General features: G+C 40.3%; 1 protein-coding gene across 3 annotated transcripts; it reads right to left on the reverse strand.

Moving 5' to 3' along the window:
• Positions 1-26,806: 26,806 nt before the first annotated feature.
• SLC40A1 (solute carrier family 40 member 1) lies at positions 26,807-47,300 on the reverse strand. Of its 3 annotated transcripts, XM_073306138.1 has the most exons (9): positions 46,984-47,300; positions 45,207-45,274; positions 39,273-39,432; positions 38,164-38,279; positions 37,609-37,735; positions 36,814-36,846; positions 34,128-34,373; positions 31,602-32,258; positions 26,807-29,277 (listed from the first exon to the last, which is right to left on the reverse strand). In XM_073306138.1, the coding sequence occupies exons 1-9, from the start codon at positions 47,024-47,026 to the stop codon at positions 28,958-28,960; spliced, it is 1,770 nt and encodes a 589-aa protein (XP_073162239.1). In that variant the 5' UTR covers positions 47,027-47,300; the 3' UTR covers positions 26,807-28,957. The 3 variants fall into 3 exon arrangements, with proteins under 3 accessions (XP_073162239.1, XP_073162240.1, XP_073162241.1); XM_073306139.1 differs by lacking the exon at positions 36,814-36,846; XM_073306140.1 differs by lacking the exons at positions 38,164-38,279; positions 45,207-45,274; positions 46,984-47,300 and having other exon boundaries at positions 39,273-39,431.
• Positions 47,301-57,675: the final 10,375 nt, after the last annotated feature.

Consider the following 57,675-nt stretch of genomic DNA (forward strand, 5'->3'; position numbering starts at 1 on the left):
AAGACAATTTTAAAAATCAAATGGTATATTCTGTAGTACAAAGCAAGTACTTCTTACCATATCCTTCCCTGATGGTTCATTTACTGGTGTTACACTGGTCAGTCTGGGAAGGTCTGATATCACTGAATAAGCAGATTTTGCTGAACTTCCAGTTTGTCAAGCTGTGTCAACAGTACATACTGCCACACTGAGTAGGATCACTCATTTAAAATAGAAAACATGTTCTGGGTGGGCTATTCAAGGTTTTAAGTCAGCCATTTTAAAAACATCTTACTACAGTAGAATTACTGGGAGATTCTTTATTTACCTTAACTTTCATACACACATTCTCATTACAGCCAAAACACTTAAAGTAAATTAGCCATTATTTGTGAGTTACTTCTACTGAGATTGCAGTTCATACATTGGACTGAGATCCTTAAAAAACTTCTTAAATATGATGAAGGTCACCACTTCATAGCAAAGAATTTATTTCCCTTAACTATTTTCTTGGCTATAATTTGAACAATCCAGATTCATAGCTACATGAAAGAAACGGAATCAGTAAGTGGAATGCAGATTTGAATGTGCAAAAATCTAAGGAAACCAACCTACAGTAACTAGTAAACGGGATTAGATGTTAGTTTACACATAATTTGTTATCAATGCTGTATTTCTGGAACTCAGCTCCGCCAGCTGGTCACTGCTAAGGGGCCATATTTTCAAAAGATCTTAGCTCAGCTCCCATTTAGGAAACAAAATAAATGTCCTGAGTGCTAAACACTTAGTATGCAAGATAAATAATGATATGTGGAGAATGTCTGATTTTTGTTGATTGTACTTTCTAAAATTCTACGTGTATACTCATTTATATTTAATCATTTAAAAATTGGTCTATTTTAGGGACAGATAAATCCCATGAATGAAGATTCACAGCAGGATCCACAATTACTGACAGCTACTTAAATTGCTGACTTCACAGGCACCATAACATTAATGAATGCACAAAGCCTGGAAGCAGAAGGCCTAATTAAAATAATTACTTTTCATTTTTTGGTTCCTTGAACATGATTTTGGTTTCATGTTATATTTTGCCATGTAAACTATTTTGTAAAAACTGCACCTGAAAAACCTAGTGAACTTCTGTTCTTATCCTATGAGCATGTGCTCAAAACCAAAATCATATGACTGACGTGCCATTTTTTTCTCCTTAAATGTTATCTCCGAATCAACATGTCCGATCATTCAACTAGTCACAAGTTCCAGTGTTTTTCCCCTCTAAGTTGCTAATAGAGCATACACAGAAGAAAGAGCTGACAGACCAAATATACTGCAGCTTGAATCAGTTATGTAATGGGATCTGGCATGCTTAGCAATCCTCATAGTCTTCCCAGTGAACACACATTCTTACTAACCACAAAAATAGAACAGGCATTGAGTAACAAACTGCCTTTATTGTAGTAATGTGATCATTTCCAATTTTAAAAAATGTTTTTCAACTTTTCTACTATCCTTTTGTGCTATCTTTTTATGAAAAAAAATATCCTGGAAAGGAGTGAATCATCCAGTAGATAAAATGTGGGGGAGAATAATTGTTGCTACAGTCTTTGCAATGTTGACTGGAATATACTCCCCAAAAGACTTTTGCTGCTGCAGAAAGATCTCAGAGTGGGAAAACCAAATAGAGAAAAAAATTACATAAAGCAGCTCCAGCAACTGAAACACCATGTCCTGCCACCAAAACTTGATCACGTTTAGCAGTAGCATTTCTTGACTATCTCAGAGTGCGCTTTCAGTCTAGATGGCTTTTACTTTAGAGAAAGGAAAACAAGGAAAGGATAAAGAAATATAAATCTCCTGGACCAAAAAAGTAAGGAATGTGTGTCGCATTCTGTAAGATCTTCTGTCTTGAATTTCCTTAATTCCCTGTCCCACACTCATTGACAAATGTTAGCTAAAACAATATTAGACTTGTCAACTTAGAAGGACTTGACGGGAAAGATGTGACCAGATTCCTTTAAAAGTGGATCTGTGGAAATTTGAAATGTGTTTTGGATTCCATTTATAAAAGGGCATTCAGTGACTAGCGACACAGACAACTGTTTTCTGGGTATTGGAGAGCAGAGAGAGGGTTAGTATAATCTTAACATTAGTGCAGGAATCTCCAGCACTAGCATACACAGGAATAGGATTTCCTTCCCACCCCCAGGTTGGCTGATTTAGCAGAAAGACTTCCTTCCATTTAAAAATGCATTTATACAAGTGGGAAGGAAAGCACGACTCCTGCAACCCAATAAATTACATAGCCATCTTGACAGAAAAGTCATATGTGTTTTGGGAGACAGAAGGTCAAATCCAGGGATATAATATGCGAGTTTTACTTCTCATGATCCCTTGTTCTCAATTAGATTCTCTTATGCTCCTTTAGGATGGAGGCTACTTTTACTTACATCTCTTCCTGGTTCCTCAGGGTATAAATTATACCAGTTTAGAATCCTTCATATATTGGTACAGTGGGTGTACACAGCTGCATGGGACTCTGAGGTGCAAGGCAGTCTGATTTGCAGAGAGTATATTAATGCAAGGGAGTGTAACTGACATATTCACCCTGCATTTGGCTCTTCAACTTCAGGGGAATCTAAACAAATAAAAAATCTAAAGTTTAGAGGGAATCTAAGTTAGTGTGATTGAGGAGACTTGAAGAAAGTATCATTTACACCAGTTTGACTCCCTCTAGACTTCTTGGATTTCCCTGACTCAACTTTGAAATTGGCCCAGAGTCTATCAAAAAAAACTTTGCTGAAGCAACCAACCAATGATATGTAAAGCTGAAAGAACATAAACGTTTACACTTGTATGTGACATAAATATTAGAACCAATATCCATTAATCTTTAATGACTCTATGTAACAAGTAGCTATAGACAAATAAGATAGATTGTTAATCTGTTACATCCTTCCTAGGAGTCCTTTCGAATCAATGGAGACCAATGGATGGAGACCTTTTGAATCAGTAATTTACTATTCTTAAAAGTTAACATTCAGTCCTGAAGATAATTCCATTGATTTTCAATATAGCTGGGCTATTTTCCTTATTGTTACCAGAGCTACTTGGAGCATCCCCTGACTCCAATGTTCTTATTACTAGGCACATGGAAAGTGTAAGATTTTGTCTTAAATGGTATTTAGTTACTTTTGCTATTGCACCTGTTCAGGAGTTTCCTCTTCTCCCCCTCTCTAAACCCAAATGTTTAGACAATCTGAAGATCTTGTAATGAAGGGCTGGAGAGTAACTGGAGTAACCTGAAATAACTTGCAATAAGTACATCAGTATTGAAATAGGTAGCTATAAGTTTTCTTAAGACAACTATAAGAGTAATAAGTATAATTCTTCTTTGAGTGATTGCACATGTGCATTCCACTCTTGGTGTGCACGCGTCCTATGCACAGTCTCTGGAATTTTTTTCTCTGTGTTACCTATTGGGGTGGCTTGTGCACCCTCTGTTGCCGCATGCTTTTGGCATTGGTATAAGGGGCCCAGCTGACCCCGAGTCCCTTCAGTTCCTTCTCACCACCCATGATGGTTGCACATATCTATTCCACGACCTGCTCTCCTATCCTTCTGCACCAGAGTTTCCGGAAAGAAAGAACTGACACCAATGGCACACGGCAGCAGAGGGTGCTTGAGCTGCCCTGACAATACCACACCAAGAGTGGAACGGACGTGTGCAACACGCCTTGAAGAACCACAGTTATGAAAGGTTAATAACCTTTTTTTTAGTGGATAGTTCATTATAAATACATTATTTGGTGAATGTTACCATTTCTTTCTTTTAAGGAAACGGAAACAATACACATGATTTATGCACGTATCCAACACAGTGTGAATTTTTAAAGGAAAATATTCACAATCTGAAATTCCACATGATTGACAGAACCAGAATTTTTCATTGAAGGAATCAGGGCCTTTAATGCTTTGTTATCCAATCAGTACAGCAGTAGTAAAGTAAGATTGTGTAATATTTTATTAATTATTACTTAATTATTTCTTTATGTTGAGATAAAAGGAATTGCTCAATTTTTGTAACTTAAATATTTTATTCTAAATTTGACAATATACTAGGAATATTAAACACACACATAAATTCATACTGGTGTTCTTAATATTCCAATATATGTCTTTTTAAACTCAGCTATTTAAATCAAGAATTACACATGAAGTATGTTCTGTGGAAGAAATGAATTTAAACATACTTTTACAGCTGGCAATTTAGTACAAGTGCAAAAGATAGCAAGCCTGTGTTTTCACTGTTGTGTATAAGAAATAATAAAGGCATGGCTACTGATGATTAAAGTATAAATGTAAAGAAGATGAGTGTAATTTAGAAGTAAATGACAAAGGAAAATGTCACTCAGCTGTTTAAAACTGAACTAGTAAGGAATATACTATAGGGAAAAACCCGACACAGGCTGAATGTGGATAGGTCTTTTCCATGTAAAATCTCTGAATCCATGAAAGATTTAATTGATAGCTGTGTTGCATCGAAAGATTGCAAAATAATTTTGTTTTTTATTGTCAAAAGATTAAAATAATTGATGTTTGTAAAGTGTATTGAGATCCTCAAATGGAAGGCACTCTGGAAATGCAAACATGTATCACACTGACCTGCATTATTTTTAAACTATATTTCAGCCTTTTTATACTCCTTGAACCCTAGGTTGTATTTAAAAGCACATGTGACTTTATCCGATGAAGTGAGCTGTAGCTCACGAAAGCTCATGCTCAAATAAATTGGTTAGTCTCTAAGGTGCCACAAGTACTCCTTTTCTTTTTGCGAATACAGACTAACACGGCTGTTACTCTGAAACCTGTCATATGAAGTAGACAGTAGTCTTGTCTGAAGCACAAGCTGTTTTGATGCTTTAAAGATGGAACTGTCTTGTCTGTAGAGGGAGTGAAGTCACAAATTTCTGAATCCCCAGCACCCATATAGCTGCATAGAAATCTACTCCTATATCTATTAAACATTATAGCCTTTCAAACTGTAATCGTAGGTATTATTTCCTGCATTTGTGCATGTTGGTGTACAATGATAATTATTGCCTTCAGTGACAAACCACAGTGTGTAGCTATTATTCCAGAAGCAAATCCCTAAAGTCAGAAATGATCTTTTGAAATACAATAACCAGAGCTAATCCTTTAAAGAAATTTTCCCTCTAAAGTCTCCATCTTACCATGCATATGGTACAGTATTATAATGTACTAAAAAAACTGATGTACCTAACACAAGTTCTGCTTATATGAAGGCAGGATCAAGCCAAGAACAGTATTAGTCAACAAAACCATATTAATTTAAAAGGGTGAGACAGAATCATGGGAGGCCAAAAATCAGGTGATCAGTTTTCTGATCAAATGGTATGAATTGCCACTGAATAAACATTCAAGAGAATAACAGATTATACAGTTTACCTGTGGAAAACAAGTAAAAAAGCTGCTTGATGACTCAACCCTTTTCATTTGTAGAAGCCAAAGTATTTTCAAAAATGTAAGGAATTTGCACTTCCAATGTACTGAATAACCATAATAAATAGTAAAAATGATCCACCAATAAGAGGGGACAAGATCTGTGCAAAGCTCTCCAGGTGATGGTAAAAAAAGATACACTTAATCACAGCTTTGCAGATAAACAGGCTAACCCATTCCTTCCATATATATAAAATATTGCTTAAATCAGCCTTCGTAACAGATGATTGGAGGGTACCTAATGTAATACCAATTTTTAAAAAGGCTCCAGAGGCAAGCCTGGCAATTGCAGGCTGATAAGTCTAACTTCATTACCAGGAGAACTGGTTGTAACGATAGTAAAGAATAGAATTATCTGACACACAGAAGAACACAATTTGTTGAGAAAGAATCAACACAGTTTTTGTAAAGGGAAATAATGTCTCACCAATCTATTAGAATTCTTTGAGGGAGACAACAAGCATGTGGACAAGAATGATTCAATGGATTTAGTGTAGTTGGACTTTCAGAAAGCCTTTGTCAAGGTCCCTCAGCAAAGGCTCTTAAGCAAACTAAGCTGTCATGGGACAATAGGGAAGGTCCTCTCATGAACCAGTAATTGGTTAAAAGATAAGAAATAAAGGGTAAGAATAAATGGTCAGTTTTCCCAATGGAGAGAGGTAAATAGCAGGGTCCCCCAAGGATCTGTACTGGGGTCTGTTCTGTTCAACATATTCATAAATGATCTGGTGAACAGTCAGGTGGCAAAATTTGAAGATGATATAAAATTATTCAAAATAGTTAAATCCAAATCTGATTGCAATGAGTTACAAAGGGATCTCACTAAGCTGGCTGACTGGTCAACAAAATGGCAGATGAAATTCAATGTTGATAAGTGCGAACTAATGCACATTGGGGAAAAAAAATCCCAACTATACATACAATATGATGGGGTCTAAATTAGCTGTTACCACTCAAGAAAGAGACGTTTGGTGTCATTGTGGTTAGTTCTCTGAAAACATCTCCTCAATATGCAGCAGCAGTCAAAAAAGTTAGGAACCATTAGGTAAGGCATTATCATAATGCCACTATATAAACACATGGTACACCATACTTTGAATACTCTATGCAGTTCTGGTCACCCCATTTCAAAAAAGATGTATTAGAATTGGAAAACGTACAGAGAAGGACACCAAAATGATTAGGGTTATGCAATAGCTTCTATACAAAGAGAGATTATAAAAACTGGGACTGTTGATTTTAGAAAAAAGATGGCTAAGTGGGGATATGATAGAGATCTATAAAATCATGAAATATTTGGAGAAAGTGAATAGTGAAGTGTTATTTACCCCTTCATATAGCACAAGAATTAGGGGTCAGCCAATGAAAGCAAAAGGGAGCAGATTTAAAACAAACAAAAGGAAATACTTCTTCACACCGTGTACATTCAACCAGTGGAACTTATTGCCATGGGTGTTGTAAAGACCACAAGTATAACTGGGTTCAAAAAAGAATTAGCCATTCATGGATCTATCCTCCATGAAACTTATCTATTAGCCAATATGGTCAGAGATGCAACCCCATGCTCTGAGTGTCCTTTAACCTCAAACTGCCAGACACTGGGACTGGACAACATGGGATGGATCACTCGAAATTGCTCTGCTCTGTACATTCCCTCTGAAGCATCCAGTACTGGCCACTGTTAGAAGACAGAATACTGGGCTAGATGGACCATTGGTTTACTCCAGTATGACCATTCTTATGTTCTTCTATCAATACTCTAATGGTTCTATCCCATTCTACTTGCATTTTTCATTCTGTGCCCATTACCAAGGTGTCTGATCACCTTTGGATGTCTTACATTTCCCTGTCTTCAAAAAAAGGCCAGATTTCTCAGCTACTGCAACCCCTACAACCTCAAAGACCTGAGCTTTTTGGTAAAATACAAAGAAAGGATTTCCCCCTCCTTCAAGGGAAAAATGATGCAGGACAAAGAGGAGGGAGGCATCAGTTGATTTAGAACCTGGTGAAAGGGCTCAGGTAAGCCATTGACTGTCTGCACTCTCACTCCCAGATCAGCAGCTCTCACCCATGGCATCAGAGTAGGCTGGGGTTTTGTGATCTGTTGTGGGCAATGCACTAATCATCCATTTGGAACTAGAAGGGAATTTTTTCCTTTCTGCCAGATTGACCAGGGCGTGATGGGATTTTTCACTGTTTCCCCCAGCAGCTCCAGGATCCAATGGGGTAGATCACGAGGTTAGGACCAATTAAAACATTGATCAGAAGAATTACACACAGCAAAATAACACAAAACACATCCAACTTCAGTTTCAAGTTTCATTTTGTTTCATTATTGATTCTTAGATTTGTATTTGCCAAAAGTTACTTATCTCTCTCTGAGCTTTAACCTACCAAAGTTAAATCCAGGCCATAGAAAAGACAAAGGAAGTGAACAACATGTTTTCAAGGAAAAAATAAAGATCATGTGAAGAACGTGCCCACTGTTCATAAATAACTTATGGAAACCAGTCTCTGATGTTCAACTTCTCAGTTGCATTTCTGCTTTTTCAAGCATAGAAGAAACAAGGAATAACTTCAAGGAAATGAAACTACATGTTTGCAAGTATCCATGTGATTATAAAAAGAAAAGGAGTACTTGTGGCACCTTAGAGACTAACCAATTTATTTGAGCATGAGCTTTCGTGAGCTACAGCTCACTTCATCGGATAAAGTGAGCTGTAGCCAGCTCCGATGAAGTGAGCTGTAGCTCACAAAAGCTCATGCTCAAATAAATTGGTTAGTCTCTAAGGTGCCACAAGTACTCCTTTTCTTTTTGCGAATACAGACTAACATGGCTGTTACTCTGAAACCTGTCATGTGATTATAGTTATTATATCTGTTCCAAGAAACGTGAGTTTTTATTTAAAAACTGAAATTCTCAAAGAGACACTTCAGGTAATTACAAGCTAGAATGTAAATAGCTTCTACATGAGAAGTGGGTAGAGGGTTAAAAAAAACTCCACACCAACATCTTTGTGCTCTGGAGCAAGGCCTAGTTATAACTTCAACTTCCCAAATGAAAGGATTATGAACCTGATCCACTCCCCCCGGAAGTCAATGAAAAACTCACATTGACTTCAGCTGGTTTTGTATCAGACCTTGTGGCGACGAATCCAGCAAAGTACTTAAGCACAAGCATAACTTTATGTACATAAGTTCTCCCATTGACTCTGACTTCAGATTCAACAAGAAGACTATTCATGTTCTTACGCACAAGTTTTAGTGCTTCATTGGATTAGGGTCTCAGTTTGGCTAGCACTGACAGTAGTGGTAGTCAGTTTAAAGAAGGGTCTGTGAGGGCAGGCCTTGGCTGTGTCTCCCACTACATTGTCCAGCTGAGCTGGGACAGCAAGGAGGAGAGTCCATGCTGCACCTTTTAAAAGAATGCAACAAGAAATGTTTTAGCCAGCATCCCCAGTGGTATTTTGCCTTGGTCACTGAATCTTTACACCCCTTTTAAGATGGGCCCCAGTTTATATTCCACAGTCTTGTCCCAATGTATATGTTGTTGGAAAATTTCAGATTAATCTTGGTGGAATGTCTAGAACCTTCACAATTTTCTTTTGTGCTTCATATATTAATACATTTCCTTAATAAAATAATAGAGTATTTTTCTACAAGAGAAATGTTGATTACAACAAACTCATTTCACGTATGTAAGTAGAAGAGACAAGAGGAGTGGCTAATGAATACAGAAAATATTGTGTTTTATTGTGATCTATCTTTGCCTGGTTTAACATAATAATCTGCCACTTCACCCAGCTTGACATACGTATAGAAGAAATGCTATGCACTGTAGCCATGCTGCAAACCAAATTAATATGTTCACTCAGTTGATGACTATCCGTGTTCTGTTATACTAAGAGCTCACTGCTGTTCCTAATGAAGCCAGCGGAAGTTTTGCCATTGACTATCATCGGAGCAATATTCAACTCTAAAATGTTCTTTTGAGGTGGACTGGATGACTTGTTGGATTAATGAATTGATACAGAGCAATTTACCTCTAGGTCATTGTTTGAGTCTCTTCTAATTTAATGATTCCTTGGTTATATAGACTTCTGTTGTCAGCTACACTGCACATTGTGGCTGTATGCTTAGAACTCAAGACCTTTAAGGCCTTAAAACGTGTGCAAAGCAAGAATATTATTAGAACTTATATTCAGTGTGTATCAGTGACTCAAGAATGGCATGATCACACAGAGAGCTCAGCAGATCTGAAATTCCATCCCTATAGAACACTAGCTGGTCTATTATGACATGTAAGTATTAAGCAAAAGTCATAATCATCTGATGGCAGTTGTGGCCTATGTGCAGTGGTGCTCGGACAATTTGTATAGTGGGAGTGCAGAGAGCCGTTGAACCAAACTGTAAACCCAGTATATGATGAAAACCACTTCAAGCCAAGGGGTGCAGCAGCACCCCCGGGATCCCTGTTTCCAGCGCCTATGCCTATGTGAGATGGGTTGTTGATTTCAGATAGGTGGGATGGTATGGGGAAGCTTACATTACTATTAACCTTGCAGTGCCTGCTCCTAAGTGTCATTGACAGTCTATGGGACAGAGGGTCCTAAGGTCCAGATCTTCAAATGTAGGGGCCCAACTCTCAGTGAAGTTAATGGGAGTTAAGCATTTTGAGGATCTGGGCATAGCTCACTTAAATTTTCAAAAATGCCTTGCTCTATACACATTTACAAATTTCTCACCTTTTAAAGTTTAATGGAGGCAACTAAACAGTTCTTTCAGATTCTATTTAAATAATCAAGGAGTTGGGGGGGGGGAACCTAATAATCTAATGTAATAATCAAAGGGTGAAATAACTCAGTGTGTTTGAGCGTAATTAAGCATGTGAAGCTGTGAATTATTTCACTGATTCATACATGTTAAAACCTTTTACTTAGACTGATATTTATTAATAATAAGGGCTGGTGATGGTGCTTGTTAGCAATAGGTTTCAAGATGTGGCAACATGTCCCACAACTAGGATATGTGAAACATCACCCCTCAACACTTTTGTGGATAGTTACATTATATGAGTGGCTTCATAATAAACTAGTTGGGGTTGATCAATAGTCCAGGGAAACTAATTAAGCAACCTGGAGAACTGAAAAGCTGTTTATATCTGCTCTATATTTGAGAAATTATGTACATTAGCATCCACTTGTAAAAATAGTTTAAAAAGTCTAGACTTTGGTTTAGTATTGTTTGAGCTGAAAGTGGAAAATCCTCAGATATTACATAAGGTTATGTGATTGTTTTATGTAGCAACTTTGGGAAATTTGCAATAAAAACTAAGGTTTGTGGTTGAATGTGATTTTAAAAACTAATATGTAGTCATGAACCTGCACTAACAATGGACTAAATACATCCCTTGACCTGAGAACAGAACTCCCATTGGCAGCAGTAAGGATCAAGAAGCATATGGCCTTTAAAAGTAGAAAGTTAAAATTGCAGTATTTCTACAATGAATTGTATTTGTGATTATGAAAACTCTTACTCATAAAGTAACTGATTTATTTGCTGGTTTTTTTCATTAATAAGACAGTGCTAAATCTGTTTCTGAATTATCTGAAATGTTTGCAGCTAATTTTAAAAGTTTGAAATGGAAATTGACATCAAGTTAATGGAGAATAACTAAATCCCGGGTATGCTCAGAACTTTGAAGATTTGGGCCCAGAACAGATAAGGCTAGTCTCATAAGTGTTGCACGATCCAGCCTTTATACTATGTTTATGTCACTCTCCTTTTATTAACAGCCATTTTCATAGCTTGAGAAAGAAAACATTAGGTGAAGGAAAAATTGTTTCATCTTTTGAACTTATGGAAAGATCACATGCAGATTGCTCTCAGTGAATGTTTCAACTTAAACAATATTATTCAGGTTAACTGATTTCATGGCCTGATTTTGCAAGATGTTTTATGTTTTGCCAGATACGAAGAGCAGACTGCACACACTTGCTGATGAATATTTTATTTTATATTAAGGAGAATGAAGAATGAAAGTGAACTCTCCATGAGAAAGCACAGTGTGTGTCCATAATAGACTGTATGTGAACTTGGGGAGGGGGAAAAGAGGGCATAGACAGCAAACTCCTAGAAATTTCTAGTGAAGTACTCAGTAATAAAATCATAACATTTACATAGGCATCCAGAGGTGGATGCATTTCAGTAGAGAATATGTGATCCCAATCTATATAAAGGGTCAAATCCTCAGTGCTCAATGATGCTGGGCCAGATCTTCAGCTGGTATAAATCAGCCCCAAGTCAACAGAGTACTTCAGCTAAAAGGTAATAAGAGTAAGAGCAAGATATTGTTATACTCTTTTAATTGTCTCTCATTTCCTTGACAATGCTCTGGATTGTCACTGATTTCTGTTTAAAGAATTGCACAATATACTGAAGCGCTCATCTCTTATTAGAGACCTCAGTTTCATGTGTTGTTTGGTACTTTGACTAATTTCAGTATTTTTAGTATTTGAAATAGACTACTTGGCAAAATTCCATTTGTGGTGGGATAAAAACCTCATGGTACCTATCAAGAGTGTGTGGAAGAGAGAGAAACATGGAGCTGAACTTTGCTTTACACTGTAGCTCAGGAGTCTCAATATCTGTAATGCTTTCATTCAGGCCGTACTTACTGAAAATGTAAAATCTCAGGGAGCCTAGAGAAAAGCTTTACTTTTAAGATACAGGTTAATATTGCTGCAGCTGGGTTTTTTCCTGGAACATGAAACTGGTCTTAGTACAGCTTTTTTCAAAATCTCTTCTCTTTTTAAACACTTTTTTTCTGCATGCTGACTAGCAGAATCAGCCCCCTATTGCCAGAAGCAGCGGAGGGGAAATTTAGGATGTGAGATGCCTCACCCTCCAGTCCTGTTGCCTAATGGAGGGACCAACAGCCTGTGAGTTGCTGAGTCAGCTTAGGAGCACCAAAAAATTCAGAGGCCCTTTCTGGTTAGATTACTTGTGCCAAAGAATGACCCTGCTGATTTAAGTAGTTAAATTGTATGAAATTCTTTGGATGTGGCTTCTCTGCTCACCTCAATCTTACCACCTCTATCTGACACAACACGGATATCATCATCTCACTGTTGTACACAGCACAGATTCAGGAATGGTGACTCATCAATAAATTATTTATTTAGCAGGCAATGTTATTAGGACAGTATTGTGTAATCTAATACTCCTACTGTTGTTTATTAATGAATGACACACTAATTGATGAATTTACCATATGCTCAGAGGCAAGGATAAGTTTGGATAAGAAAACTGCTGAGTCATGTACTTAGGCTCTTAATGAAAACCGTGTTTGACCTGGCAAGTGCAAAAAAGCTATTCACTCTAATTACTAATAGCTGGAAACTGAATGCTATTTAAAGACTGCTGAACTGTTGCTGATTAAAAAGGATTTCCTTCTCCCTCCTTCCCTCCTCCCCTGAACTTTACTACTTTCAAGATGGAAAGTGGACAATATGGAGACCTGGCAGGGTTAGATTTATTCCCTTTTATGTGATCTTGTTGATTTTTAATGGTAAAAGTAAGAAAATACTCAGAATATTTTCAGTACTTGATTTAATGGCAAATCCTGCTTGCCTTTTCATATGTGCAGACCCAATGACTGCTGTACATGGCTCCATGTCTGTGGTAACTTTGGCCCAAACTCATCCCTGGTATAATGTCATTGTTCTCGATGCACACTGTAATATTTTTAAGTCCTGAAAAATATGGGTATTATTTGAGTGAGACGGATGGGAAAGCAGTCTCCTTAGGTCTTGACAATAGGTCTGCCTGATGCCATGCAGAAGGGGGTAAGATTTTAAAAAGTTGAGCTAACACATTCACAGCTAGAATTAAACAGTTTTCAATTTGGGAACATTCCCAACTATTCTGAGATCCAAAAGGCTGGAGAAGAGAGACCAGAACTGTTACCTGAGATTCTTGAGTTACTCTTGGCACCTAATTACCTCCTCCTGTATTCTTCTTCTACCCTCCACACCTTTGTGTTCTACTGAAGATGGAGACTGAAGTTCTGTATTTATCAGTAGAGCAGATGAAAGCTTGGCAAAGTCCATAAAAAGTAGACATGGTACAACATGTTCAGGTACAACGTGTTCCATTCTGTACACCCTCTCTGCTACATGCTCGTCTTATTTTCTAAACTGATTCTGCAGTCCCTCTGCCTGCAGAGCTCTCATTGACTTCCTCCCATTGCACAGAAGGGCTGAAATGTGCATTAAAAACCTTCTCTCTGGGGATATACACCATTGCCTTGATCCTGCACATTGCAGCACCATTACTGCTAGTGTTGTGTCCTAAAAAGAGACAGAAACACAGGGAGGAAAACCTGGGGGGGGGTGAGAATGGCTGATGCTGGGCCCCCTGCTTGACCAAGGAGGGAATATTACTTTGGACTCAACTACCTCCCTACCCCCTCAGCACTGGTCAAACACTACTGAGGGGATATGGTCATGCTGTCTTTAGGGATTAAGAAGCTTAGAGGGGAGTAGGTATGATGGAAAGGAGTTCCCTGGGGAAGCCTGTAAAGCTCCAGAGGCCTTTGAAAAGGTCAGTGAACCCTAACAGGCCTGAGAAAACCTGTAAAGCCAGAGAGACCTAGTAGAGGGGACAACAAGCCATCTAGATGACAAGAGATGGTGATGTCTTTCTGGATCCAGAACCACGGTCCTGAAGTGAGGACCTCACCAACTGTTTGTTGTAATTGCACATTTCCTGAAATCTTATTAAAGGGGACATGCTATTTGGTCAGTTTGTATTGACTTCTCCTTGGCTGGATCTGTTAAAGTGATATTATTGTGCTTTTATTATGTGATATTATTGAAAGTTAGATTCATCAAAGCACAAGTTGAAAAGTGTGGCCAGCCTGGCTCCTTCTGCCCCAGAGGATGGGGGTTCATTCTGTGAGAGAGCAGAGAGTAATACTGGTAAACTTTTTCACCAGTGAAGGGCAGCTTGAAATTATAATTAGAGTCTGATGTGGAATTTGCTTAAGCGATGTGCTGAATCAGCATATTCCCCAGCAGTATTGGCCTCTTACCCAGCCACTGTTGTCCACTGTTTGGGTAGCACTTGCCTCCTGTAGGCCTTCAAGGTAGAGGAAGTTGCAGCTGCTTTGTACCACTCTAAATCCCCATCTCCATCCTTTTTCCATTGTGGAATTGCACTTACTAGTGTTCTGCACTTGGGTTTACCCCCAGCTCCTTGACCCCATTCAGGTGAACACTTTAGCACTTCTTCCCACAACCTGGCTTTTATATACTCCCCAGGCTCCGTATTTAGCTCTTTGTCCCAAAACTCCTTAGTGGATTTTTCCTCTTAGCCCTCTTCTTTCAGGTTATTCCCCCAACTTCTCCCATTACTGATTCCTGGATTCCCTGATCTTGCTGTCCAACCCCAGACAGACTCTTGGTTTTTCAGTGCCTCACTGCTGTATTAGGTGTCCTCAGACCACGGAGCCCAGATCACATGATTCTGGCTTTTAATTCACCCCTAAGGAATGCCACTTGTACACTACCATAGTTCAGCTTGGCACTGCATCATTACACAAGTTTCTATGCTTTCCTCATTCTACTGTGAGCCCAGATGTGTCCTCCCATGTCATTTCTTCATACTTGTCCAGTGACAGAGGACACATCAGGATACAGTGGTGTTCACTACAGATAAGACACAACCTGGCGTTCTGTTTACTTGAATAGATATTCCTTTAAAATTCTTGCCAAGACACAAAGACAGACTTCATAGATTGAGAAGTTAAAGGAAGCTATCCAAACAGTTACCATGGATGTAGCTTTTTAGTTGTCAGGTTATTTATTTAGCTGATTTACAGTGATGAGTGCAGGATAAGAACCTGAACAGAATATATATGTGCTGTAGCCTGAATATAAACTTTCATTTAGGGAGTATTTACTGTGACTGTAGCTACCAGGCAGTTTGCTTTTCAGCTTCATAATCTTAGCATCAGCTTTTTAAAAATGCACATTTTTTTATAAATGACAGGCTTGCCAACTGTGTTCATCTTCCTCATACCATTTTTGTGGTGATAAACAACAGGGCCGGCTCTACCTTTTTGGCCACCCCAAGCAGTGAAGCAAAAAAAAAAAAAAGCCAAAGAAGAAAAAATAAACCAAAGTGGTGCTGCCGAAGGACCGCCAAGGGAGGAGTGCCGCCCCAGAATGGCCACAGTGCTGCCCCTTCTGATTTGACACCCCAGGCACCAGCTTCCTCAGCTGGTGCCTAGAGCCAGCCCTGATAACCAAGCTTGTTGTAATAATCAGTTAGCTGGATCCTGTAAAATGAGAATTGCTGAGTCACTTCTAGCTACAGCCAATAATACATTGTATCACTTCCTGACTTGCATAACAACTTTTTCCTCTTTTAACAATGTCCTTCAAACACTTAAGCAAAGCTGGTCATGTGCAAGTGTATTGTGGAAACCAAAGCAAATTCTATAATACAGTGTAGCCAAATGAATTGTTCACATCTGTTTTATTTTTTAAAAGTACATGACATGCAAACTTTTCTTTGTATTCTTGTGCATTCTTGGCAACATTTAAAAAAATTAAATATATACTCAGCCATTATTATAGCAGCCAGGATAACATAGGATTGTCCTTTTTTAAACTGTTTTACCAAGAGGATTAGAAATGTAAAAGCTGTTTAATGAATTTATGTCTCACACTGAAGACAAAAGACCAAAAAGGTCACCAAGAAATCTGTTTCTTTAGTGTATATAGCATCTACATCAATGATTTCTAAAAATAGTTGCTTTTCATGCTTTTCAGAGTTCATTGTATTAGAATTTTTATAATGAAAGGGATGCACACAGGGTCAATAATCACCTCCACAGTAAAGCCACATACACACAACTCCAGGAAACTGAAAGTTTCAGCTCATGCAGTTGACATGGGATCATTTTGTTGGGGTGGGTGGGTGGAGGAAATAGTTCACGTTTGCACCCTAAGGATTAGTCCACCAAACCCACTGATGTCATCCATAAAGGGCTAGTGAATTTCCATGGGGGAGCAATGCCTCCTCCCAACTCCCTGGCGCCATGGCAACAATGCTCTTTCTAGACACAAGCAGCTGCCCCCCTTTCCCACATTTTGGAGAACACAATGGGAATCACCATAAAATAAAGCTGACAAAGGATTAAAATGGACAATGCATAAAAATCTCACACAGGATAGGAGATGTTTAGAAAACTTACAAATAAGGAGCAATTTTTGTCAGAGGTTGGAGTGGCTAATCCTTAATGGCATCATCCATCCTGACTACATAGAAGCTACCTCCATGAGTTTGGGGCTCTTTTGGCCTGGAGGATTCTGGCTGGGAGAAAGCTGGTATCTATTGCAATATCTTCCCTCAGACCTAGGGGATTTACAATTAGCATAATCTTCTACTGCTTCCCCCCTTTGTGGCTCTGAAACACAACCTCTGTGGTTGAATGGGGAAACATCAACTGGACATTAGACACCATGAGAGAAAGGGATGCAGAATCAGTGTAAAGTACAGAATGCATATGTTTTTGTTGACCACCCAGATGTTGGCCTTTGTCTCTTCTGCCTACTCCTTCTTGTTCTATTTGTCCTCACTGGAGTGGCCACTGCCTGACAGACACAGCCTGGACAATTAGGGACCCTTCCATTTGTTTCTACAATTAAACTCCATCTTCTTGTTTGGGCTGGCTGCTCTTTCTTGTAAATCCAAAGGGCAGACATCACTGGCCAAATTCTTCCACTGATTTCACAATACTTATATCCAGGATGACTGTAGCCCCACAAGCTCACAAAACATCACATTCAAGGAAAGAAATCCAGCACAAGAACAATATCCCTTTCTTTTCTTTTGGCTGGACCTGAGCCTGGTAACACTGAGTCGAAGGACAGAACTAAAGGTTACCAAATGTTTTATCTGGAGCTATTCTGTAGAAATATAGAGGACTTCAGGGTCCAGTGCTGTGAGGTTGGTGCTATTCACCAGTGTACTCTCACTAATACAAACATTTGAGGTTTTGGAAAAGAAAAAGGAAAAACCTTTACCACTGCATAAATAGACGTATGATTTTATTGTCAGGCTCCTACCCCAAGCCCCATGGACATGTGAATTTCAAGTCTGCCTTTGTTCTGCTTTCAAGTGTCAGTACTGTAGCTACGATCAGATATAAGACCAATACAGCATCACTTTGTCTTTGCCTTAACAAAAGGAATTTCTTGGAAAAACATGGGACTTGCACTTGTACTTACAGTAATATATAAACTGTAAAGCTAAATTCATATTTGTCAGCTATGCCTTAATAAAATGGCCAGTTCTTCTTGTGAACAGACACTTTACCTCTAATACTTAAGCACAGTCATGTGTAAGCATTTTTTTCAACAAAGGGCAAGAGGGGAGTAAATGACAACTGTGGCATTCCCCAGGGTACAATCTGAGGGTCAGCTGTGTCCCCTCAGTTCTCACCTGGGGTGCCTTTTACACTGCTTCACTGTGAGAGTAACCACTCCTCGGCCTGCTTACACACAGCCTCCAGCATGTAAATCACTCCCAGCTATATGCATGAGTGCTCTAGCCAGCCACTTATGAATTACATTGCAGGGTAATACTAGCAGACTCCCACTCCCAGACTTTCCCCCCAGAAATGTCTGTCTTGTACTGCCCAGCGCCCTCCTGGACAACAAGATCTTATATGAAGTCTGTCATTTCATTAATAGAAAATGATATGCACAAATCTTATCTCAAATGGAGTTTTCCAAACACTTCAATCCAAACACACACTGGTTTAGATAAAACAATAAAACAGGTTTATTAAGAGAAAGATAGATTTTAAGTGATTACAAGTAATGAGGCATAAAAATCAGAATTGGTTACAAAGAAATAAAAGGTTAACCACAAACTAAACCTAACTTAACAAGCTAAGTGATTTCAAGCAAAAGTTTCTCTCACCACACGCTCTGTAATCCTTTCAGCCAGCATCTCTTACCAGTCCAATGATGCTTTTTTTGTCCTTCAACTGTTGTCGGTGCCGTGAGTAGACATGAAGGGAAAGATGATTTGGGGCCTCTGTTCCTCATTTTGATCCTTTTCCTATTCTTTGAGAATCCTTTCCAGCTGGGGTTCAGGAGAGAGAAAGTCTTGGGAGACGGGAACCTCCAGCTGATTTTTGCCAAGAAGTTTGCCAAGAAGTTGCCAAATTTCTCGCTCACATCCTTTTTCCTATCAAAGAATGGCTGCTTAACCAGATGATAGTCCATTTGATTTTGTTGATACTTGGCTGAGGCATGAGTTTGCCTTTTGTCTCATGAGTTTGCCTTTTGTCTAAGGAACTGGTTTGTGCCTGCTTTTTTTTTAAACTTTGAACATGTCTCAGTAATGTTATACAGTAAAATTTTATAACTTTGCATACAATGTTGCCACACATGTTTTACCAGGACAATAATTATCAGCAAATTATGAGTTTTCAAAGGATCCCTCACAAGGCATACTTGTATAAAAAATCCATTATAGTTTTTCAAAAAGGGTGAGCTTAAGGATACAGACTGTCACAGCAGCTCATCCTGGGTTTTGTGCATGTGGTTAAGGGGATACTTTACGTTCTTTGGGGTAGCGGCTGTCTCTTATTATGTGTATAAATAGCACTTAACACAATATGGTTCTCATTTCAGTTGGGGCTTCCAGGTATTACTGGAAATAATTAATAATAAAAATGCTATAACTAGTCCAGCACAGAGTTCCATAAACTCTGTATGTACAAAATAACTGCTGTTTTTGCACAAGGTCATTTATAGCTTATAAATTATCATATTAATGCCTTGTACGGAGTGAAGAGAAAAGTTATGGTTTAAAAAAATAGCTTCATGACACAGATGCATTTGTTAGATATTTCAAATGGGCAAGGAAGCTTGTTGCAAAACTTCTAGAGGTTCTGTGTACAAAAGAACTACATATCTCTTCCCCGAAAGGAGCCCTTAGGCATTACTGGGTACATGTCACCTCAGGACGGGATACAGAGATAAAGTTTCTAGACACCTTAAATGACTGCTGCTTGGAGCAGTTGGTCCTGAAACCCACCAGAAGTGAGGCAATTCTTGATTTAGTCCTAAGTGGAGCACAGGATCTGGTCCAAGAGGTGAATATAGCTGGACCGCTTGGTAATAGTGACCATAATATAATTAAATTTCATATCCCTGTGGCAGGAAAAACACCACAGCAGCCCAACATTGTAGCATTTAATTTCAAAAAGGGGAACTACACAAAATGAGGAGGTTAGTTAAACAGAAATTAAAGGGTACAGTGCCAAAAGTGAAATCCCTGCAAACTGTGTGGAAACTTTTTAAGACACCATGATAGAGGCTCAACTTAAATGTATACCCCAAATTAAAAAACATAGTAAGAGAACCAAAAAGGAGCCACCGTGGCTAAACAACAAAGTAAAAGAAGCAGTAAGAGGCAAAAAGGCATCCTTTAAAAAGTGGAAGTTAAATCCTAGTGAGGAAAAAAGTAAGGAGCATAAACACTGGCAAATGAAGTGTAAAAATACAATTAAGAAGGACAAAAAAGAATTTGAGGAACAGTTAGCCAAAGAGTCAAAAGTAATAGCGTTTTTTTAAGTACCTCTAAAGCAGGAAGCCTGCTAAACAACCAATGGGGCCACTAGATGATCCAGGTGCTAAAGGAGCACTCAAGGACGATAAGGCCATTGCAGAGAAACTAAATGAATTCTTTGCATCGGTCTTCACGGCTGAGGATGTGAGGGGGATTCCCAAACCTGAGCCATTCTTTTTAGGTGACAGATCTGAGGAACTGTCCCAGATTGAGGTATCATTAGAGGAGTACTGACTTCAGTACTGGGCAAACTGGTTGAAACTATAATAAAGAACAATATTTTCAGACATGTAGATGAACATAATTTGTTGAGAAAGAGTCAACATGGTTTTAGTAAAGGGAAATCATGCCTCACCAATATACTAGAATTCTTTGAGGGGGTCAACAAGCATATGGACCAAGGGATCCAGTGGATTTAGTGTACTTAGATTTTCAGAAAGCCTTTCACAAGGTCCCTCACCAAAGGCTCTTACGCAAAGTAAGCTTCCACAGGATAAGAGGGAAGGTGCTCTCATGGACTGGTAACTGGTTAAAAGATAGGAAACAAAAGGTAGGTATAAATGATCAGTTTTCAGAATGCAGAGAGGTAAATAGTGGTGTCCCCCAGGGGTCTGTTCTGGGACCAGTCCTGTTCAACATATTCATAAATGATCTGGAAAAAGGGGTAAACAGTGAGGTGGCAAAATTTTCAGATGTTACAAAATTACTAAAGATAGTTAAGACCCAGGCAGACTGTGAAGAGCTACAAAAGGATCTCTCAAAACTTGGTGACTGGGCAACAAAATGGCAGAGGAAAATTAATGTTGATAAATGCAAAGTAATGCACATTGGAAAGCATAATCCCAACTATACATATAAAATGATGGGGTCTAAATTAGCTGTTACCACTCAAGAAAGAGATTTTGGAGACATTGTGGATAGTTCTCTGAAAACATCCACTCAATGTGCAGCGGCGGTCAAAAAAGTGAACAGAACGCTGGGAATAATTAAGAAAGGGATAGATAATAGGACAGAAAATATCATGTTGCCTCTATATAAATTCTTGGTACGCCCACATCGTGAATAGTGTGTGCAGATGTGGTCGCCCCATCTCAAAAAAGATATATTGGAATTGGAAAACGTTCAGAAAATGGAAACAAAAATGATTAGGGGTATGGAACAGCTTCTTTATGGGGAGAGATTAATAAGACTGGGACTTTTCAGCTTGGAAAAGAGATGGCTAAAGGGAGATATGATTGAGGTCTATAAAATCATGACTGGATTAGAGAAAGTAGATAAGGAAGTGTTGTTTACTACTTTTCATAACACAAGAACTAGAGGTCACCAAATGAAATTAATAGGCAGCAGGTTTAAAACAAATAAAAGGAAGTATTTCTTCACACAACGCACAGTCAACCTGGTGGAACTCGTTGCTGGAGGATGTTGTGAAGGCCAAGACCGTTACAGGGTTCAAAAAAGAACTAGATCGATTCGTGGACGATAGGTCCATCAATAGCTATTAGGCAGGATGGGAAGGAATGGTGTCCCTAGCCTCTGTTTGCCAGAAGATGGGAACGGGTGACAGGGGATGGATTACTTGATGATTACCTGTTTTGTTCATTCCCTCTGGGGTACCTGGCACTGGCCACTATCAGAAGACAGGATACTGGATTAAGTTCGAGACCTAGGCATATGCTACTCCAAGCATGATTTTTTTTTAAATGGGTTTCCACTCAGAGATCCTCCTGGTTGTCCGAATAATGAAGATGGGATGTTTCCCACTCCTCACAGAACTAGCATTAGATTCCATCCTCTCAACCCGCTGATGCCCATATTTGTGGTGCATCCTAAGATTTCCACAGGGCTTCTTCCAAGCTCCGTTAATTTAGCTCCCTCCCCAAATCAACCTGAAATTAGGTGCCATGTGGACCATGTTGCTAGCTCCTCCAACGCTCTAGCAGTGGAGGTTTGCATCTGGTAATGCAGAGTTACTGCTGACTTGACTCCTATTTTTTTTTGGTCACACTATATATATATATATATATTATATTAATATATAAAACAAAACATGCATACACAGTGAATTAAAAACAATTTTCTCAGTATGGATTTGCTCAGTTTTCTCCCTTAGAATCTTTAGTCAAAGTTATACCATAACAATGATTTCTGTATTTTAGTGTTTTGTTTTTTCCCCACTTTACCCTTCTGTGGAAAACTGGAGTGCAGGGCATTTTGTACTATAATCAGTAACTTTGACTGGCCTCACTCCAGGAACAGCTGAACAAATATTTCTAACATTGGCAAATTGCCCCCTTCCTGCTTCTGCCTGCCTTTTTCAGTCACTGCTTATGTCTAGCATGGTCAGCTTCAGGAAATGAACTGCCAGTAATAAGAGGGCGAAAATCTAAGTATTATTTTTGTATGTTAAAGGGACACTTATAATCTCCTTAAGACCAAAGATGTACCTTGCCTGAAGCATCTCTAGAGGATACCTTAAAATATTGTGTATGTAGACATATAACATACATAGTCTAAGGTCCTCTGCAATGATATTTATGGCACTTAAAAGCAAAGCATATTGTGAAATACTTTCTGAAGGTCAGTCAATAGATGTAGGACAATGATGTTTGTGTCTCTGCTAACAAAGGTATGCCCTTATGCTAAGCAATAATGAGACAGATCCCATTTATTTAGAGAATGTTTGCAGGTTTCCCATGAAAAGTATACATAAGGACATTAGTCAGAAGGCATCATTCTGATTCCTTGGGCTCAAGATAAAATCTCTGAAGTGGCTTGACATACATTAAAGGTCCTACATATGAGGACCTTTATATCATGCATTATTTTCTAACCTCAGCTCACTTGCACAGTGAGGCAGTGGCTATTACCTGGTGTTTTAGAACAAGGGTCTGCTGCATCCCTGCTGTGGGAAATTTGACCAAGGCACACTGCAATGGGGAGGTGGCTTTGACTAAGGATATCAAGGCAAACCCCAACTCTTATAAAGTGTTTCCTGAAATCTTTAATGTCCATGCAGAACAGCCTGTAATAGCAAGTTTCACAGGCTGACTATAGACTGCCAGCTAAATTCAGGATCTTAAATAGAAACAAAAGCTACATTTATTGGAGCTATGAATAGGGCAAGCCATCTATTAGACAGAACCCTGGAAAATAATTGACTGGTGGTTACCAAGCATCAAAAGTCAATACCTGAATTGGGTCACAGGCTGTACAGGGGTTGTGCAGGATAAAACTGGGTTAAACAGACTATGAAACTATGCTACACTTTGCAGTTTTAGCAATAGACTATAGGCTTTTTATAGATCTATTGTATATACCAAATTTTCTTCAGACTCTGTGACAGTATATGTTGGGTAGATGGTAGCAATAGTCTATAATCCATCTTTCCCTCTTAGAAATAATAGACACTGGCTGTACCTGTATTACTAGCTGCATATACTGAAACATTTCATTTATGGTTCCATAGAACTCTCATAATTGGCTATTTGTTAATTCTATTGAGTATGTCTTTTTTCTTTTATGTTGCAGACAGACTGAGGGATGTTTGGTGCAGCATAGTGATCAATAAACCGCAAATAGCAATGTTTGTTACAATGTCACACTCATCCCCTCAACTGCTGTGGGATCAGAAATAGGCCCTTTAAGTATAAACATAGAGAAAGATACTTGCCTTGTAACAGAGTTAGAACTCTGTGCTTGCATGTGTAACATCCACTTTACTGTGGATATCCACTTTATTACATGTATTTGGAATAGGATTGCTCTCTGCACTTTGTTGTGTACTTTTCTTCTGCCAAAATGCAATAAAGGAAAAGTTTAACTACAATGAAATGTAGGGCAGGTTGAAGTATTTGTATAAAGCATTACAGAACAGCATGCACTTTGTCCTCACAGTTTGCATGTCTTTAAGTAAACATACTTGTTCAGTTTTCTGTCCTCCACACTTTAAACACTAAGTCTACCTAATTTAAGGTAGAAACGGAGGGTCCAATCACACTACCATTTGAAGTCAATGTCAAAACTCCCATTGATTTAAAGGGAACAGGAACAGATCCAGAATGATCCACCCATAGTGAAATCAGGGGACAGATTACAGAGAAGTTGGTTGTGCTAGTTTGACTTTTCTCTACCAGAAACTTAGCCTCAAGTAAGCATAGGATAAAATAAACCTCACTTGCTTGCAGCTGTGAAGCACTGTTTCAGGGCTGTGCAGGATCTAGTCTTCCTGGCAGCTACCAGTCAATGATGTCCATCAATCTTTCAGTTTTAAAAGCACTGAAATTCACTAATTGTTTGAACCACCCCAGAGGAAAAAGCAACACTCAAGTTGCCTATTTCCATTACTCTGTTTGCCTTTAGGTAACTTGCTTGGTGTGACCGATAGCTGAAGATGAAGACAGCAGCAGGGTCTGTGAATGCTCCTTAGTACCTGGAGCACACTCTGCCCCCAGTGAGGTGGAAGGGCTTCACGCTGGTCCAACAATGGCTAAGTGTTGGTCTCAAAGGAGTTCTCTCCAGTCTTCCACATGGTGGGAATGTAATGGTGAATACTGTGACTGGGGATGATTAGGGCTTAGAGGGGGGAGAATGCAGAAGGTACTGATGGGGATGTGGCCAAAATAATACTGAAACAAGTGCTTTTTAGAAACCAGGGAATTACACTGTACATTCTATAGAACAAAATGCTGCAGTTACAGGATGTTAAGTGAGCTTGTACCCAGCAGCTTTATTTACTCTTAAATTTCTGAATAGTAATAGACATTTTCCTTGAACCATAGGCAAAGAGTAGCTGGAGAGGAAGGGAACAAGTTTGCTATGTCCTTTGCTTTTTACCACAGTTCAGTTTTAAAACCCGCATTAGAATGATCCCATGTAGAAAACACTCATTTTTAAGTTTTGAAAAGAAAATGTATCAAACAGTTCCCATGCTCAAAATGATCAACTATGGAATATGGTATTATTCTTGCAGGAGAGTTTATTGCTTAGGGGCTGCTTAGCTTTATCAGGATCAGTATATATTTTGATGCCACTTAAGAGGATCTACAGCAATATGTATTGAATTCCAAGGGATTTTAGGGAACTCAACAACTCTCAAGCTTAGGCCTCATGATCATCACTTAGGTGAAGAAAAAAATCCACATATAATTTTACATTGTATACATTATGTGTACTCTGCACAGGTGAAGCACAGCATATTTAGTATTCCAGTATTTTCTAAGAGGTGAGATTATCTTCACCACCACCACCACCTAAGAATTGAAGTAACTAAATGTAATTTGACTTTGTAATATAAATTTAATTCCTAAATAAGAGTCTGTTAGATTGTTCTTTATGGTATAGATGTTGATTTCTTCTATTCATATTTTAATTGTGCAACAACTCTACTTTAAATTTATAGTATTCCAATTCTCATGTGGCATAATTGACTTATAGACCATAGCATGACATAACTTAGGAAGACCAGCCATTGGCTATTTTTCTAAAATATATGCTCTAGCTCAAATAAGAATTAATTCAGAAAAGCCCTATAACCTGTGTTATATCAGCAGTCAGACTTGAGCACAGTAGTCCTTTCTGGCCTTCTATTTTTTTAAAATGAATAGAACATTTAATAAAAGAGAAGAGGCCTTGCATAAAACATTCATGCTCTGTATTAAATTTGTGTAGTTTTAAGAATAAGTGCTCCAAAGCAATACCACACACTAAACAAAAATATCTGAAGTCTGGAAATGTTTTTGGTCTCCATGCAGGGATGAATTTTTGGCCCCATTGAGGTAGAGAGTTTTGCCAATGACTTCAATGGGACCATGATGTTACTCCACCAGACAGACCTTGGTACCTTTTGTTACCTGTTTTACCCCATTTGTTTGCACTTCCCGATAGTATCTATCAAGCTTTAAATTGAGGAACAGGCCAAAGTATTCCGATTATAAAACAGTCTAAAATGTGGCAGATTCTGATCCATCAAATATACCCACCTATATACACAGAATAAAACCAAATAGAACTAAAGCTGCTCATCCAGATTTATTCACAAGTTTTATTTATGAGAAACTACTATAACCTACATAAAAGTGTAACATAGGAATAGTAATATTTGTTTTACTATGCACATTAAGAGGTTCCCCTCTCCCATCTAATTTGGGCATGTTTAATTAAAAGAAAAGATAACAGGCTTCTTCCTAAAGTGCTTACTCAGCAAAACTCCCATAAAGACAGCCTACTTCAGGGCCCACAGTGCTTCAAAGCACAAATGGCACACATACACATGTACTTAAACAGTACGTGTGTTTCCTGATATGTTTAGGCTAGGTCCAAAGCATTCTAGTCTTATGAAATAAATGGGAGTAAGAAGGGTTATTCTTTAGGATTATCTCTTGGCACCCAGTTGCACCCATTGCTTGTATACCCTAAACTCTCATTCAAATCAGTGGGCATTTGGTGTGTGCAAAATATGAAATATCAGGCTCCCTAATGATACAAAGTAAAGTTAAGTTCTTATGTAGGAGTAGCATTTTATGCCACAAATAGTCCCATTGACTTTAATGAGCCCACTAGTAGAGTGAGTAATCTTTATTCACATTCAATATTAGAATGTGGTCTCAACTGAGATTACAGATAATCAGAAATAAAGTAACACATTTAGCAATTCAGAGATCTAGATTTTATTGTTTAGTCCACTGCCCCAAGTGGACATTAGTCTTTAGTATAACTCCATAGTCTTCAATGTCTAACATTATAGGTAACCATTCTATAAAACATGATTAGACAGTCCACACAAACAAAACCTGATTTAATGTCTTTCCTGACTTAAAGTTCTGTTGATGGCAAAACTCAAATTTCCTTCAGGAGTTATGCCCCAGGATTGAACCACTAATTTTGTTTAAAAAAATGTGTTTATACATGTGACATTATTACAGTGCAAAACCAGATTCTTCGTTGGAAAGTAGAAACAATTATAAATCTAAGGAAAGTTCCTGAGTGCCATTTGGTAAAGAATCAATGATTAACGTTGATCCTTTAGAGGAAAAAAGGGACTGTTACAAGCACTTACTGAATTTTGAGGGCTACTACTTCATTTAAAGTTTAGATTTGATATGGGATCCTCATGCATTCACTTCAGATTTTTTCAAAAAATCTTGGTCAAACAAATACTAAATTTTTTTACATTCTATTTTAAATAGAAATAGAAGTTATCACAGTTGAGGAAAGTGACCCAGATTCAGCCATGGTGTAAACACCAATAGTTTCAATGGAGCTGTGCCTGCTTGCACCAAGGTTGAAGTTGGCTAACACAAGGCTGTTTGAAAGATAGTACAAAAAAGTCAAAGTGAAAAAAATATTTTTTGCAACATTTTACAAAGACTTCCTAACATTGTTTAAAAGTCCTACCATAGGAAACTCAGAATACTAAAGCAACATTACTGCAGTTTCCACAAAAGTGCATAAATGGTTAATGTAAAGAGCTCTGCCCATACCTGCACATTGAAAAATGACCTTCTCCTTTAAAAAAAAAAAAAAAGGTCACTGTCCACTGTTCTTCCCAAAATTGCTTTAAAAAGGGTCAAACGGTCACAGGCTTGTTTTACAGATGTTTAAAAATACATGTTTCTAGTAATTTAAAAAGTGTACAATGTTTTACAAGAGAATTAAAAAAGATGCATCAATGTTTATAAAATATTTTAAGTTTTCCTTTACATTTAGTTTAGCCTGGATTAGTAATAATTTTCTAATACACCAGGCTGATGTTGGGGTTTCTTAAAGCAATGGCATTAGATTAAAATGAAACTGAAGCTGCTCATATTCTGATAATTTTCAGAAAGGTGACCAGTAGATTTAGCCCTTAGCCTATCTCTGTATATCCAAACTCATTATCCTTTACACGATCTGCTCTGTCAAACCTTCTTTAGCACATTTGGTGGGCTTTAATAGAAAAGCTTTGCTTTACAATGCTACATTACATTTATAGCTTCGGCTTACTTGGTTATACTGTACTTAATTTTATGAAGTGCTACATACATGTAATACAATATTTTGTACTTATTTATTCATGAACTAGAATAGTATAAGATAAAACTGTAAAGGTGTTTCTCTAAAGTTCATCAAAAACACAGACAAAGGCACAGATATATTTTGGACAAACGTCAGATTTTAGACAAACATCAGAACTTAAAAAATACACAGTACATACAACTTGTTTAACATTTCACATGTTAACAGCATAACATTTCAGACAGTTTAGAAAAAGAATCCAGTTCTCTTAACTGGAGCAGCATACAGGCAGAAACCACAACATTTATGTAAAGGGGAAAAACCCAATAAAATATAAACATAAGACAAGTTTTACTCAAGCTAATAAACATGAACTATATTACTCAATGGGCAAATAACTGCTCTGAGTTCAGGTGAAGACTACACATGTATATCAGCTAAAGAGCATGTATTTATGCCAGTGAGGCCATAGTCTTCATCATGGTTAAAAGGGAAGATATTCAAAATTAGAATGATAAAATATTGTTGCATTCCTATAATACATATTTTGGTGATTCAGTTTAAACCCTAAATTTAGCATCTGAGTAATTTCCTTTTAACCCAAACTTGAAACATATGGATAATTTGGCCAAGTTTCTTAGCTGGTTTGGAGGGCTCCCTTGAAATGAGTGTGTTACTGAAGTGAGTATGAAGTGACTGTGTTAAACTGTAGAGAAACACCTTACTTTGCCCTTTATGGCTACTTTGAAGCCTCTAACTGCATACTTGTCTTATAATTAAAGAGGAGGTGGCAATAGTTTGAGACCCCCTAAACAGTGGATGAATTACAAGGTGGCGAATCATTAGAGACTGCTTTGGATTTAAGACCACAGCAAGCAAAGAGCTGATTCCCCAAGGTTTTTTGAGCAAATCGGAAGTACATTATGTGGCCCATTGCAACAAAGGACACAGAAATAAGCACCAGTAAGCCGAAAGCTTCAGGGTTGGGGGCCAGGATGACCATGATGAAATGCAGCAGATCAAGAAGGTAATTCATGGAGTTCTGGACACCATTTATAATGCCTCTTTCAGACTCCATCACATTTTCTTGGAGCAACTGTGTGACAGTCAAATCAAAGGACCAGAGGCCTATTGGGAAAAACCAAAGAGGAAAAATCTTAATTATCTATATGGAAAGGTTAGATTTCCAAAGGAATCTCATTCTACAGTTATTTCTTTACCAACCCAATCTTCATTATGAGGAGCATTGATTTGAAGTCAAACATCTGGGTCAAGCTGTGCTCTCATCTGACTTGAGCAGATTTCCCACCAGTGTAACTAAGGGCAGAATTTGGCCCTTTGCTGCTATTTCTTATGAAGAGAGAACTGGTGCAACACTGAACCAAGTATGCCTGTCAAACAATGCTTTATACAACAATCCTTATTGATGAGAGAATGGAAATACTCTAGGATTGTGAAAAAATCTGGATTATCTGACACTCATACTAAAACTAAGTAAGGTAAATATTGTAATAAACATTAAATTTCTTTAACTAGTTTAAATTCTCCATGTGCAAAAGAGAAAATGTACAGATACAGTAAAATTAATTTTTTTCCAATGTAAAATTAAAGAAATTTAGAGCACATCATGTAGACTATAACTAAAGTCTACTTATTGTTTAAAGAATTTCATTCCAGTTGTCATCTCCATTTAAGGTTTGTGACTAATAAATAATAGTTCTGTCCTGTGGAGAGATTACTGTGTTGGGGGGGGTGGGGGAGTGCATGTTTTCAACTGTAAACACTGCAGGAAAGTTTGATTTCAAGAAGAAACTCATTGTAGTAGCTCCTGTGCCCGATTAATCTGTTTAGTTAGGATTTAAAATTTTCTTTGCAAGTAACCCTAAATGCATGCAAGCCAAGTACTTCCTCCTCCCAAAACAAAATGATAGAGAAGCCATAAGAGTAAGAGCAGAACTACAAAATGATAGTTATACATTGTTTCATTCATGCAATTAAATTGTTATGCTCTTTGATTCTGTTGAGATGTTAATACTAGGCTATCTAGCAAATCCTCAAAGCTTTAATTAAATATTGTCAAATATATAGCAATTTTAATTAAACATCTGCAAATACTTAATTCCTTCTCATGAGAGAATATACTACATATTTTTACACATGGTACTGAGTAAAGAAAATTATGAATTAAAGAAGGCATTGTGCAATATTATACACAAGAAACTAGGGCTACAGTAACTACATAGACCAGACTACTGCAAGATCAAATACCACAAGTTTTAGGCTTGTTATGAATCATAGAATATCAGGGTTGGAAGGGACCTCAGGAGGTCATCTAGTCCAACCCGCTGCTCAAAAGCAGGACCAATCCCCAATTAAATCATCCCAGCCAGGGCTTTGTCAAGCCTGACCTTAAAAACCTCTAAGGAAGGAGATTCTACCACCTCCCTAGGCAACGCATTCCAGTGTTTCACCACCCTCCTAGTGAAAAAGTTTTTCCTAATATCCAACCTAAACCTCCCCCACTGCAACTTGAGACCATTACTCCTTGTCCTGTCCTCTTCTACCACTGAGAATAGTCTAGAACCTTCCTCTCTGGAACCACCTCTCAGGTAGTTGAAAGCAGCTATCAAATCCCCCCTCATTCTTCTCTTCTGCAGACTAAACAATCCCAGTTCCCTCAGCCTCTCCTCATAAGTAATGTGTTCCAGACCCCTAATCATTTTTGTTGCCCTTCGCTGGACTCTTTCCAATTTATCCACATTCTTCTTGTAGTGTGGGGCCCAAAACTGGACACAGTACTCCAGATGAGGCCTCACCAATGTCGAATAGAAGGGGATGATCACGTCCTTCGATCTGCTCGCTATGCCCCTACTTATACATCCCAAAATGCCACTGGCCTTCTTGGCAACAAGGGCACACTGCTGACTCATATCCAGCTTCTCATCCACTGTCACCCCTAGGTCCTTTTCCGCAGAATTGCTGCCTAGCCATTCGGTCCCTAGTCTGTAGCTGTGCATTGGGTTCTTCCGTCTTAAGTGCAGGACCCTGCACTTATCCTTATTGAACCTCATCAGATTTCTTTTGGCCCAATCCTCCAATTTGTCTAGGTCCCTCTGTATCCTATCCCTGCCCTCCAGCATATCTACCACTCCTCCCAGTTTAGTATCATCATCCGCAAATTTGCTGAGAGTGCAATCCACACCACCCTCCAGATCATTTATGAAGATACTGAACATGATTGCCCCAGGGGTCGGTCCTGGGGCCAGTTCACTTGACACCAGCTGCCAACTAGACATGGAGCCATTGATCACTACCCGTAAGAGTAATGAGTAAGAGTAATGCAGTCAATTGTGGGTTCTTTATTAAAATCTGAGTTTAACAAAAAGGATCTACAACTAACAGAATTAAAAATAAGCACATATTAGAGATTTTAATAGACAGGCATTACTTACCAACTCTAGCAGTAATAACTCCTGCAAACAGAAGACTAACAGAGATTAAAGGCACAGAGTCAGAACTCATCTCTAGGTCACTGTTAACAGAGCTAGATCTGTTTAACCAGTTGTGCATTCCAGTTGTAAAGGATATTTCAGACATATCAGTTGGACGTGCAGTAGGCAATGGTTGTTCTTCCAATAACCTGGTACGGATGTCAGCAAATGGGGAAACAGTCAAATCCAAAGGACTTCCAGGCATGAACACAGAAATCACACATGAGACCAAGCAGGCAAACTGGGCTATTCCAGAGATGAAGCCTGTGCGAACTAGGCCATATTTGCGACGGAGCCAGGTAAAGGCTACTGTTCCCATGATTCCAGTTATGGCCGAGGCCCCCATCAGAAGGCTTAGCACAGAACCACTCAAACCCTGAGTGTATGCATAACCTGTAGTAATGCAATCAAAGCCCAGAACAGTCATATAGAGGAACGCAAGACCCAGACCTGCAAGAAACACAGGTTGCTTGTAGTATGCAACCCATCCATCACGAAATGTGATGAAAGGTTCAGCAATCCAGGCACTACAGCGGATTTCCTTCTCCTGCTGGGGCTCAGACACTGTTACATCTTTCTCAATTAACTGGACTCCTTCAGTGGGCTTCAATTCGCTATCTGTAAAACAGAAACATAACTATTAAGTGCTTTCCTGCAAAAGAACTATGGAGTATAACTCATTATGCTGTATGTATTTAATAAAGGTGCTTCCTTTTTAGGGAGGTTTGTCATTTTAACTATATTCTGGTTAATTAGGTTACAAAAACAGCTTTGTTAAAATTATTATATTTCACATTCTACCCATGCCCTTAAATCCAGAAAGGAATAGGGGAACCAAAAATAAAATTAATTTTCATTGATTTAAAAAGCAGCTTGTTGTGTTACATTGGTGAAGAGACAGTTCTTCTCACACTAGGTTTCTTGTGAGATGTGAACACTAAGCAATGGCTTGTGCAAAATAATTTGCTTAATGACACCACTAGGCACTTATATAGAGCTTTTAGTGTTCAAAGCACTGTACAAACATTAAAAACATTCTCAACACCCCAAGGGGTAGTAAGCAAATATTCCCCATCTTATTGGTGGGTAAATCAACATAGAGAAATAAAGTGACTTGCTGAAGGCCACTTAGGGAGTCTGTGTGAGAGCTGGGATTCTAATACAGTCATTCTTGATTTCCAATCCTAGACATCCCCCCCCCCACCCCACCACACACACCATGCCAGGTTCTCATTTTTTTGCAAACCTAGAGTCAGGAGAGAGTTGGCAAAGACTGAAAAGGCCTGTCAGCTAGAGTGGAAGCCATCACTGAAATTCAGTGTGTGTTCTGGAGTTTATTTGAACATGAAGCTTTGCACAAATCCCTGCAAACTGGAAGGCCTGTGTGAGGCATATTTACAGCCCTAACAAGTCTAGTTTTAAACCAAAGTCAAATTAATAGTGGTAATGAGACAGGTTTTCTAAACATTGCCAGTTGCTACTTGTCTTTAGTCTTAAGGAGCTTGAAGAAGCCCCATTCAGACCTCCAAGGAGCTGTACTCACCTTTTAGCCTCTTCACTTCACCCCATCACCTCTCCTATGCCGAGAGATTGGTGACAATGGCTCTTTCTGGAGCACATCACCACTGCTCCAGCATTAACCCTAGGGTTAACTGCAGGGCACTCTCCCCTATAGAGGCTAAATGTGTTCTCAGGAAGAAAAGCACTCAGTGAATGTTACTAACTAGGACCTCCTAAACTGTAATGAATAGTACTAGCAGTAGACTGCTAAGATGGCCTCATCCTTCACATCTTTTTACTCTAAGAGGCTATTATAAGTCATCCTAGAATTTACAAAGAATGTATTTAGTCTTACAATGGCCCCCCCCATACATCCCCCAGGAACTACTCTGGTCCCTCCTGAAGAGCCCTAATCAAACCCTAAGTATTCGAAAGGGCAGTCCTCATTTAGTGGTACCTCATGTTTAGAGTATCTTTTTCCAGCAACCGCAACAAATTCAATATCGTTGGTAAGGATGTTTGGAAGCTCTGTTTCCTAGGTGTGTTGAGTGGTATTTCCCTGCTAGACATCTCCCTTTTTCAAAGGGAAAAATATTCTTTAGACTTCATATTCCAACATGTGCCACATTTTGGATACATTCTATAAGTGAAACTGGCTAGTTTCTGGAAGGATTCTAACTTGTGAGGTTAAGAGACCAATTCAAGGAGAGAGTGTGTACCAAAAATGTCCATTCTTTGGCTGCTGTTTATGGGGTATTCCAGCCATCTGCAACCTCAAATATTGTTACTCAAAACTAAGTTCATTGGTAACACCACCCAACACTAAAACAAGTTGCTCTAACAGTAAAGAGTAAAATCCTGAAAAGTACTGTTAAGCAAAAGAACCAAAATGGTCTATAGGAGAATAAAGTGGAAAAATGAATGGTTTCCAGTTTTGGTATGATTGATGTAGTGTATATAATAAAATATTTAAGATATCATTGATACCTTTCTGTACATTCAGTTGTTTCAGCTCTGACTCCTCAATTTTTGAAGTAGCTTTGAGAGCCAGAGCAGGGGTTTTCTGGTAGACTTTCCAGAGCAGCAGATATTCCAGACACATAGACAACAGGTTCCAGCCAGAAATGAAGCCACAGCCAATCACTGGTGAGCCAAAGGTCATTATTTGGCCAACTGCCATTGGGGCCAAGATATTGGTCAGCTGATCAATTCTTCGTACTGTAGCATTCATATCTATTATAATTTGATAAGGAAAATACTAATGAAAACTTATAGAAGATTAAAATGAATACATCTTCTGTTATATTACATATACATGAGCCAAATCCCAGTCCCTACAAAAACCAATAGCAAACCTTCTCTTGACTTCACTGGGACCAGGATTTAGCCCTTATGTATAATACTTCTGTGTCTGATGAAAATTTGTTTAATTGTATTGAGCTAATCAAACTCAGCTCCCATTGTGGTCACAGAGTTTTGTCTGAGTGAGATGTTCATGATTGAGCATACTTGGATTAAAGTAAGAGGGATAACAAATTATCAAATGTCTTCAGAATAATACTCAAATGATTCCCCTTTCATCAAAGATCACTATGCATTCCTGGCCTGATTCTGAAGCAACTCTCTTGAAGTTAGTGGGAATGCCAAATACAGAATGGATCATGACCTATGAAAAAAATATTTCTGTAATGGATGACAGACATTTCTTAAACTATCTGTACAATACTGAAACATTTATTTATTGGCTTCCTCAGTTCACCTCTAATTACAAATGACCATATGATGGGATGTTAGATGGGGTAGGATCTGAGTTACTACAGAGAATTCTTTCCTGGGTATCTGGCTGGTGACTCTTGCCCACATGCTCAGGGTTCAGCTGATTGCCATATTTGGAGTCGGGAAGGAATTTTCCTCCAAGGCAGATTGGAAGAGGCCCTTGGGGGTTTTCACCTTCGTCTGCGGCGTAGGGCATGGGTCACTTGCTGGAGGATTCTCTGCACCTTGAAGTCTTTAAACCATGATTTGAGGACTTCAATAGCTCAGACATAGGTGAGAGGTTTATTGCAGGAGTGGGTAGGTGAGATTGTGGCCTGCATTATGCAGGTCAAACTAGATCATAATTGTCCCTTTTGACCTCAATATCTAGGAGAGCAGACCTTTGATATAACTAAATTGCCTTACTGGGGCACACAGTGGTCATCAATCATTCTGCAGTTTCAGAGAGCAAAGTTCTCTCTCCCCCTTCTGTTCCAGTCACGCACAGTTAGGTGCGGTCCCCTTGGGTTTTGACATTAATATATAGCTCATAGTTCCATTCCAATAATGGAAAGAGTCCTCCCTTTTCCTTCCCCCGACCCTATAAACTTTTGCCTTACTTTTCCCAGCAAGTTGCTGTGCATATAGCAGTGACTAACCTTTATTTGCAATGAACTGGTGCCATTAGGAATAACTTTATAACTAAAAGCTCTGGAAGAGGCTTCCATCTTTAACTAAAAAGGGAGGTAGTGGAATCCCCATAACTGGAGGCTTTTAAGAACAGGTTGGACAAACTTGTCAGGGATGGTCTAGATTGAACTTGGTCCTGCCTCAGTGAAGGGGGCTAGACTTGACCTCTCGAGGTCCCTTTCGGCCCTACATTTCTGACTGTTGTGGCCGACAGAAGCCACTGTATGCTCAGCTCCCCCCCACAACAGGCCACACATGTAGGTGCTTAAATATAGATATAGGAGTCTAATTTTATGAGTCCTATTTTGGAAAAATCTTGGGCTAAGCTTTCTGTAAAAAGATGAACCAAGGGTAAACCAATATACTGGTATTTTCCCGGAGTCTGCAGAGAGCCTGAAATTGCTAATTCCTTTCAAGGAATTAACTCTGAAATCTAAAGATAAATTAAGTGTCAGTATTAATAGCCAATTCACTACTGATCAAAGCACACAAGACAGAGTTATGAAGACCTGCATGATCTACTGAGAGAGAACCTTTGAGGTTTTTAAGGTCAGGCTTGACAAAGCCCTCGCGGGGATGATTTAGTGGGGGATTGGTCCTGCTTTGAGCAGGGGGTTGGACTAGATGACCTCTTGAGGTCCCTTCCAACCCTGATATTCTATGATTCTAGGAGATTGGGAGAATAGCATTACTCCCCCACCATGAGTTAGAAGGGAAGCCATATGGGAATCAAGGTAGATGGAGAGAACCATCTGGGATAAGTGAGGAGAGAACACAGTAGCTTTTATCTGCCTGTTCTGCTAAATTACATAGCAGTGTGCCTTCTTTGTGAAAAGAGTATGAAGAGAAATAGGTTCTTTTGGCCTTTAGTCATTCTGCATATTTCACAATCAAGGTAAATATTTTACAGATATTCCTCACAATATAATCCTCATTTTGTTTTAGATACTGTTATAACTAATAAAAAACCCACACCAGACACAAAAACCTCCTTGGGAGAAGTCTATGAAATGGAACAGGTTTTCTGTGTGCCTGGGAAATAGATACCTCAATCATACAGAACAGAAATGGCCATATGATGCTGCATTAATCTGTCAGAATTGAGGAAGGACAAAAAAAGGCAATACTGTCTATTACATTAGACCTATTACATGATAGCTCTCCCCCGTCATGATAGCTCCCCCCGTCATGATAGCTCTCCCAAGTCAGGTGCACCTCTTGTTTGCACCTCTTGTTTGAGGCAGAGATGGGATGTGATTTGCTAAATACAAACAAGAAAGATTAATGAGAACCATTAACATTAAAAAGAAAAGGAGTACTTGTGGCACCTTAGAGACTAACCAATTTATTTGAGCATGAGCTTTCGTGAGCTACAGCTCACTTCATTAACATTAAGGCTCTGCAAGGGAACTTCCATCAACAACTGGTGTGTGTTTGAAGAAAATTAAGACACTACTGGTCTACAGAAGGTAATTGCTAAGAAACTACTGCAAGGTCAAAATAGGGGACAAAGAGGGAGTTTGTAATGTGATAAATAAAAATTTTTAAAAAATCAGAAAAGGTTACAAGTTGTGCACTTTACCTAATAAGAGGGTTAATCTCTCTAATGTTCAGAATATGGGATTCCCTTGATGGTAATAGATGTTGATAAATCTTAATCAAATCCTGTTAGTCAATGTATTTACTATTGAGAATTAAACAGGTGATTTGATGAAATTCTATATTTGGTTTGCAGAAATAAAACTGATCTCCCTTGATAGTGTTAGAGTTGGATTAAAACAAGTAGTAGATAGTTTTATGGCTAGGTAACTATGCTGTGATCAGAGTTTTACAACAGTCATTACTAATCTTTGTAGATATAGTGAGGAATATGGTAGGGGGAAAGCTGCCCTTTTAAACTGTTGTTCTATGTTCCGGGAGCTGTGAGAGAAGAATGTGCTGACTTCAGGGTAAAACTGCAGTCTGTTAAAAATCAAGCCCACATGTTAAGACACTTTTAGATAGTGGAAATAATGTATTTCACCTGCCAATTTGCTTCTGTCTTCACCTGCAACCACAACAATCCAGTCTCTCTGAATTGTGATTGCTGTGGCAGTGCTGGCCAAATTTGCAATATTTGCTATTGTGATAACCAGGATATAGCACATGGTCTGGAGGAAAAGGAAAGGAAAGAAGTGTTAAACATGAGTAAAATGATGGACAAAGTTAATGACTAAAAATACACAGACTTTCTTGGACAATGAAAATTATAGTTCTGTATTTTAAACCATTTCATATAAATGTTACTTTTCAGACAGTACAATGATAATATGAAGATTTAAAAACAATTATTTTATTTATTAACAAAGAGGTATGTTCCCCTGTGCCTTTTTGCAACAAAGCCAAAAACAGTAAGTAGGATTTAATGGCCTGATCCTGCATCATTGAAGCCAATGACAAAGCCTCCATTGATGTCCATGAGTACAGGAAGAGACTCAGTGGGGCAGATCCTCAGTTGTAAGAGCTCAATTGGTGTCAAACTAACAAGTTACTTTCCTTTACTAGTGACACATAAGAAGTCTTAAATTTGAGTACTTACAAGAAGCCATCCAGAGTATAAGGTCAAAAGTTGGGTCTTAAACAAGAAGACAATCATCAGGATGATACCACACAGGATGACAGATGCATTCTGTACAACCAAGGAAGTCTGAGCCACTGTTTCAGGTTAAAAAAAATATATACATAGAATCTGTGGATATTCCCCCATCTTCATGTTTGGAATTATTTAATAATTTTTTTTCTATACAAGCTATATTCTTCAAGTCCTCCCCCCGCCCCATTTTCTCTTTTAAAAATTAAAGTTTATTTATAAAGGTAAGCTGTTTTTATAGTGTGAAGGGATCTCATTTTAACTTTGAATCAACCACCGTTTTACAGTCTATACACAGAATCAAATTCATTCTTAGTGTAGTTCCACTGACCTAGTAGTATAATACAATGAGAAAAATAGGCATTTTCCTCCATTCAGCAAGACTTCCAAACACTGTTTTTAAAAAAAGTGAGTGCTATTGTGTAAATGCTTTAAAATTAATTTTCATTTTACAGAACAGGGTTTTCAATTAATGTAACTACATAAGAGGTGACTGAAGAGAACATACAAGAGCAACAGATTACAAAGGCAGTTCTAATATACAGTGTGGAATATTTCCAGACAGAAGGAAGTCAGCAAGGAAGTGTTAAATTATGTTGTCAGATTACTGGAGTCCAGGAAACCGATTCTGCAATCCTTATTTAGGCAAAATTCACATGGATTTCACCCTCTCTCTCTAGCTACAATTAAGAGTTTTGCATGAATAAGGAATAGATCAGAGCCTAAAATTGGTGTTCTCTTATCTTTGATGTTATCCATACAGAATTGTTTAGTCCATTATTATTCTGAATAGTTTCATATTTCTAGATGGTTAGTAAATTAAGCCTGGTTTTCATATTTAACCAGCGGATCTTTTTAGCATGCCATTATGTAGATAGCTGCTTTAGATGGCTTCCTCTTCCAACTCTAATTTGAGTCACCCCATAATAGCTTGAGTCACCCCATAATAGCTTGAGTCACCCCATAATAGCTTGAGTCACCCCATAATAGCTTGAGTCACCCCATAATAGCTTGAGTCACCCCATAATAAAGTAATAGCTTCCACTAAGGTTGCTAACCTTTAAGCCTTGGGTTCTTGTCCACCCAATCTCCGATAATGGCTCCCAAAAGGAGAACTGATCCTGCCACAACCAGTCCATAGACAGCAGTCAAGAGTAGGCTGTTTCCATAAAGTTCAACCAGAAAGACAGATACTGCAAAGTGCCACATCCGATCTCCCTTAAATAAGAAAAAAATTTGTATCAGTATTTGCATTTTGCTAGATGGTAGCTGATTTCCATGTTTTAATAGCTCCACAAAGAATACCTATGTGAACATTGCATTTAAGAACTTTGTTACTACCTCCCTGTCCATCCCTCCTGCTCCCAATATAAGCCCTATCTGCCATTCAGTGCATGATGTACCCTTCAACGTCAGCAGGAGCCGAGGTCCAAATCAATATTATTATTGGCCCCAATTAATGTTGGTTATCCCCAATACATCATAGTACCAAAGGCTTTCTATGGTAGTATTACGAGCCAAAATTCTGTCCTTAGTTACAACCAAGAAGCCAGAGAAAGACTAATTTTTATGAAGATTCTTCATCTCAGATGTCTCCAACAGCTACAAACGTATTTGTTTAAGCTTACCATCATCAGTGCTCTTTTAGAAAATGTAACTTTGTCCATGTGAAACTAAAGTTTCAAAGGGTGGAACTAAGCAACTCTGTCATCTATTCTAGCTGTAAAAGTTTAAAAGGACACTGCCAACTTTAATCAGCACTTCTGTCTGAATACATTTCACCTACAAAATACCTTCTAAGACAGAGGTGGGCAAACTACTGCCTGCGGGCTACACCTGGCCCACAGGACCCTCCTGCCCAGCCCCTGAGCTCCTAGCCCAGGAGGCTGTCCCCCAGCCCCTCTCCTGCTGTTCCCCCGCCCCCACGGCCTCACCTTGCTGCGCTGCTGGCACAATGCTCAGGATGGCGAGCTCCTGGGGCAGCACAGTTGCAGAGCCTGGCCTGACCAGGTGCTCTGAGCTGCGCTGTGCGTAGCTGGCTCCAGCCACCAGTGTTCCAGGCAGCGCAGTAAGGGGGCAGGGAGTTGGATAGAGGGCAGGGGAGTTTGGGGGGGCAGGCATGGACAGAGGTCGGGGTGGTCAGAGGGTGGGGAACAGGTCCCACGGGGGCTGTCAGGGGGCAAAGGGGGAAATCAGGAAGGAAAAAAGAGGGGTTGGATGGGGTGGCAGGAGGCAGTCAGGGGACAGGGAGAAGGGATGGTTGGATGTGGTGGGGGGAACGGGGGACAGTCAGGGGGCGGGGTTCCAGGGGCATGGCCTCAGGAGGCAAGAAGCAAGGGGGTGGGGGGAGAAGAGAAGAGAGATCTGGTGCAGGAGCTGGACCATGCCTGGCTGTTTGGGGAGGCACAGCCTCCCCTAACCGGCCCTCCATACAATTTCCGGAGCCTGATGTGGCCCTCAGGCTGAAAAGTTTGCCTGCCCCTGTTGTAACTGCTAACTGAAAGAGAGCAGAGAAGCTGATTTCCTAGGTAGTCAGTTTTACCATTTCTTTTGGTATTGTTTCCACTGTGAAGAGTCAGATTCCTTTGGCATTTGTACAGAGCTTCTACTTAGGAAAACATGACTGGAAAACCACAAATTAGTAGGGAGACAGGGGGCAGGTGTTGAATATGAAACCAGATTTTAATTCAGTTTTTGAAATTGACTAGATTTCAAATTAAGCATCCTTAAGTTTCCAACAGAAGAGTGGTATTTAGAAATAATGTATCCTTCCTGTATTGTAGTACCAACAAGATGATGCAGAACTTATGATAGCAATTGCAATAGTTTAAAAACAACTAAGTGTTAAAGATATTCAAGGATCTATGTAAAGGCAGCCATTCTTAAATTTTAAAAAAAGTTTCCATTATTATGATTCACTAACAATGCTGTGCAATACACATATCCACAGCTGGTCATTGAATATTTTATGTTTACTTTATTTATTTAGGCCACATAATTTAGGTCATTAGCCCAATTTAATTTAGAAATATATTGCAACAAATGCATTGCAGAAGTTGTGTACTATGGCAGACAGTTTGGTTAAGGAGAGTCCCTAATGTTAATCTATTATAGAATATACATTCTTCAGATATCTGCCTCTTCAAAGGCTCAGTAATCATTTTCCGTGTGGTACAAAGGACTTTGAAATGTAGTGTTCCAAGTTTGTTAAAAAAATTTTTTTTTGTTGCAAGACCAGAAACTGAGTAATCTGTAACAAGTTGAACAAGATGACAATAAAGGAAAAGGCCTCCAAAGTGTCACTTCATTTGGGACCAAATTCATTGTTGCTGAAAGTCCAGGGGAGTAGCAGTGATATACCCCAGTGATGAATTTGGCTTTTGGGATTCTTTAGAATACACGCACTGAGGCTCTTCTGGAGATGAGTTGCTCCAAACGCTCACAAATTTAAAAGCTATCATTTATGTAAGTGCCTGTGATAGCTGTCAGAAGCAGGGCCACATGAATTACTGGGGCTCAAGACAAAATCTGAAACTGAGGCCCCTGTGGAGGGAGGGTTGGAGAGCAAGTCTACCCCACATTCACATTGTAGCGGTAGATGTTGTCCTGGGGACCTGGGCCCACTCACTCCTGGCATTGCAACCTTTTGCACAGAATCACACCACCACTCAAATTTGGTCTGGCCACCCCCACCGTAATGGGGATGCAGCTGGGACAAACATAAGCAGTGCTGGTGCACCAGGTCACAACACCGTTCACTCAAATTCCACAGGCTTGGGACCATGCAGACAGGCAGACCCCCAACAATTGACTTGACTTCTCCATGTGTAAGGACAAAAAAAATTTCCCTCTAACATGCTATGCTTACATTCCTTATTTGTGAGAGGGGTGTAAAAGTATGCATAATTTAATTTTCATAAATGGAACTTAAGTGTCTTTCTGAATCAAGAGAATTCAGTATGATTCAAGCTACTTATTCAACTTTCACTTACAAATATATGTAGGTGGTCACTGAACCCTAAATTCTGCCTAACCTATTTGATTGTTCATTCAGGTAGAAAGTTAATGTCAGGAGAAAGCACTACTTTCATAATGATGCAGGCCTGATATACTTCTATTCCTGCATCAAAGTTTTAGTTGTTGAAATTGATTAAATAAAAAAGGAGCTTTATGGAACCCCTGCCCGCATACACCTTTTTAAATATTGGAAAATGATGCACTGTGACAGCTGTTACTCTCAAGGTAAAATCCTGGTCTCACTGAAGTCAATGGCAAACTCCAATTGATTTAAATGCACTCAAGATTTCTCCCTCAGTATCTGCAGGCCAAGATCTTGCTACTGGAGACTAAGAACCCAAATACATATTAAGTGTAGCCTTCTCTTGGTTCCCTATGCCTGTACTACATTGTATGAACATGGACAGTACTCTAGCTTTTATTAATGCAAAAAATTTTAAAAAGCAGTTTTGTCTTATTTAGACTGTGATAGTGCTCAAAGCTACTGCTACAGAATCAGTTGAGGAGTTCATTAACTGAACAATTTCATCCATTGTGTTCACCCACAGTACTTTCATACTATTCCACATCGCCTCAACTTCTCCAAAGCTAGCTGTTTTCAACAGGGGAAGCACACTGGTCTTTAAAAAAAAAGAAGTCAGAGATCATCAATTAATGGCACAGAACAACAGTGAATTAAAAAGCAAGCAGCACAAACAGAAAGTAACTACCCAGTTATGCATTTATAATGGAAACCACTGCACGTCCGGGAGTGCTGCAGCACACCCCACAGCTCTAGTTCCAGGACTTATGCCTTAATGAAAAGGCAGAACTACATAACATGCTTAATCCTGCTATTCTTGAGATCTTTCTTATCATTCATAACATGGATATTAAACCGCATTTCTGTATGAATGAAAACTATTATCCTAACCATTCCTCTTAACAGCAGTTCGATGATTTTAGCACTGTATTATACTAGTACTGTATATAGTTGATAGAATAAGGTTTAAGGCCCAGATCCCCAGAGGTATTTAGGCTCCTAACTTCCACTGATTTGAAGATATCTGTGGAACTGGGCCTAAGGCACCAGCTCAGTAAAGCATGTAGCTTGTCCTTGGCTTCTGCCATACTTTAGCAAAGCACCTAAATGCGTGCTTAACTGGGGCTTAATAGCCTTATTCAGGGCCTCCTTCAGGTCTCTGACCGATGGATCGTAGAGATAAGAGGCAAGTATGTTTAATCAGTTACAGTTTCTTCCTGTATTTAAGAACAGGTGCTTAAGTTGATTAGATTTTCCCCAACTAGAGTAAGAGAGGTTTATCTATATAAAATTATGTATTTTGAATACAGATCACTGATATTTCAGAATGAAAACTATACAAAAGCCATTTCAAAGGTCTGGGTTGAGGTGTTTCCATCTTGAGGGGCAGAGAAAAACCAAACGAAAACCAAAAATAACTTTCCCCTTCTTTCCTCCTCCCCCCTCTCTCTATTATTGAAGGTCTTATTTTAGGCTCCAAAGACGAATTATTGTGGGTTAAAGAACTTTCTAGACAAGTGCAGGACTGAGCCTTAAAAGTTAGACTAAACTTCTGTTGCTGAAATAGGAGTTTTCCTGATTTGGGACAGCGGATTCAGACCCTCAATTGGGTTTTTGAAATCAATAAAGGTGTATTAGTGTTTAATATTTCTAAAAACTGACATTTTTGTTAAACAAACATCTTTTTCACTCAGCTGTTTGCAGTAGTCCAGATTATTATCCTAAATTCTGATTCAGTCACCCTTATTCATGTTGAATGATGCCTTACCTTAATCTGCAGTATCCCCATTGATGGATTTCAGTGGGACCATTCACATAAGGTGCCACTCAATGTTAGTAGCAATAGCAGAATCAGGCTCAATGTGCTGCTAGTTAAGATATGTTCAGTCAACAAAACGCACACTACTTCTCATAGCAGCAGCACCAACGAAGTCGTTGGACTAAAATAATTCATTGCTATATAGCACCTGTTTAAACCTAAAGTTTATTCTCTCTCCAGGCCTTCTTAGGGGGAACACAACTGCGATTGTTTACATTAATGAAAGTGAGGCATACAACCTTGTAGTCCTAGAACAGAGTGTTCAGTGCTGTACAAAGTACATACCAAGCCAGTCCCTGCCTCAGATTTTACAAATTAGAACAGACATAGAAAGACAAGAATGAGTTACTTTAAAAAAAAAAAAGTGCTTTTACTCATCGTAATTAATACTTGTCATTCACTTGCAAGATACTGGATTAAGATGATATTAAACAATGTAGCATTTCTCAGGCTAGATTTTGCCACTCCATAGTATTTTAATGAACTGGGAGATCATTTCATCCAAATCAGTTTCTAGATCTACTTCGTTCACTTTGAAGCACTGTAAATTGCTAATGAAGGTTGGTTTAGATACAGGAGAAAGTGTTTCAGTAAATAGGCACTTTGCTACCGGTAAGGATGTTACTGTTTCAGAAAAACAGAAGTTTGTTAATAAGCACAGAGACAAGGAAATCCATTGTACAACATTCAGTAATTTACATTGCTGGACAGGTATACAAACCCTTCAAATTATAAAAATCAAGGACAAAGCAGTACAAAATATACTTTGATAGGGCTCAATTTTGTTATCCTCCACTCACTTTGAGTAGTATTTACTGTTTAACAAGCCTTACTGGTTTCAATGACGTTCCTCAAGGAGTAAGGTATTACTCCGTGTGCGTAAGGGTAGTGAATCAGGCCCTTACACAATTGTGAGCACTGCACTTTTATTTATTAGAATATTAGCAAATACACTGTACCATATCATGTGAAGATTATGAAGACTTAGTGAGAGCTCACCACAGCACTTTTGCAATTAAGTCTTTGCCAAAGACCACCTTTGCTACATGAATTATAGCATGCAGTGCAGATCAGTCAAAAGCAGATTAAGGCGGTTCCACTGCGCGATGTAACTAAATATTTTTTTCCACTTACCCAAGTGGACAGTGAATGTCCAAGATAAAGAAGAAACTTTGCAGATGTAAAATAACTGACACAGGATCCTAAAAATAAAGTGAGAGATAAATGCTAAAGAGGATTCAGATGCATTTGCCTATTTGGCATCTTCCTTGGTTGCTACTAAGTTTTATTCATTTTAAAGTCAGCAATCTCTACACTGCAAAAGTCTTTTATTGCAAAAATAAGCTAAGATGTTTGCTATACATGTTTTAATTCCACACACTGGAATAGCTACAGCATAGCAATTGTGCAAGAGAAAAAGCCATTATACTAAATGAAGAAACACTGAATATTTCAACAGGTCTTACTAGCTAAATATACACAAAGTTTGGAGCGTATTTACATTGTGCCACCCGATTGCACCCCATCCAACATGCAATACCAGTGTTTCTCAATGACCAGTCTGCAGACCAACACCAATCCCTGAGATCTCTCTGACAGAGTTTAGGAAAAAGAACAGGAGTACTTGTGGCAACTTAGAGACTAACAAATTTACTTGAGCATAAGCTTTTGTGGGCTACAGCCCACTTCATTGGATGCATGGAGTGGAAAATACAGTATGATGATTTTATATACATAGAGAACATGAAACAATGGGTATTACCATACGTTGCAAATAGTTCAAGTTTAAGTTTCATCAGGGGAAATTTGAATCTCAAGACTGAGGTCTTCAGCTCCAGTCTGGATCACTCTGATATTGGACTGTAACCTATGGAACTAATTCTGGAAGAACTATTTGCAACGTATGGTAACACCCATTGTTTCATGTTCCCCGTGTATATAAAATCGTCCTACTGTATTTTCCACTCCATGCATCCGATGAAGTGAGCTGTAGCCCACAAAAGCTTATGCTCAAGTAAATTTGTTAGTCTCTAAGGTGCCACAAGTACTCCTGTTCTTTTTGTGGATACAGACTAACACGGTTGCTACTCTGAAACCCGTCATTATGCAAGGCACAGAGTTTAGGAAGGCAGCAAGCTGGTCCCTGGTATCAAAAAGGTTGAGAAACACTGCACTACACCACCTATGTGTGCACCCTTTCCACACTGCACTCTATACACAGCACGCATACATGTTAGGCTGTAGTTCAACCTCAAGTCACTAGACTTGATGTAAGAATTACAGAATGTAATTCTATGGCCTGTGTTACAGAATCACAGAAAAGTAGGGCAGGAGCTCACACTACACCAGGGGTTCTCAAACTTCGTTGCACCGCAACCCCCTTTGGGCAATAAAAATTACTATGCAACCCCAGGGGGGAGGAGGGGGAAGGACTGAAACCTGAGCCTGCCCAAGCCCCCAGTGGGTAGGGGGCCAAAGCCAAAGCCCAAGGGCTTCAGCCTCAGGCAGGGGGCCTGTCACCTGAGTCCCGATGCCCAGGTCTGAAGCCACTGGGCTCTGGTCACAGGGGCCAACAAGTCTAAGCCAGCCCTGGCAACCCCATTAAAATGGGGTCCAAACTCACTTTGGGGTCCCAACCCACAGCTTGAGAACCGCTGCACTACCTGATCAACAGGAACCTTTCTGGCCTCAATATCTCTGTATTACCCACTGCAGCTGAGCCGCACAATGCCATGCCCCCTTCCCCTGTAGCCCCCGCATGTGAGCGGCATGGGGTGAAGTGCCACCCCCGCACCCACTCGCACTCCTGCCCAAGCAGCGCGCCCCACAAACGCGCTGCGTCCCTTCTCTAGCAGCCGCCTTCGGCCAGCAGCCCCACCGCGCAGCCTGGTCCTCCCCGCAGGATACTGACCACAGCAGCCTCCGCCGCCTGTCTGCTCCGCTGCCCGAGCCATGTCAGCTTGCGCCCCGACTCCCGCTCGCTCTTCTGCGCTGCCAGTCCCGTACCCCAGCCGCGGGCACAGCGGGGGAGACGCACGGGGAGAGGAGGGGGCACGGCTTCTCCGAATGTTTGTCTTCCCCAACTTAGCTATCACTGTAGCTGAAGTCGGGGAGCGATAGCCTTATGCGCAGCGGCTGGAGGGCCTGCGCTCCACCGCCGGCGGGTCCCAGCCAGGCGCCCAGCTCCCGCGGCCGCTCCTACGGGCAGCCCAAGGGGCTCGCCGCCCTTTATAGCCTGGCTGGGCCGAAGGAGCGGCCTATCAGCGTCCAGCTGATCTGCATATTTCCCGGAGGCATTCCCTCTGGGAATATGCTATATTTAGCACACGCCCACGAACTCAGCATGCTCAGTAACAGCTGCCGAAGCCACTGCCCTTCACCCTGCCCGTACGAGCGGAAGATTCTGCTGGTCCTTTTTGAGAGGGGTTAAATTGGCGGAGGGGGCAGGCCAGGGTCTGAGCAAGGGGCGAAAGAAAGCCTCCCCCAGCCCCGCCCTGCCTATGGCGTGGGGGTCGCGGAGGGATAAAGGAGCGACGCGGCAGGGACGGCAGTTGAGCCGGCGGTGGGGCGCGCGCAGGATGGAAGAGGAGGGGCAGGCCAGGCCAGGCCAGGCCAGGCCAGGCGAGGCGTAGAGAGCGGGCGGCGCGCCCCGTAGGCGCCTGGCTCTGTGTCCCCGCCCGAGGGGCAAACCTTCACGTCTTAAAACGTTGTAACCCTGCTTCGCCGTGGCAGAGTAAGTCAAACCCCATCCTGAGCATGAAGCGTGTTAATGAAGTAGGTGGCACCAGGGTCTCAGAACAGGTCAGGCTGAACGCTTTGTCCCTGTCCCTCGCCTCGACTCCTGAAGGGTGTAAGCAGGCAGTACTTTAACAACCTGTTTCATGTATTGATTGCTGGATTCCCCCGCTGGAAAACCCACTGGCGTTTGAGGTTAGGAAGCCTTCGCTGTAACTCACGTTTATTAAGAGGGGACTCTAATATTAAGTAATAAGGGAAAGGAAGAGAACAAGGAAAACGTTCTGCTAGTACACTGGGGTGTGTGTGTATTTCATCTATCTATCTATATCTATAGATGATAGATATGTCATCTTATGATCCACTAGGACAAGAAGAAAATAGAAACATATTAAGTCAGATCTCATGAGTCCAGTATTGCCAACCCCAATCATGAGATTGGTTTACAAAAATCATTGATTAAAAAAAATAAATGTTGGGTTCTTCCTATTTTCCTTTTGGGTTTTAAGCCTTTAGGGTTCTCAAGCTTTTCTGAACCATGAGGTCTAGAAATTTACTTTAAAAATCAAGCTGAGATTCTTGCCTAATCAAATGACTCAAGAAATTGAGTCTTCAGAGAAAACACCAAATGTAAGAGCCATGCTAAAATCACAAGGGTTGGCAGTAGTGTGAGTCATAGCTTTCAAAGTGCATATATAGTCAAAGCTCCTTTGGAGTATGAAGCAAGGGACCAACAAAAAATTGGTTGCTTAACAAAGTTGCCATAATTGCCTAATAAATAGTACATTCACAGGGCAGTGGTTTTCAAACTTTTTCTGGGGACCCCGTTGAAGAAAGTTGTTGATGCCCGTGACCCAACGGAGCTGAGGCTGAGGGGTTTGGGGTGTGGGAGGGACTTGGAGCTGGGGCAGAGGATTGGGGTACAGGGGTGACAGCTATGGGGTGGTGCTGGGAATTAAGGTTTCAGGGTGTGGGAGGGGGCTTTTGGCTGTGGCAGGGGATTGGGGTGCAGGAGGGGGTCAGGGCTCTGGGATGGGGGTGCAGGCTTTGGGGTGGGGCCAAGGGATGTGGGGTTTGGAGTGCAGGAGGGGCTCTGGGTTTGGGGGGGCTCAGGGCTGCAGCAGGGAATTGGGGTGCGGATTTACCTCTGGTGGCTCCTGGTCAGCGGCACAGCTGGGGTGCAGAGGCAGGCTTCCCACTTGTCCTGGCACTGCGGCCCGTGCTGCGCCTGAAGCGGCCAGCAGCAGGTACAGCTCCTAGGTGGAGGTGCGCAAGCAGCTCTGCACGGCTCTCGCCCGCAGGCACCGCCCCCCTCCCCAGCTCCCATTGGCCGGGAACTGGCCAATGGGAGTGCAGAGTCCTTTGGCCCCCCTGCCTAGAAGCCGGATCCGCTGCTGGCTACTTCTGGGGTGCAGCTCAGTGTTGGAGCAGGTAGGCAGTAGCCTGCCTTCGCTGAGCAGCACCACTGACAGGACTTTTAACGTCCCAGTCAGCCGTGCTGACCAGAGCAACCCAGTGTCTTACATTCCACAACCCAACCCCAACTTTGAAAAATGCTGGTTTAGGGTGATCTTTTAAGATCTGAGCTAGCCCAGTAAAGGTGGTCTCTACTACAGGTTTCACTATACTTCTTTCCACACCATATGGGTAACCTGCAGCATTCACTGTGAGCAGAAATTACAGAAACAAATAATTCTGTAGAATTTTTAAATGGTAGATATTTAAATGAACATTTCCAATATACAGATTTTCTAGCTAGGATGTCATGCAGATGTTTTAAGGAATATCAAATCTTGTGCTTCACAGTTCACAATGATTGCTCCTGATGGCGCCATGTGGGAGACTTATCTTCCCATTGTAGAGCAGCAGTTCTCAAACTATGGTTTGGGACCCCAAAGTGGGTCACGACCCCATTTTATTGGGGTTGCCAGAGCTGTGTTAGACTTGCTGGGGCCCAGGGCCGAAGCCCAAGCACCACTAGGCTGTGGGCTCAAGCTTTGTCTTTAGCCCTGGGTAGCAGAGCTCAGGCTTGGGCTTGAGCCCTAGGTGGCGGGGCTCAGGCCCCTCGTGGCGCTGACGCTCTTTGGCTTCGGCTTTCCCCTGCCCAGGGCAGCAGGGCTGGCGGAGGGGCTCAGGCTTTGGCTTTGTCTCCCCCCCCCCCACCTGAGCTGCAGGGCTCAGCGGGTTCGGGCAGGTTCAGGCTTTGGTCCGCCATCCTGGGGATGTGTAGTAATTTTTGTCATCAGAATGGGGTGGTGGTGCAATGAAGTTTGAGAACCCCTGTGCATTGCAAAATTGGCCTGGTGAATTTATGGGAGAGGATTTTCTTCCCCAGAAATAGTACGTATATAGGTCATTGCTGGAGGCAGGATACCAACCTCTATGGTCCAGTAATCCATTCTGGTATGGTCACTCCTGTGATCCTGTTCAAAGTATTTCTCTATTAAAGAGGTGGCTATGTTTTTTATCAATGAATCACAGTTTATTCTTTGTATAAAAAGAACCCTACCCTTGGAAAAAGTAATACACCTGTACATAAAAAAGGACTACAATTACTATTTTTATGGGGAGATTGTATATCCTGAAATTAGTTTAGTGGTTTTTCCATAGTGTATATTAACTAGAAAATGCACCAGTTCTTTCTCTCAGGTTGGGATCAAAGGGAGAGGAAGTTTTGGGAATGGCCATATTACAAAGCCTAAGTGCCTTCATTGTACTGTACTTCATCAGCAGGTAAAATTTCTGTGTATAGCACTTGACCTTTTTCCTAGTAGCAAACAGTTACTATTATGACATTAAATAAATTTAACGAATATTTAGTTGATTATTAGACCTATTTACTAAAGGCTTGATTCTGCTTCATTTACTCACAAAGAATAGTACTTTACTCTTTGAGTAGTCCCATTGATTTCATGGGGAGTACCTGTGGAGTATGACATTACTCAAAGGATTTTAAACCTTATGCTTCAGTGTTTAAACCAATCTCTAGCTATAAGACGCCAGGTAAGACCTGTGTGAAAGGCAGGTTATCCCACATCTGGTTTCTAACATTCCCTCCTCTGCAGCTTCTAGTTCTGACCACTGTCCAAGAGAGGATACTGGCCTCACAGGAGAGTGGTTCTGATCCAGTATGTCAACTTCAATGTTTCTGTGTTTGAGAAGCAGAACTGGGCCGGAAATAGTTTATTAAATTGCTATGATCCTTCAAATACATTTGATGCCAACGAACCATGTCAGGAAAACACTACTAAACCAGAGTTTTGGTCATGCTTTTTCTTTTCTGAGCTTCCCATGATGAAAGCTGGATGAATTAAAATACAAAAACACAAATACAATAAAAATACAAAATACAATATAAAGAATACAAATAACAACTGGAATGACTCCATACACATTACAAATGGTACATTATATTGTAAGATTGAAAACAATGTCCTCATTGTTTCTTCTGCACCTTTACTACACAAATGACCCCTCTGCCCAATTTTGTGGTGGTTAGAGTATGAAATTTGGATTCCGAAAGACTAGTTTCTGTTCCTGGTTTTGCCACTGATTTTAGGGTCTTTGCCAAGACACTTATTAACCACTCTGTGTCTCAGTTTCCTCGTCTTTAAAATGGGATAACAATATTTTCTTTAGAGGATTGTTGTGAGTCCTAATAAATTAGTTTAAGTGCTTTAAGATCTTTGTATAAAAGGTACTATATAAGTTCAAATAATTAATATTAAGGTATCCAATACAGCCAATGAATAATTTTAAACTGAATTGCGCTGCTAAGACATCATGAATATTTCTAAGGATGGAGTCTCATTCTGGAACATTAGTTCATTGGAATCTTTACATCACAATATTTACAAGTTTTAACTGGATCTTTGGAAGAGCTTAATGGCTGGAAGTTGTATGAGAGGAGATCCCTGTTCGACTTGACTTAGACCAGGCTGTGCAATCTTGCAGTAATAACTTACACAATTTTGGGGATGCTACAGCAGTAGAGGCAGCTTAAAGGTATAGCTTTGAATCTGAGCCTGGGACCCTAAAACCTGCACCTTCATTGAGAAAGAGGGAGATTTTGAAGGCCCTCTTGGATCCAAGGACCCATCTTTTGACTGTGTCTGGGTGCTTAAAGTTAGGCTTCTAAACCTGTATTTAGACTCCTAAATAATAGTAGCTGGGATTTTCAAAGCTATTAAAGAGACTTCAATAGAATTTGTGGACACCCTCCATAGTGAAGGCAAACAGTGGCTGCAGGAGCCCTGGATCATGTGTATGTATTTACCTGGGGCCCAGAGCCAGTGAAGAGATATGGGGCATCCTTGCAGATGGCCGTGGCCTCCCACAGATCACCTGGGATATGTATATTTATGGACAAACTCCACCCTCCAAGATAATAATCCAGATACTTCCTCCTCTTTACTCCATCATGTGTGTTTTCACATAGGAAGGGTTGATCAAGGCCTTTCTTTTTAATTAAACCAAAACCGATATCATCATGTAGATATTTCTTCACATAAAAAAAAAATCCTTTGGAGTCTCTGCTTAATATCCACATGTAGACTATGCAGGGGAAAAATTAAAATGCTGTCCTTTGTTTTTCAAGCTCTCTTAATTCTACAAAGCTATCTCTGAACAGGCACAGGAATAAATACAAATACACTGTAGATACATTATAATCTTCCTAGACAAATTGTTTATTGGATCAACAGTTCTAAAAGCTCTCAGGCTTTATTTAACAAACAGATAAAGTTGTTTTCTTTAGTTAAAGTAGTTTTCAGTTATAGCCTAGGAGAAGAAATACAACTGTTGAAGTGGTTTTGGATTTTTAAATAACAGATTAATAACTAAAACGATTTGCAGTTCACACAAGATAGAAAGGACTTCTTTAATGAGACAGACCAGAAAGAGCAGATGATATAAAACAGGAAAAATGTGGCATATCCAAACTGTCTCTGACTAACAGAGACAGTTGTAACAATAACATTGCAAAGGTGCAACAGCAGGAAGTGTTTTAATTATTAGTATGTGTGTAATTGTGACATAAACTGGATTAAAGGGATATTGAAATATATTTCCAGAAAAAATACTGACATAAAAAGTATTTGGGGATAGTATGTGCCTTTAAGCCATTGCCCACATCAGTGGCAGTATCTAGAGGCACTGAGGCTGTAGCAGAGATGCTGCAACCAGAGCCCTATCTATGCTAGGAAATTTTACAAAATAATTCCCACCAGTTCTACCACTGATTCAGAAGTGCTGGTGTCAGCATGAGACTTCACGTAGAATAAGATCCTCTATCCAGATTACTTAAAGATTTTAGTAAGTTTAATTAACATGATGGTAAAAAGCACCAGAGGCTGCTGGAACCCTTTCTGTATTAAACTCACATTAGAATGGGAGCCCTTTCTGTGAAATACACGAGTGTAGACAGAGCTTAGTAGTGCTGGGGAGCAATCAAACTCCTTACTGTGCTGACCCATGTGCGGAGGCAGTAGTGCTATGGCTCTGTCCTTGTCAAACTTTATGGATTTTAGCTATCAGCACTAAGTCTCCTAGTCCACTGACACCTGGAGCATGAGGACCAAGAATATGCCTAGCCCCTGTACAGGGGAACAAAGGGTGGAAAAGTTCCTCATGCTCACTAAGCCTCCTGCCCAATGTGCTTATTGAGAGGCTAGGCACATTCTTCTTATAAACTGTTGCTCTCTAGAACATAATCTGCACACCTGTCTGTTCTTACCTCTTTTCATGTCTCACATCCCTCCATCTACCTTCTTCATATCCTTCTCCCCATCTTACCAATGGGTTTTATTCCATTCAGCCCTTATCCCTGGAGCCCCATCTCTGACTGAGGTCACTATGTCTCTATCTTTTCCTCCTTGAAACACACTTCTGCCAAACACCTTAGGACCCTCCTCAAAGAAGTGTTAACAATAGAGGTAACAGGGGTTGAGTGAAAAACAAAGAAACAAAACTCTGAACAAAAAAATCATGGAACTAGCAAGATGCATGATAAATTCACAGCTCACTCACTCTCTCTTGCATCCATTTCCCCCCAGACTTTGCTTATGTGTCATCAAGACTCTGACCCTGCAGCTGACGGCATGGGTAGACCCCTAAATCTGTGCAAATCTCCACTGAAATCAATGGGGCTCTGTGCAGGTACAGACTCACATGGATTCAGTTGCAGAATTAAACAGAATCCAGGAATAAGATTAGTAGAGGTAATGCTTGTACCATCAGCTGAGCATATATTCCAGGGGTGGCCAAACTGTGGCTTGTGAGCCATATGCGGTTATTTTACAGTTAAAGTGTGGCTTGCTGAACCCCCCACATCCGGCCCCGTTCCCTTGCAGCAGGTGGGGGCAGGGGCTTCTGCCCAGCAGGGACAGGGGCTCTCAGGGCTTCATCCCCACCAGGCGTTTCTGCCACAGCTTGGGGCTTCATTAGGAGTGGGACTGAAGAAGCCCCGAGCCCCAGCAAGTGCCTCCTGTGGGTCAGAAGCCCTGAGCCCTGGCAGCTGTGCCCCGGCCCTCGAACTTCTGAAGATTATCATATGCGGCTCGGAGGGTCAATAAGTTTGGCCACCCATGGTATATTCCCACCTTTTTCTACAATTAGTCAAAACTGTGTGTTCTTACTGGATCTGTTGCTCCTCCTGGATTCTTAGATGGCAGTGATGACCCATAGGACCTTTCATTTATAGTTAGATCGTAGGCTGCAATTATTCCTGTCTAAATAGGAATTTAGACAGGAATTCTGTTTAGCCTGCAGAAGAGAAGAATGAGGGGGGATTTGCTAGCTGCTTTCAACTACCTGAAAGGGGGTTCCAAAGAGGATGGCTCTAGACTGTTCTCAATGGTAGCAGATGACAGAACGAGGAGTAATGGTCTCAAGTTGCAGTGGGGGAGGTTTAGATTGGATATTAGGAAAAACTTTTTCACTAAGAGGGTGGTGAAACACTGGAATGTGTTACCTAGGGAGGTGGTAGAATCTCCTTCCTTAGAGGTTTTTAAGGTCAGGCTTGACAAAGCCCTGGCTGGGATGATTTAACTGGGAATTGGTCCTGCTTTAAGCAGGGGGTTGGACTAGATGACCTTCTGGGGTCCCTTCCAACCCTGATATTCTATGATTCTATGAAAACAGACCTTATAATGGGCATATTCAAGTTTATCACCACCAAGATAGATTACTGTGATACACTCAATAGGAAGACCATTCAGAAGCTCCAACCAGTGCAAAATACAATGGTTTGCCTGAATTGAGTAGACCTCTCCAAGCACCTGTACTCATGTGTCTGCACTGGCTCCCTGTTTGCTTCTGTGTGCAGTTCAAGGTGTTGGTGGGTGAAAAGTGTTTAATACTCAGATTAGTGTGAAATTTGATTACCTGAGACTGTCTCTAAGCCCTATACTCTTTGTGGCTGTTCGTATCAGCTGGAAGGCTCTTGCTGTCAGCTCCGGATACTGTACCTTCCAGCTTCTCCAGCAGGGCTTTCTCAGTTAAAAATCTTCGACTTGGAATTCACTCCCTTTGGTAGTCTGCCAGAGCACAGTGCTAGCAGTCTTCTGAATATCAGGCAAGTTGCATTTATCTGGTATAGCTTTGGGTTGATTTTCCTTTCCATTAAAATATGGTTGCTACTATTCTGACTGTTGAAGCAGTGGTTTATGTGAATGCTACCACCATGAGTAGCTTTAGTTAATGTGTTTGAAAATGTTGTAAATAAGTGACTAGTTGTGCTGGCAACAGGCTCTAGAAACCATGAAAAGAAATAAATAACAGAAGGGACGGAAGTAGCAGATGGTACAAAAAAATAGAAGGTACAGAATATTCTGGAATGATATAAAGCATATAAGATACTGCTTATTAATTTTAAAATACACATTGTGAATAAAAAGAACACACTAGTGTGAACAGTATAATGTAATGAACAAGGTTTTTCTTTGAAATTTCACAAAATTAAAAAATGGTATATACAAATGGTGGCATCAGTGACATAAATCTGTGTCCATGACAGCGTGTGACAATGGAGATGCTTCTCTGAGGATAAAATTATTGCAGGAAAAAGTATTTGGTTGCAATTTGACTACTGACCATATATTCAGTCATAAAAAAAGAAGACACTGTGCATTAAACAGCTGCAGTTTAAGACTCTTGTACCAAGTGTAAACGAATGATTACAAAGAAAGTAAAATGTCACATTTTGTTAACAATAATGAGTGGACGTGCCATACACAAACAACGACGATATGTCTGTAAACAGCTCCACATCACACTGTAAACATTTACTCTCCAGAGTCTGGAAGTGATTGTTTGAATTGGAACACTATGTCTGGAAGAAGCAACTAAAATCTCTCTTGAGCATTTGATGACAGACTAGCTGTAATTCAAGCTCATTTTTTAAAGTTTTCCTCATTACAGCTTACAGCAATTTGTCCCCTCCAGGACATTACTGTTCTCTATGACTAAGCAATGCAAAATGTTTAATGATCAGGATTTTATTGGCTGGCTATATTTTGATCTGCAAAAAGAAAAGATTGGGATTTATCACTCATTTTCTCCCCACAATTTTCCCTTCCCCTCCCCTCCCCCTGCCTCCAAAAATAATTTTTTCTACATTTGTGTCTTAAACAGTTCTTTGGGAGTTTTACTGCAAATGATAACATCAAGTACAAGTACAAACCAGACAAGGTTTTTATCGCTTTTGGAAAATGCCTTTCTTGCAAATAATGCATTCTACATGCTTGAAGATCACTCAGAAGTTTAAACTGGTGCAGATCATGGCTCCCTGCTTACTCAGCTAGATTCTGATGTTCCCACTTAACCTCCAGTATTACCTTACTCTTACCTTGATTCAGGAAAAAACTAAAGGATGTTCTTAACTTTAGGCTCATGATAAATCCCACTGACTTCATTGAGGCTTAGGCACATGCCTGAAGTTAAGCACGTGCTAAAGGGTTTTTCTGAATAGAGATGGACTGCTGATTTGGGGCCTCTGTACTTAGCCCCATTGGTTTGAATGGAACTTCTTGTACTGTAAGGGATTACTCAACAGGAGCAATGGAGTAAAATCTAGCCTTTAGAGTTGGCTCCTGTTTGGGGCATAATTCAGCTGTAGTCTTTAGACCGCACTGGCTATCAGTTTGTTTCTGGGTCTAATTCAAGGCATGCTTTTTATCTAGAAGGTTGATTTAGGGACTAAAAGTCCAATAAATTTAAATTAAATAAAATTTTAAAGGAATTTCTCAGAAGACTGTCTCGCTACATTTAAAGCCAGAGGCAGATTTACAGTAAAACACAGGCTCCCCTGGCATGGGGCCCCCCCAATGACAGGGGGCCCCAGGGCCAGGCAGCTGCGGGGGCAGAAGCTTGGTCCTGCCAGCTCCTGGGGCTCCTGCTGCAAGCTCCACAGCCACTGGCAGCCAAGCTCCCCCCTCCCCTGCCCCTCCCTCCCAGCGCTTCCCCCCACCTCCAAACAGCTGTTTGCCGGTGCTCAGGTTGCTCCAGGAAGGAGGGAGGGGGAGGAGCAAGGCCACAACGCAATCGGGGGAGGAGGCGGAGAAAAGGCAGGGGTGTGGCCTTGGGGAAGGGGGTGGAATCGGGGAAGGGCGGAGCAAGGGCGGGACCCCCGCACTCCCCCTACACATACCCCCCAACCCCCTACTGTGAGCTACTCAGGGCAGGGGGCCGGGGTGGGGCTGGGAGCACCCTCATGACCCCAGCCCACACCCCCAGTCCCCTGCCCTGACTCCTGCACCCCCCCACACACACACCCAGCCCTCCCTGGCTCCTGCACCCCCACACATCCTCATCCCCATCCTAAGCACCAAATAGGAGCTCCTGCATCCCCCCCACATCTCCACCTGCACCC

This window comes from Lepidochelys kempii, chromosome 11, assembly GCF_965140265.1.
Source record: "Lepidochelys kempii isolate rLepKem1 chromosome 11, rLepKem1.hap2, whole genome shotgun sequence".
NCBI lineage: Eukaryota > Metazoa > Chordata > Testudines > Cheloniidae > Lepidochelys > Lepidochelys kempii.

Bases quoted from the DNA above. Each gene is read 5' to 3' on its own strand.
- SLC40A1 (XM_073306138.1), bottom strand. From the start codon at position 47,026: ATGGCTCGGGCAGCGGAGCAGACAGGCGGCGGAGGCTGCTGTG. The intron at 39,433-45,206 runs GTAAGTGGAAAA...TTCTTATTTAAG, and splicing joins GACATTCACTGTCCACTTGG to GGAGATCGGATGTGGCACTT. The intron at 37,736-38,163 runs GTAAGTACTCAA...CTTTTCCTCCAG, and splicing joins TATACTCTGGATGGCTTCTT to ACCATGTGCTATATCCTGGT.